Below are 72089 nucleotides of genomic sequence, written 5' to 3' on the forward strand. Positions count from 1 at the left end.
TTTCTTATTTTAGGCCTTTCCTACTTCTGAGTCATAAACATTCTCCCTTCTAATTTTATTAGGTTTTTTTTTTTTATTGTTTAACTCTGTAACCCATCTGGAACTTATTCTTATGAATGGCATATAAGGTAGAGATCTAACTTTCAGTTTTTTTCCAAGTTTATAGCTAAAAGTTCCCACACAATCATATTGGTTCATTTCTTTCCATTGATCTTAAATATTATTATCATGTATTAACGGCCCTCATCTATGTGAAAATGCCTATACTTCCTATTCTCTGATACATTTGTCTATTCTTGTACAGTGTTTTACATTCTTTGCCTTTCCAATAAATAATGATAGGCAAGAAGGAAAGTACTTGCTTATTTTTCTTTTTCAAAGGAAGTCTGTCCGCGCCCATCTGTTGTATTCTGCATTTGGCGGCATGGTACCATAACGTGGTCATTGATTTGCAGCCAATATTACATTTTAGAGGAACATGTACCCCCTCGTAAGGCATTGTGTCCAGACGATGTCTCAGCTATGTTTGCAAGCTGTTCCTTCCCTGCTGGCCATCCTGGGGCCTTCTGGGGTGTGTGGCAGGTGAAGGGCTCCCTGTGCCCTGAAGCAGCTTGCGTGTCTGAGGTAAGGCTGTGGGGGCTATGAGACTCTAAGCCCTCAGACAGTGATAATGACCAAGACCCTGCAGGCAGAAGAGGCAAACCAACATCCAGAACACGTGTCAGTCACGGTCAGGGTGATGCTTTGCCCCTGCCAGGGTAGAGGGATTGATGTCATCAATGTGTGTCCTTAATTTCTCTAGACTGTCAACTGTGGACCTTGGCAAGCATGGAGAGGGGCTCCCCAGGGGCTGCAGAGCTATCGGGGTCCCCAGCAGTGCCTCCAGACCTGGTGGCTGGGGACTAGGGCAGCCGCTGCTGGAGGCGGGGGCCAGTGGCGTGCGCACACTTAGCTGCAGGGGCCAGCGGCAGGGACCTCTGTAGTGACAGGGGCCAGCGGCAGGTACCTGTGTAGTGACAGGGGCCAGTGACAGACACCAGGGAAGGCGACAAGGTCTGGAGCCAACCCCAGGCCCACCGGCAACTGTGGGGGGCCCCCAATGTCGGTGCAGTCTCCTGGGGCTGCACACTCCTCCCTCGGGTGTGTATACTGCTGTGGAGGCGGGTGCTAGGCGTCAGGCCGGCAGCAGGCAAGTGCACAGCTGGAAGGGCTAGCTCCCAGCGCACACTCAGTGCAGGGACCAGGACGCTGGCTTTTGCATTCATGGAGCTGCAGAGGTCTGAGCTTGCTGCCTGTGCTGTCCCTAGGCTCCATGTACATGGGGACGGGGGTTTGAGTGCTCAGGCACCTGCTGTCAGCAAACACAAATACCTGTGGGGAGACAGCTGGTTCGTGGTGGCTTTGCTGGCTGTTGGTTTCATCGGTGGTGAAATCTGCCAAATTTGTCTACAAAGCAGGTCCCTGTGAACTGCAAATGGGTGGGAGATTAGAATAAGAACCCTGTTAGATAGCACAAATCACATCTAGTAACGAGAGATCTCCCTAACACCCGCGTCCTCTGGAAGGCTGACTTATTTCCATGTATGAAATGCAGCTTCCCCTTCTGGAGAGGCTCTGCAGGGAATCCGTGCACATGAAATTTCTATTTTTCTGTCCACCTATTACAAATAGTGCCTTAGGAACAAAGAGATTTTCTCCTGGGGTGAGAGGGTATATGTGAGATGGTGTGCCTATATGGCAAGTTAGGTTGTAGATTTGACATTTACTCTGAGTGGTTCTGGGTACTTTTCTAGAAGCTCAGTCAGCTTTCAGAGCAGCAAAAAACTAAGGTACCAGGAGAAAACAGTGCATGAGGATGGGCAGCAGTGTGAATTTTTTCAATACTTGCGAATATATCTCTTGAGCTTAACCAGCTCCTTGGCTTATGATTCTGGAATGATATTCCTTTATTTCTTCAAAATAAAAGGAGCTTTCAAGCCCTGGAGAGACTAACCTAAGAAGCAATTTTAATAGAACCCATATCATTTTGCTGTTGCCTAATTGGCTGAGAAAAGCAAGAAAGGGTGTCTCTTCATTGGAGATAAGTCCCATTTCAAAAAAGCCACCAAGCAACTTTGGGGTGAAGGAAAACTGAAAGATAACTGCGTACCATGAATGTCGAAATCCAAAAAGGAAATAAATCAGAAGCAGCAAGATTCTGCAGGAAGCAGACAGTTTGTACTAAACCATTGGTAAGCAGAGCACATGGGAGACGAGCCTGAACCTAAGGAATGATACCTGGTTCCATCTCAACTGTGTTAGGTTTCCACGGCTGCCTGCTGTCACTAATCACCAACTTCAGTGGCTTTAAACACCACAAATTTGTTATCTTTTAGTTCTGCAGGTTGGAAGCCTGACATGGGTCTCCCTGGGCTAAAATCAAGGTGTCAACAGGGCTGCATTCCTTCTGGAGGCTCTAGGGAAAGATCTCTTTCCTTGCTTGGATCCAGTTTCCAGTTTCTAGAAGATGTCCTCTGCTGAAGGTCCCTTCCTCCATCTTCAAAGCTTGTAACATTTCACCTTTGACCCTGTTCCCCTGACCTTGCTCCCATCATCACATCTCTTTCTGTAACCACAGCCAGGAGGTTCTCCAATTTTAGAACCCAGGTGATGACATTGGGCCCTACCTGGGTAATCCAAATAATCTCCCCATCTCACAATCCCTAATTCTATCAGCAAAGTCCTTTTTGCCATGAAGATAACACATTTTCAGTTTCCAAGGATTAGGATGTGGGCATCTATGGGGGCATTATTCTGTCTACCACATCACCCAATGTGGCATATCATAAGGAATTTATAAGAATGAAAAATGAGATAATTAGACCCTCAAACAAATAACAACAATGCATTGTTTTAGTTACACCTGAACTAAAAAATGGCCTTTGTGTGGTTGGGGTTCACTCATTTCCCTATGGCCATATGTTATCTAGACCTATCTGTCTTCAGAGATGGACCTAGACCTAGATGGTCTTAGGTGGACCTCCAAACAGGCCACTCTTGCGGGACAGTGAGTAAAGTGAGGGCCACAACAAGAAGGAGGGAAGATAGGGTGTCCTGAGGATAATCTTGAGCACTTTGGGTAACTTTAGAAGGAACCAGCTGATACAATGTTCTGCATGGGGTGTGCACTGAAAAGGCCAGCAAGGCCAAGGAACCCTTGAGCAGGTTTGAGGCAGAGAAACAGGAAAGGGGGGTGAAAAACAGGGATCTTGGTGGATTTCAGGACAAGTCTCTGAGGGATCTTCTCTAAGGTATTCTGAGATGAGGGTAGTTTGACATGCCCATCGCAAACAGAACAAAGTATGCCTATAGTGTTTTCTGTTAAACAAGCTATTCAACAAGCTATTCCCCGAGCAAAAGAATTTGGGACTGACCTGAGGAGCCATTTTACCAGAGATAAGATTTCTGGGTAGAAGTCAAGGCCACTGAGAACATTCCAACTTTTGCTTCTTGGTCAAGTGATTCTCACTTATGGTGCCCAGCTGGCTGTTGAGATGAAAACCAAGAACCCTTTTGCCCATAGGCAAAGCTGGATAATCCTTGAACAGATACTACTCAACTGAGCTAGACCACAAAAAAAGGGTTATTGTGTGACTGACATCTTCCACCAAAACTGTCTCCAAAGAGCAGATTATGTGCAGGGTCTGTGAGCCTGTCTCAGGCTGGTGTTCCTGGGCCTTTGGGTAGTCTTTCCATGCCAAGATCTCATTAATCTGCCACTATGGTGAGCATGGTGAGAGTCTTGCTGCAAGGAGATGAAGAAAACCAGATCCTGCAGATAGGCAGGTAAGCTCAGCATCGGGGAAGAGAGCCTGTCTGCCCAGGACGCCCATGCATAGTAATCTCTGTGCTCTGGTGGGCTCCTCGCAGGTGAGGGAGGCAAGGGAATTATGACCAGAAGGGCCATGGTCCAACAGTTTCACAGACCCAGGGCCATAAACCATAGGAAGGCACCAGAGTGGGATACAGGAAAAGGCCAGACCCATTTTTCCTGGTTTGTACCTCCAAATTCCGTTAGTGTCTCATGGATGGAACATGGGAGGAAGAGGAATTGGGACCAGTGAAGGACAAGGCAGCAGTTTGGAAGGGGGAGAACAGGGGTTGGGAATCAGAAGATGGGCGGGTTGTCCCTCCCACCTCCAGGTGAGGGCTCTGAGAGCAGGTCACTGACTCTCTCAAGCTCTAACTTTAGAAGAATAACATTTGCCAACCCCCACGGGAATGCTGTAAACATCAGTCAGCTTCCCAGGGCTACAATGACCACCTTCCAAATCTAAGTCCGGACAACGGGATGCCATTTCAGAGGGTTTGGTAAACATCCCAGATTTCCTGTTTGGCCTTGTCCTTCCCTGTGCCTCCACCCCAAGTATACACATGGACGCACACATACACACCGCTGGTGCACAATTTATCTATATATCCCTTCTGCATGCACTACGTTTGACTCTCTCAGTGCATTTCTGTAAAAGGGAAAAACCCAAACCATTTCTAGTTGTAATTGCAAAATCAACATGTGTGTGTAGATGAAGAGAGATGTTTACAAAGTAAGTCTGTAGTCAGAAGTAAATACTTGGTGCGTACATAATGAAAAGACAAAAATAGTGCCAAAAATTTATTCTAATTGAATATTTGTAGCTCATTTCCAACTGGCAAAAAAAAAAAAAAAAGTGCCATAAAGAAAGAGATGAGAGATAAAGCATGACTCTCCACTGGAACTGGATGACAGTACAAAATCTGTTTCTTATATACACTTAAGCTATGATATTTCGGCTCTCCACTTTTTGTTGTTGATCGGGTACACATAGGAAAGCTTGAAATGCTCATCATTTGAATTAATAACGTTTTCCCTTTTCAGAAGAGGCTCCACTGCTCCTTCATGCCTGGCTTTGGACTGAAAGTTTCCTGTGAGTGCCAATGAAGACCAAAGAGATAATATCTTCAATGGTTAAATTAACAAAAATATAAATGATGGCATATTGAGACAGCCCCAAACCCTGATAGAAGAAGTATAACTTGGTATGATCTTTCTGGAAAGTAACCTAAAAAAGCCACAAAAGGCCTTAAAGTCTCCACTTCTTTTAACATATTATTCTGCCTCCAGGAAACTGAAAGCTTGGAAAAATGAATGTGAAGAATGCATCACATGGGCTGCAGCAACAATGAATACAACCAACATTTATTCAGAGAATGCTATCTGGGATTCTTCAACAAATGAGATAACCAAAGCAATAGAAAAATCCTGCAAATACTGAACTCCTTATATTATAGGTATCTGTATGGGTTTGCATTTATAAGTACATCTCATTCATATACCTATGAGTACAATGAAAGCAAACCAGAAAGAAACAAAACCCCACTAACGTATGTACTGAAATTGCAAGTGATTTCACTTTATTTTGAGTATTTCAATTATTTGAGACCTCAGAGTATTTATTACATTTATAATTAGAAAAATAAGCTATTTTCATTTTGAATGCACTCATTGTTGAAAATTTGGAAAATAAATGAGAAATACAAAAATAAAAATCACCACTAGAGTGCCAATATAGAGAAAACATCAGTGGGTATTTTCTGGATTTTGTTCTGGATTTAGATGGATTAGAAATAAATGCAAATGAGCATGTAGGTAGAGATGAAGATACAGATACACATATGGGTATATGTACCCTAATGTTTTATTTTAATTGATACATAATAGTTCATCAAACTGATGTGACTGCCATTATTCATGCAAAGTTTCTTATTGTTAAATGTGTAACTTGTTTGCAGATATTTTCTTACTGTGATAACACAGTGACAAAACCTTAGCCCACAGCTCCTTGGGTATTCTCTGGTTAATACTTCTGGATTAAATAATAGAAAAAAATGATGAGCTGAAACACATGCACTTTTAAATGTGTATATATACATAAATAGCCAGAGGGGTGTGAGGAGCAAATGCAGGAGAGAAACTGTAAAGGAACCATCTCTTCTTTAAAATCCAAACTCTGTGCCCCTAACAGTCAGGGAAAACGTGCTCCAGAATAAAGGGAGGTCTTGCTGAAGATACTTACCAGGAATTGCTCATTTGCATCCTGAATCTTTCTTCTCCTTGGAACCCTGCCTACACCCCATCGCTTCTGCCCACTGCATATGGGATACCTCTTTCTTTTTTTCTTTTTGGGCTCTTGATTGCAGAGACTCTCTGTTGGCTTCATTCCACAGACATGACTAGGATTTTCACTGAGAATATATTAAACCCAGAAAAGAAAACATGGGCAGCATAAAATAGCATGCTTCCCGAGAGATGCTCCTGTTCTCTTTCCTATGAGGAGGACCGTCACCCTGGCAGGTGGTTCTCTGGCCTGGGGAGATAGCCCACAAGTGCCATCCGAGCCACCGTTTCGCCTTTGGCCACATAACCTGGTCCCTGAGGCTGCTTTCCTGTCCCCTTCACGTTGCCCCTCGCTGTAGACATTCAAAAGATCAAGAGATGGCTTGTCACCTTTGCAGAGGCTGGAGACCCGGGTGGGCTCGGCATGGAGCAGCTACTGTGCTTCCCAGAGTTAAGGAGCCAGCCGCTGGGGCCCATGGTGGCTGGCCGGCCCTCCCCTCGGCGGCACTGCATTCCGCCTTCCTTTCCAAGCTGAGCTTCTCTCCATTTCCCGCATTCTTTGCACATTTGTTTCGTATCATTTTCCTCTCACTGACCTATTTCAATCAAAAAATACACAGCTCATTTTGTCTTATACCAGTATCTCTAGCATGTGTAGACTCTTTATTGTAGTTCATGAGTGCCCGGGGATAGCCTGCTAAGTGATCTAGAATGCACAGGTGTGCTTAGACCCAAGTGCCAGTGTTCTAGAAAAACAGATTCTCTTGAAAAAGGAATGAGACAATCACAGGCTCTTCTTAGTCAGATGTCCTTTAGATCCCGGACATTTTACATATTATTTCATTTAATGATCACACTATTTCTCTGAGGTAGATATTATTCCCATTTTATAGATGACAGACACTGAGTTCAGAGAGGTTAAGTAACTTGTCCAAGGTCACTCAGCTTGTCAGTGCTGGAGCAAGGATGCAACTGGATATGACTTTCTCCAGAGCCAATGTTCTTTCCACTATTCCCTGTTGCCTCCCTGAGTCTCAGCTATGGGAACTTATTCTACATTTCATTTATGATGAAGAAGGGTAGGGTCCCGATGAACATTATCCGTTATTATAAAGTAGCATGAAGTCCCATCTCCTTTCCCTTAACAAACGGAATATTATTCTTTCAGTTCATTAGGCAATTTATGGCTGTTTCATGTGTTCAGCATTTCAGCGAGAGACTTCAATCATCTCACCTTGAATTCTACACAGAGGACCATGTTAGAGCCATTTAAGAGGGTTTGACAGGGAGGGAAGGCTGATCCCTGGCCCGAGTCATGCCCCTCCCTTGAGCTGTACAGTTCAGACTGGACTAAATTGGACATCAGGAGACCAGGCTCCAGTCTAGACACTGCATCAGGAAGCCCTTGGAAATCCCAGCTTCCCTCGGCCTCCCTATCCCTCTCAGTAAAATGGTGAGGGTTCGACCATCTGGAGGCTAACAAGTAGGTTAATTCTGTGCACGTGGCCCTCTCTCCCCAGAATGCTGTGTGGGGAAGGGCTCTAAGGCACTAAGGGCAGTGGGCTGGGATAGTGACAGAGCTCATCCACTTCGGGCACAGAAGATCCAAGGCGCATGCATCTTCCATTCCTGAGGTTAGGAAACCACTAAGATCCCTTAGAGTTCTGATGTTTGTGGCCCCATAGATCTGCTTCTTTGGCCCTGTCTAAATGCAACAGCCTCATAAACATCTGTCTACTTGGCACGTTCCGGGTGGGAGCCACCATGGAAGATGAAAACAGGGGACTGGTGCACTGTCCTATCTGCGGGACGCAGGGGGGCCAAGGGGAGAGCTACCGCCACCTCCTCCCATGCTGCAGCCGGGGCTGGAGCCATGCCGCTGTGTTTGGAGCTACAGAACACACATGACTCAGGAATGTCAATGTTCTTCAGTGGTTAAAAAAAAAAAAAAGTAAAGTCTTGGCCTTTTACTTTAAAACAAATATCTTACAGAGCAGAATATAAAACATAGTCAACACGATTTTTTTTAAATAGGGCAGGAAACTTCAAAGAAATTTTATGCGTGCCCAACCTGCTGTCTCCCAAAAGCCTACAGGAACTCCTTCTTTTCTGGTGTTCGTGGAACTCCATGGAAAATTCGGGAAGCAGCAGTAGGAAGAGTACCAGGAAAGTGGTGACCAAATAGTTCAACAGGGAAAGGAGAAAGGACGGAGGCTCCAGGAACTTGTTACCACAGAGGAACTGTAACACTTGGGGCGAAAAGCCAAGCCATGACCCCAGGGAGCTCCAGAAGAGCCCAGGGCTTCCAAAGGGAATTGTAGGGCATGTTAGCACGAACTCTGCTGAACAACTGGCTTGAGAGGGAGCCATTTGCGCTGGTGGGATGGCAGAGAGGACACCTCTTTTGTGTCTCTCCTGCATAAGCCCCTGGCTGTTCATTAGCTACAGTCCCCATCTTCTCTATAGCCTTCAGGTCAATATATTCATTTGGCAAGTATTTACTGAGCATCTATGATGTGCCAAGTGTGGTGTAAATTCCACAACCCGTTTATTATCCCACAAGTATCTCATGTCTATTTTGCCCGTGACTACCTCGAGCCTGGTCCCCTTCTGTCCATATCAGCGAGGGCTACCAGCATCACTCTGTGATCCAAGCCGGAAGGTGGACATCATTCTCCTTCCCCCTCCGGCTCACTCCTCATCACCTAGTCAATCTCTAGACTCAGAATCTGGCCTGAGTTGTCTCTTCTCCACGCTTTTGGAGCTAGGATTCGGCCAGTCTTGCAGCATCTGCATCCTATTCTGAAAGTAGAAACTTCTGATGCCTTCCTTGGGCTTGACAAGGAAGCCATGCTGACTTGCCCTGGTCCCAAAAGGCTGGGATCTTGGGGGCAGCAGGAGAGAGTTCAGCCCCTGTGAGCATGGTCTGCACTGTGCTATCCCTCTAGATGGAGGAGGTGTGGCCACAGGGGTCACACTAGACCAGCTCTGGCTGTGATTTGGACAGTCATTCTGCCTATGGCTCAGCTTCTCTTGAGCCTGACCATTGTCTAAACACTGTTCCATGACCTTCCCATTGCCCAACAGCCTTTCAACAAACCCCTTTCCTTTATATGATCAGCCAAAGTCTGTTTCTGTTGCATGCAAACAAGGCTCTTGCCCAAACGAGTGTTAGGCTTCCAGGTATCATTTCCCAGTGAGGAGAAGGGAGGGGACAGAATTCACAGGTGATGCTGGGATGTGGTCTCAGCCGCAAGAACTGGGACAGACAAGGCATAGGCTAGGACTATGCAGTGGCAGGTGGAGCCAGAGAGGGAAATGTGAAATCTGGACAAGGGCTCACGGCCGAGCCAGAGGGGAGGGATCTGGCAGGAGTCCCCAGGAATGTCATGAAATGGGATGGGACCCTGTGACCAGAGCAGTGGGTGGGTGGGCAGAAGCACAGCATAAAGGAGCTAAGAACAGAGGCAGGGCAGCTCCAAGCATCCTGCAGATGCTCCTGGGTCAAAGTCATGGGATCAGAAATTAGCAAAGCTCCTATCACATCCTTAGTTCCCTGTGACTTCACCGCCATCCCCGCCCTGCCTTGCTCCTCAGTTCTCCATGGGTCTGAGGCTCCGAATGTTCCACACACAGCCTCACTCTCTCTGGCCATGCCGGCTTGTGGAGTCACTTCAAAAACAACAGTCCTTCCCGCTGGACTCCGCCAAGTTGTCAGAGGGAAGAAACAGCATCTGCGTTGACTCACAACCACATCCCCAATGCAGGCCATGCAGTAGGCACTCAATAACCATTTGTGAAAGTCATGTCTGAGAGGAAAAATTGATTGTTACAGTCACAATTCATGCCATCTTAATAGTCCACCCTCATAAGTCAGCGAAGTAGTGCCTATTGCCCCTGTCTTACAGTTGAGAAATCTCACACAAATAAGGTGATGTCTTTGGCCCAAGGTCATGTGACCTTGACCCAGGTGTATCCTCACCCATGTTCTGTAGGCCCCTTCCAGCCTGTGCACTCAGATGGAACACAATGCAAGAGGCCCAGGACTGTATTAGGTACCACCACTTTCTATCTGTTGCCTTCTGGGAAGTCGCTCTCCCTCTCTTGTTCTAATCCACAGCCAAGGAAGTAAGTCTGAAGCAGGATGTGAGGCTGGTGGCAGCTACTTCCCACAGACCTGCTTTCTTTAGCCAGCATGTTGTTTTGGTTGAATTTGAAAGCCCTGGCGAGCAAGAGGCTCTATAGTTCTCAAACTGCTCACCCCATGCAACCTTCCATTCTTAATTCTCAAGATTGAGTTCAAGTCTTCATGTCGCCTGCTTGGAGTTTATAAGCTTGTGAGCCTTGAACCCCTAAACTAGCTGCCTCTGCACCCTAATTGCTCACTTCTCCACAGACATTCCTGTCCCTTCTCCCCAACCCATTTCTTGATGAGCCCAGGGTATGCTAGCACTCAGGCCCCAAACAAAGACAACTTACAGTATAGCCATCTCTTTGACTGTCAGTCTAGCGGAGGGTTATTTTGAGGATTTCTGGGATAAGCACTCAAAGATGTGTTGAAACCCTCAGGAAAAAGAAAAGATGCCTACAAAAATACCTCGTATTATTGAGAGGAATTTCAACCATGTGTTTTTGCTTTTCTTTTACTGATTCTTTTACAAGTAAACCCTTAAAACGCACTCCTCCAAGAGCTGTTTGATGTCCCCAGAGCTCCCAAACATTTTACAAGCTGTTTTCCTTAGAACCAAAGGATATGTTCAACTTATTTAAAAGACGTGGAAGGCACCCAAATCTGAAAGATTCTTTCACAACCTTTGAATTGGGCTCAATAAATTGCCTGCCTCTAACTCTGCTTGATGGATGAAATTTGTAAGTGTCCTTGTGAAACCAACCTGATGTGGTTCCTGGGAGCATTAGAAAGAATGCCCACGCAGGGGCCAGGACCTTAGGAAAATTGCAAAGTTGGTAAATGTGACGTTTCTGATGCTGGATCTCACTCCCTAAGTGGGAGTGGCTTTGGAGTCCGAAGCCAATAATTGAAGGCCAATGTAAATAACCCGCTCATCATATTTCTTTCACAAGTTTGTTTTTACGAATAAATGCAGTTTCTTTTTCCATTCTAATTAGTAGGGAATAATCATTTCACCTCACGGAGCAGATTTAAGTTCAGCAGAAAGTAAAGACGTGTCACGATGTCAGCAGTTTGTCCTATCTGGTCCAGACTCAATGTGTAACTTCAGCTTGGTTCATGCAAAAGAGCTCGTCATTCTCCCATCTCCACTTTCTGTGGCTCTTAACAGACATGTTTCCCTCCCATGGTATTATTTTTTTTATCCTGAAAAACATAATTGCAATAGTAGCTTAAACCTCTGTTTGTACGGTTGATTTCGTCTTTGCAAATTCCGCATGAATTTTCTTATATAAGTCTTACTTCTTTTTCTTTTCCTTTTTTTTAAAGATTTTATTTATTATTTGTCAGAGAGAGAGAGAGACAGAGAGCAAAAGCAGGGGGAGCGGCAGGCAGAGGGAGAAGCAGGCCTCCCACCGAACAGGGAGCCCAATGCCGTACTCGATCCCAGGACTCTGGGATCATGACCTGAGCCGAAGGCAGATCCTTAACTGACTAAGCCACCCAGGCATCCCCTTACTTATTTTTCTTATGATAGCCCTGTAACAACCTTCCCACCATCCCATCATTCAGAGAAGATAAATGATGCCCCACGTAAGAAGTTAGTAAGGACAAAGCAAAAACTCAGGTTCCTTGATTAAAAAAGGAACTGCACCTTCCTGTTGTAGGGTTTTCAAGCCCAAAATACTGGAGCACCAGAGCACAGTGAATCCTCCCATGAACATTTGTGATTGAATCAATGAATGAATGAGTGAACCTCTAGCACTAAGGAAGCTGGGGTAGAGGTGGGGCAGGGGGTAGCTGAGAGGGTGGCATCCAACCAGCCTATTGTAAGGTCAGCCAATGGAAGAACTAGCCTCCCCCGGGGAACTGATGAGAAGCCCAAAAGGCTGAAGAGGGAATTCAGGTAAGGCTGAACAGGTCCACTATACTTCCAGAAAAAAATGAATTAGTCTAATTAAGAGACTTCTGGAAATGCCTAATCGTGTGCAGTGCAAAAGAGCCTTGGGCACCTGGTTCTTTTCACAGTGAAAGAGCTGTTTAGAGAAAAGCCGGTACTTTGCGGTAATTACTGGTTATCTAATACTCCGTGAAAGGCCTCCATGTCCACAGTGCCCCGTGATCCAGTGTGGAATGTAGCTTGGGTGTGCGTCCTGGATGGGACCTGATGGGTCCCATGGGTCCATGCCAGGACCTGACATTTGGAAGGTATTGGGCAGAGGTGTCTGCTCTCCCTGTCATATGTTCATCGTTACCATGCATTCACCTTCCATCCCAAGAGAAAGCATTTTAAATATCAGGACTGGTGTTGCTCTGGCTTCTCACGAACAAGGCAATTCCTTATAATGTTGAACCTTCCAGATCCTTGGAAGTGTTTCTTCTTCCAGAGTCATGTCCTGAAGAACCAAGGACCAGCTCTCTGACTTCAGAGCAGACTTCCTTCCTCATGTCTCAGGCACGTGCACCATGAGCCGTGCCAGACCTTCTCAGCCCTGTCTGGCCAGAAACTGCAGCACCTTGACCGACATGGTCTCATTCAGTTCAGCCCCAACCTACCCTCCATCCTAGGCTCAGTGTTACCAGTTTGAACTCTTACATTTGGGGATGAGAAAGGTTCATTTCCAAAGCAGATGAAGAAGAGACTCCTATTGGTGATGCCCAGGACGAAGCAATTCAAATTTGAATCCTGCTAAGATGATTCAACTCTGTCAGAGTATTCCCTGAGAAACGAGGGGAAGGGAGTCAGCATTTTTGTTTGTGTTCACCATATCCTTGAGGACCCTCTCTGCAGCCCTGTTTGCTAGGATCATGGTAACGAAGTACCACAGACTGGAGGCTTAAGCAACAGAAGTTTCTTGTCCTACAGTTCAGGAAGCAAAGAGTCTAGAATCAAGATGTGGGCAGGGTAGGTTTCTCCTGAGGGCTGTGAAGAAAAGGTCTGTTCCAGTCCTCTCTCCTTTACTTGTAGAGGGTGGTCTCTTCCTGTGTCTTCACATGGTCTTGAGCTTACCTACTTACTTACTTACTTACATACTTACTTACTTACTTACTTACATACTTACTTACTTACATACATACTTACTTACTTACTTACTTACTTTCTTACTTACATACTTACTTACTTACTTACTTACTTACTTTCTTACTTACATACTTACTTACTTACTTACTTACTTACTTACATACTTACTTACTTACTTACATACTTACTTACTTACTTACTTACATACTTACTTACTTACTTACTTACTTACTTACTTACATACTTACTTACTTACTTACTTACTTACTTACATACTCACTTACTTACTTACTCACTTACTTACTTACTCACTTACTTACTTACTCACTTACATACTTACTTACATACTTACTTACTTACATACTTACTTACTTACTTACTTACATACTTACTTACTTACATACTTACTTACTTACTTACTTACTTACTTACATACTTACTTACATACTTACTTACTTACTTACTTACATACTTACTTACATACTTACTTACTTACTTACTTACATACTTACTTACTTACTTACCTACTTACATACTCACTTACTTACTTACTCACTTACTTACTTACTCACTTACTTACTTACTTACTTACATACTTACTTACTTACTTACTTACTTACTTACATACTTACTTACATACTTACTTACCTACTTACATACTCACTTACTTACTTACTCACTTACTTACTTACTCACTTACTTACTTACTTACTTACTTACTTACTTACCTACTTACATACTCACTTACTTACTTACTCACTTACTTACTTACTCACTTACTTACTTACTCACTTACTTACTTACTTACTTACATACTTACTTACTTACTTACTCACTTACATACTTACTTACTTACATACTTACTTACTTACTTACTCACTTACTTACTTACTTACTTACATACTTACTTACTTACTTACTTACTTACTTACTTACTTACTTACTTACATACTTACTTACTTACTTACTTACTTACTTACAAGTCTCCTGTTCTTATAAAGACACCAGTCCTTTCAGATTAAGACCCACACTCATGACTTCATTTTAACTTGATTACTTTTGTGAAAAGTCTATTTCCACATAAGGCCACATTCTGAGGCCTCTAACACATCCTTTGGCGGGGGAAGAACACAATCCTACTCAAAATACCATCCTTCACACTGGTAAAGGCCTATACTGTTCCTGATCCTCACTTCATTACCCCACACAATATCCCCCACCCTTATTTCCTTCCCAGCTTCCACCCCTCTTATATTTCTTCAAAATATCTCATCAAAATTCTTTTTTTTTAAGATTTTATTCATTTATTCATGAGAGACAGAGGGAGAGAGAGAGAGAAGCAGAGGGAGAAGCAGGCTTCCAAGGAGCAGGGAGCCCAATGTGGGACTCCATCCCAGGACCCCGGGACCATGACCTGAGCCGAAGGCAGACGCTTAACCATCTGAGCCACCCAGGCGCCCCTCTCATCAAAATTCTTAATTTTCAAAATAACCTGGTTAACTTTTCACGGACTGAAGTAACTCCCTACCAGACCAACAGGAGGCAAAGCAGGACTGCGGGGGATCTGGTCGCCGGTCCAGGTGCTCACACTCCATGTGACCAGGAGTGAAGCGTAGGGGCAGACTTCAGGGAGCACCGCTGGTCAAAGCCGCAGACACAGAGAGCCGGAGGAAGGAAATTGGAAGGAGCCATGGGCACCAAGCTTGGCAGAGGCAGGGCGTGTCCAGAGATGGCCCTGCTGAGTCAGAAGGCATGTGGCTGGTAGCCAGGAAGCACAGGATGGGAGAGAGACGATGTGGCAGCGTGCTGTGAGATATCATGGTGTATCATGCGTGACCCATGTGTACTATAGTCTTCTGAACATTTTTCTGTCACGCGAAGACCAGGCCCCAGAGCTATTGCCTCTTTGTCTTCTGCAAAATCCCGAGAGCCATCGGTGCCTATGGACAGGCCACTTCTGTGAGAAGGCTGAGCTCCCCCGGCCCTCCCCCAGCCAGGCGCTTACTTTCCTCTCAACGATTGTGCAGACCAGATGCCTCAGTCCTCCTGAAAGCCCCCTCTCCCCCTGCTCCAGAATGCAACCCTCTTCCCCTGCTCAGCAAGAACACAGAAGCCCCTGGAAAAGAACACTGATATCTTCCTTATCTATACCAATGGGCTTTCCAGCCTCTGTGTCCATCTGTGGAAACACCACCCCCCACTCAGGTCTCCCCTCCAGTTTCAAGCCCTCTCCCCTACATCTTCTCAGAAACAATACCTTGATACTTATCCTTTCTCTCTCCTAACTCAAACTTCTTCCTCTCAACTGAATCCTTCCAGTTCATTGACTTTGGGGTACTCTCATATCTAGCCCTAAACAAACTGCAACCAGAACCCCTCCTTCAAGCACTCCCAAACCCTCCATTTACCTCTCTCGGTTTTCCTGTTCCCACAGTCGAACGTCTCGCAGGGCGTCTATTCTTTCTGTGTCTCGGTCTCTGTCCCCTCATCTCCTACTCACTGGGAGACTCATTCCAGTTTGGCTGGGGCCTCATTCACGCTGCCCTTCCTTCCCGCACCTAGCACCTGCTGTGCCCCAGCCCTTCTAGAATGCATGGATTTAAAAAGACAAAATCCTCCAACTTCGTGGAATTTACATCCTAGTTACAACAGAGTGGTACAAAACTGAGAACCTGGCATGGCAGGCAGGAGGCATAGTTCAGGAGGCCAAAGGCCACGTGTGGATTGTGACGAGCAGCACAGTGGTCAGGGCGGGTGCCTCGGAAAGGATGACATGGAAACCACAGTCACTTTCCAAGACTGCCAAGGTCTGTGGCCTTCCATCTTCCTCCCCGTCCTCTGTCTTCTTCCTGCTGCACAGGCTCGGCCTCCTCTGCCCCTAAGTCAACATGGGCACTGCTCAAGGGGAGCTCCTTGTGCTTTCTCTTCTCACTCCGCAGTCTTGTCATGAGGGACGCCATCCAGCCACACAGTATCATATATCCTCCACAGTCATATGACACACAGATGTATACCTCCAGCCAGGCCCCTACCCTCAGCTCTGGATTTGGAGATCCCATCACTGTCTTGATGCTTCCCGCAGGAGCTCTCAAATCAGCATTTCCAAGATTGAAGGCAACGTCGCCCTCCCCCCCCCTTTGTTCACCTTCCAGCACCCTCTCTCGGGAATGGCGGCCTGGCCCACCCGCTTCTACAGGCCACAGCCCTCAACTCGCCACCTGCTTTCCTTGCTGCCTCTGCAGGTACTACTGTCACCAACACCGGTCACCCACCTGCAGCATTGGAGGGAAACCTCATGCCATGATGTGGCATCCAGCTTCGCATACTTCTATTGACCTATTCACTTCATCCACTCTGTTTTTCCATAAATTTTTATTGAGTGTTTCTGAGTACAGTGTCCTTTTAAAAGAAACAAAATGTGGTTTTGTCAGTTTGATTCTAAATAGTTTTAAACACTTACCTTAAACATACATCATATCTAGATAATATTGTATAGTCTCCAAAGGCTTTTCTCATTTCTCGTCACAACATGGAGTAGGAAAGCAGAGGTTGGTAGACCCATTTTTCATGAGCCAGCTGCATCAACCTACTTAAGGTTACACCGTGAATTCCCATCAGAGCTAGCACGGAATGTGGAGGACAGGTCTCCACGTTCCCTGATCTGTTAGCTCCACTGTGCTCCCTCCACCAGCTTACCACGTTCCAAGTTAATCAATCCTTCCTCAGTACCTAGGCTGGTGGTTCTCAAATTTAGCCAACTTCAGAATCATGGCGGTCTTGGTAAAACACAGAGTGTTGGGCTCACCTGCAGGATTTCTGACTCTCAGTCTTCATTTCTAAGGATCGCCAATGATCATCAGTGATCCTGATGCTGCGGGCCTGGGGACCACACCTGGACAACCACTGATGTGGGCTGACACTTTCACCTAAGTCCTTGTCCCCATTTTTTCTCACTTCCTTTGAGGAGAACCTTGACCCTCCCTATGCTTTCTCCCTTGACTCACCTTTGAGCAGAGACAGAGACCTTTCTTCCCTTCAAGGACCATCATGCGTGCAGTGGATGTTGACAGGAAGATATGCAATGTGCCCACACAAAGGCTGCTTGGTTCTCAAGCTTTTACCAACCAACCAGAGGGACTTACTGTATTAGGGGCTTGTCCAGCCCCACTGTCATAACCTCACTACCTCTTGGACTCGATCAAAATGTGGCTGGGCAAAGCAAAGTTTATGGAGAATTTAGAGGCTCTTGTTTATCCATTTCTCCAAATACTCCAAAAGATTCCTAGATTGAGCCAAACCAGCTGAGACCCCCCACCTGGTTCCATCCTTATGGTATGTTCTCCTCTAGCAAAAGACCCTGAGAGGCACTGGGTTAGTGACCTGGGCATTGGGCTGGACATTAGGGCACACAGTGGGCTCACAGGAAGCAGCCTCCAAGAGGTGCTCTGCATGGGCTGATGGGCAGCCTCATCACTGGCACCACAGAGAAAGTCTCTCCTGATTTGTACCCAGCATCATTGTACTTTCCCTAAGCAGATGGCTTCGCTTTGCCTCATGGACCCTGATGTAACCAGCCGTGGTTGTCTCCTCTCTTTGGCCACTAGAAACTGGGCACCACCTTTGCAGTCATCCCTGGAGGTCTGTGGACCATGAAGGCTCTAACTCCTCCTGACCTTCCCATCTTTATTTTCCCATTTCATCAGCACACTCTTGTGTGATGTGCATTGTTTTGTTATGCTATATATTCAATTCTTTGTGAAGCGTGACAGATATGGAAGACAGGCGGGAGCAGCTGAATAGGCAGAGAGGTGAATGAGCTGTTGGTCAATGGCAGGTACTCTCCCCACCATGAAAGATGCAGCTCAGCACAGCAACAATATTAATAAATGATCCACTGTCCGATTTTGTTTCAGACTTTCCAGATGTCATGCTGGGAGTGGCTTTCAAATGTTACAGACTCTGGATGTGCCATTTTTCCCTACCTAAATTCACTTAGTAAATAAATTAATTCATAAACAAACCCAGAACTGGCTATAAGCTTTGTATATTTATATTTCCTGGTAGCGTTGTAATTGGTACAATCTTCTTGCAAAGCAATTTGCCAATATGTAATAAAGCGGATACAAATATTTGTACAACTTTTAATACCTAACCTAAATATGAAAAAATTAACTACACATATGCTGTTCATCACAGCAGTATTTCTCATTACTCACTGGAAAGGCTAAGTAAATAATGACACACAGTTCTATGGAATATTATGAAGTAATTAAAAGCGGTGCTCAACAAAACTATAGAGCAACATAGAAAACATAGTCTAATATTAAATAAAATCAAGGACATAAAAATAATTCTTTCATGTAAGAACAATTACAAGAAAAATTCCTGGAATAAGCGATGATGGTGTTTATACATGGCACTGAGATTTGGAGTGATTATGTCAATCTTGCCTCTATTTTCCAAAACATTGTATGATGTGATCATATTACTTTATATAGAAAAGCACATAAAATAGGGTGCATGGGTGGCCTGGTCCATTAAGCATCCGACTCTTGATTTCGGCTCAGGTCATGATCTCAGGGTCCTGAGATCCAGCCCCATTTTGTACTCCACCCTGGGCGTGGAACATGCTTAGGATTCTCTCTCTCCCTCTCTTTCTAAACCTGCCCCCTCTCTCTAAAAGAAAATACATTAAATAGATTTTAAAATGTTACCATTGAGAGTATAACCTTGAATGGTCTGAGAGGACAAACAGGCAGCCTGCAGACCCGGGGTCAGGGAATGTGCAGAGAAGCCAGAAGCCAGAGGAATGTAGGAGAGCAAACATGCTTGGGCAATGCTGCCAGGCCCACAGGTGCAAAGACATGGAGGCCCAGTGGGCCAGAATCTCCAAGTGTCTGCAGGCCAACTTTGACACACCTGCTACTGGCTTGAAGCTCTTATTGTCACAGACTGTAACCTCATAGAACACTTGCCCTGCCCTCAACGTTTCTGTGGGCTGGACATCTGCTGGCTGGACACGTCCATCAGTTTGACAGAAACCAGCCTGCAAATGCTGTTGAGTCACATATTTGAAAGTGGGGTGCTACGTCTCAATCCAGGTGACTTTGATTTCCAGAATCTTGGGAAGAAAAATAAATACAACTGAATAAAAAGCAGTGTGAAGGTCATAGAGAGGCTTGGGAGAGCTCTCCCAGCCTTCGGAACAACATCCAGGGAGACCATCCATTGCGTGTGTGGTGGGGGGAGGGCAGGTTCTGCTTTCCCCTTTAGCTCCTTCTGAAAGTGATACTTTTGAGACTAAATGATCCTGAGAAGACTGTACACTACATGGAACACAGATGGTTTTAGGTTCTTGATGATGTTCATGGACTCCTGTCTTTGAATATTTTCTCCTACTTCTCACCAGTGGGGAAGACTCTGATACGTTTTGTTTTAAAGGGAAGCTCTTTGCTGTGTGGGAAAAATTGCGAATGGGCTCTCCTGGACAATCTTGAGTGGGTTGATGCTGCAGAATCTCCTGGGCTCAGCAAAGTGAATCAACGGAAGGCAAATCAGAGAGCCAAAATTCTTAATCAGGACTCCCTGTCTGAGGAGCATCAGGAGCTTGAGGTCTCTGGGAAACCCACGCCAAAGACAAACTCTTAGCCCTGGCTGCATTTTCCAAGGGAAAACTCTTCCTCTGAAATGAGAGAAGCATTGGAAGCCCATTCAGCGGGCGTGTGCCTGATGCTGCCTGAACTTGAGAAGAAATGGAGAGAATATATTCACCATGACTTTCTTAGCCAGTCCAGGCTCCAAGAGCCTATTTCATTCAGTGTTAACTCAAGGCCTTTGCAAACAGAGATTTATGCTCCAAGTTACAGCCTTCTGGAAGCAACGTATCAAAGCATATGCTAGTTCCTTCTCATCCTTCCTGTGCTCCTCAAAGGCTTGTCTCCAGAAGTCAGGTATCAGTTTACCTACATTGTCTCTAAAATGGTTAATACATAAGCCAGGTCAAAGCGTGGATTATCAACCCAGCTTAAAGCCCTGCAAGAGTCATCCTTACATCCTGCCTGCATGCCCCAGGTTTCCTACATCCCAACCAACCAGACAACTCCTAACAAAGCCTCTGGGCAGGGGGACCACGATTCGTGTTTTAACTCTGAGTTTTCTTGAGGGCAGTGAGTGACTTTCCCCACTGTCTCCAGTGAAGTCCCCCGAACCCTCTCTTTTTTTTTTTTTTCTAGGCTTGATCTTTCCAGACTCTTAATCATTTCTGGGACCATTCCCAGCAATTTCTCTGGCTTCCCTAAATCTCTCCTAAAAGCTCTCCTTTTGTACTAAATAAAAGCACATTCCTTGGACCCAGAAGTCTATAGCTCTGCATGGCCTGCAATTTTTCAAGAGTGAAAAAAATAATAATAATAAGACCAAAAAACTTCTTGGAGGAATGAGTCAGAGGCATTAAAGTAACTCCCCATGCAGTAGATTGTCTCCATGGGCTTGATACCTTGGCCCTGCTCTAGACATTTCACATCCTGGGAAAAGGTCTGAAATGTTACTGCCTTGGGACCCTGCCACAGTTTACAGAAAGCACCTTTGCCTTCAAAAGCTTCTGTGTTAATCAAAGGTGATTAAAACCAGGTCTCCGCCCAAGGCGTTCTTTCATAGCTCTGAACACGTAAGGAAAAGCAGAGATGATTATCTGGCTGGCTCAGCAGAGATTTGCTCCTTTCTATAAAAATACACACGCTGACAAAACAACAGCCGTAGATTTACGATTCGTCTGATTTGATCACCTTTCAGCACGGGAAAACCTGGCTTGTGTACTCCATTAGAAGGGCTGCCATGGGAATAGTCAGGGAAGATGAGGCCCAACCTGGGACCCAGACCAGAGATCAAGCTCAGATGTCACCACGAACATCACTTTCACGATCCAGCTTGAATGTTCTGGCCCCCCAGGCAGAACTGGCCCCCCCTCCTCTGTGCTTCTACAACCCTTTGGTTGGCTTTCTTCTGGCACATCGCGGGGTCTGTTGTGATATATGCATCTGTCCACCCCACCCAAGAGACCAAGAGTTCCTTGTATCTTCAGTGAGGGTCCATTATGCCTTTCCTGAATCACCAAGAAAACCAAGAGAGCTTCATTTTCTCTCAAAGAGATGCAAAATGGGAAGAACAGGTATCTTTATTTCCATCTAGACACAGCAAGGCTCATCCAGGCTACTGACAAGGCAATTAATTGTAAGACAGATTCAAAGGCACCTTTCTTCATAGGTGGAGTTCAACCAAAGAAGTCCGAATTCATGGAGATGGAAGACACTGGAAGCTGGAGAGGCAAGGAGATGCTCATGCCTGGCAACTTCAACCATCCAGGAGCACCCACCCCTCTTCCCAGAGAGGTCTTAGGAAAGGATGTTTTCAAACTTACCAGAAATGTGAACATTAAAACAATGAGATGCTATTTTCACTCTATAAAACCAACAGTTTAAGTAATAAACAATTTTGATAAGGTCAAGTTCTGATGCTTACTCAGAACTTTGTTTGTATTGGGGGGGCGGTATATTGGTACACATTTTCCAAAAATCAGAATATATTCAAGGATGGTAGTCAGAGATATAAACAAAAGTATATGCTTTAATATAGTCATTGAAGATTTACTTTTTAAATAAGAAATTGAAAATAAGCTCAACTGTGCCATAAATGTAGTGATGCACTCGTGTATGTTAAGCTACATAGCAATAACAAGTAAATGTCGAGATTTCAGTAGCTCAACACAATGAAGGCTTGCTTCTCACTGAAAGTTTGGTGTAGATTGGGCATCTCCAGGCAGCTTTCCCCCAAGTAGTGACTCTCAGATAGAGGCTGTTTCCATCTGCCACCTGCCGTCCGCCATCACTGATAAGCCTAGAGCACTATGCCAGGCATAGGAGTGGCATCCTCACTTCTGCCCACATCCTATTGTACAGAACTCAACCTGTTGGTCCAATCACACTGCAAAGGAGGTCTGGAAGCATAGATTTCCCAAGTGCCCAGGGGGAGGAAATGGCATGGAGAACCCATGGCACAACTACCACAAATCGCTAAGTAGAACATGGCACCTTCAGAAGAGGGAGCATCATGCAGCCATTAAAAGCATGTTCTCGAAGAGTGTGTAATGAGAGGTGAACATTCTCACAACATGATGGTAAACTAAAGGGAAATCATGACATAAATATAGACAGTGAATTATCCCAATAGCATGCATACATGGACCCGGACATGTGTGTCCACACTTACCACGGCCATGTTAACACGGTTATTTCTATGTTGAAGTAGTTGTTTTCTTCATTCTTTTTCAATTTTCCCTAATTTCTTTTTAAGAAACACACATCATTCTGAAAAATAAAATAAAAAAATAAGTAAAAGTTATTGATTCAAGTGTAATTAATACTTATACTACATATAACACATGTAACAAGTAATAATAGTAAAGTGACTTTGAGGCGGGTAGACCTGTAAATATAGTTATCCCAATTCTTAGACAAGGGTTGGGGGACTTTTCAAAGTATTCCTCCAGCCCCCTGGCAACCACTGCTGAATTGAGTTGTTACTGATGGGAATATGTATGTTAAGGGAGCAGAATTTTTTCAGAATGAACTGATAATATGATATCCTGGCAAAAGAACCAGTTTTGGAGCTGGAAGATGTGGGCTATTTTTCACACTTTCACACATATTCTGGCTCCTGGGAGAGAAAAAACTTCACCTCTCAAAGCCTAAGTGTTTTCTCCAGGGTTGTCCTGAATATACAAAACATTGTTTCCAAAATGTGTTCCAAAATGAAAGCAATCCATAATTCAGGGACAAGCTGGATTAAGTCAGGATACCTGACATCTTTACTGCCAGGCTCACTGAGCTCCAAATACACTGATGTGCTTTCTAGGTCTCTGAGTAGCAGATAATAATTACTTGGTAAAGGAGCACTTTTTCTAGAAATATCATGGAACTAGACCTCTGATAAACACTGTGGAAAAATGTTCATTTACTGAGATGCTGAGGTTAAAAGTATGTAACTATAATCTATTAGCTCTTGTAAGGATTTGTTATTTTCCATTGTTAATTTTCCATTCTTTCCATTTGTAGAACAAAAAGTCATACAGCAGGGTCTCAGCTCCAGCCTGGGCTGTTTCAGCCATGGCACATCTGGAGGACTACAGAGAAGGACTGTCAAGGACTGTCTCTAAGAAGAATCAAGGAGCATCTTGGTTCCTCATCCTAAGGAAAAGACGATGGAAATCGACTCGGAATGATTCAGGGACTTGGCAAGAAGGCCATGTCCCGACTGAATGCGGGAGGTGTGAGCAACACTGATTCTAGCCGATCAACACGATGGGACATATCACAGGCCCCAGGAGAGATGTGCAGGCTCAAGAGAGACAGGAAAAGACAGACACCACACGGCAGTCCAGAAAATGCACAGGTATCCCAGAATGGTGGGGAAAGAGATGAAGGGGACTGGAGCTCCTGCAAAGTGGGAGGAGCAGAACCTTTACATCACCCCTACTGGTGCGGCCCTAGAAACACAAGTGAGAGTCAGAGTTCTCAACAGAAAGTATATGTAGAATTTCACATGGAGGTGTCTAATACAGCACCTGGGACACACAATCTACAGAATCAAATGACAACAAGGATCAGGCAGGCAATTTAGAAATATAATGAGTGAAGCAGGTGGATGTAACAATAAGGGTTGGGGGGGACAGTGGCGATTTGGAAATCACTTGCCCCATTCATGAAGAGAACATCAATCACCTTCGGCAGATTATTGCCGTGCAAGTATTTGGACCCATTGATGTCAGTCTTCAAGTTGTTCTAGAAAAGCCATAAATCCAGGTTTTTAAAATAAGATCTATCAATGACCAGTTGTATCCTGAATTTTACAACTTGCTAACAGGAGTTTCCACTTGCTCAGACAGCTCTCAGAGTCATCTTTTACTCCTCTGTTTTACCCTCCACATAATCGGTCAACATGACCTCTCATTTCTACTTCCAAACTACATCCAGCACCTGACCACTTATCTTCACCTCCTCCCTGGTCCAGACACCACCACCCTTTCCCTGGATTTCTGCAGTAGCTTCCTAACTGGTGTCCCTGCTTCTGCCCCTGGCCATCTACTCCACACTCCACACAGCAGCCAGAGTAAACTTGTTAAAACAAAAACCCACATGGCATTCCTTGCTCAATGGCTCCTCATTAGATGCAGGATAAAAGTTGAAATCCTTACATTTTCTTGTAACGTGTACATGACCAGCCAGCCCTTGCCACTCAGTCCCCAAACCCCATCCCTTCACCTCTCTCCCTTCTGTCCTACCACTCTGATCACTGCTCACCTGGCCCTACTCACAATGGTCTCCTTGCTGACATTCCAGGAATGCTCCCAGCTCAAGGGGTTGGCGCTGGCTATTTCCCCTGTATACTCTTCACCCAGCTATCCATCAGATTTTCTGTCTCACCTCCTGTTCTTTGCTCAAATAGTGAGCAGTGAGCGCCTTCCCCAGTTCTCCTTATCTCTTTCCCCTGATTGCTCTTCTCTCTAACATTCACTACCACCTGACACATTACATTTTCCTCATTTATGTCTTTATACTATGTCTTCCAAAATTAGAATGCAAGTCTTCATGAGGAAAGGAGTTTGGTCTGTGTTCTTCATTGCTGCATTTCTAGCCCTCGGGAGCTTTAAAAAATTGTGGAAGGAAGGTAGGGAGAAAGAAGAATGAGCAAATATTCAACAATGGTATGCTGAGTCATTGAATGAGAACCCATAAAATGGTTCCAAGGATAAAGTTCTGGTCATGGACAAAGCACAGTGTGAGACTGAGCTCAGAGGGGAAGGACCAGGCAGAGGGAAAATGGTATTTTCTTGGTGTGAAACTGCCTTGTTCTCATCCCTTCAATATGAGAATCTCCCATCAAAGCTCTGTGAGCAGCCATCTAGCACCAAAAGGCCAGTGATCTCCTGGGTTTGGAGGAAAGTGTTCTGGGCAGGGGGCCACGAGACCCTGAGCCAGTCATTTTCCTGGGAGATTTTCCTACTGTGAAATAGGAGGGCTTGTCTCTCTCAAGTTTCTTAGAGTTCTGCTGCCATAGACATTAAGATTCTAAAATTCTTTAGGAACTGATTTTATATGTAAAAGTGAGATATTTCTATTTGAAAGAAGGACTCCATGGAGATGAAGTCGATTCACTGCATTTAAGACACACTTTGGTAGTACTCTTTTGTGTGTTAGCATCCAACAGGAAAATGATCACTGTGTCAGACCAATACGACAGATTCATGGATCCCTTGTCAAAGCTGGGATACATTTCCATGTGATTTCTTAGTTAATCAGGGATCGCTGACAACAAACCCTCCAGGAGACATTGAGGCATAGAAAGATTGAGCAAGTGTTCAGTCAGGTGGGGTACATACACAGCTAATTCAACCTCCTGCATCTGACCTCACTTGAGTGAATGTCTTGGACTTGTGAGGCACAGCCTTCTAGAGGTGGTGCTGCTTCAGAAAAAATAAAATTAGAAATTGCCATAAATCAAAAATTAAAAAAATAATAAGAACAAATAAATAAATATAAAAATTGCCACAACTCTTTTTCTTCACCAACTATGGTCTAAATATAAGGGGCCTTTGGAAGACAGCAGGAATGACAGACAAGTACCAAGTGGAGACAATTAACTCGATATCCTATCAGCCCAGGTGGCTCCAGGCCCAGGCACTCCATCTCCATCCACCAAACCATTATGATGGATAAGGGAAGCCTGTCCTCAAAAGACAGACACTTGAGATTCTTTGAGATTCTAGGTCATGCCCTCGTGTCACCTTTTAAGAAGAACCAGCTTGAAGGCCAAAGGGCCTTCTTTGAAATTATGTTCCTTACCCAAAGGGGACTCTCCAAGATCCCTTTGGGCTGTGACCAGAGGGTTCATTTAATATGGAACAGAATTAGATGACCATGGTGTGAGGTTTGAGTGCTGTCATTGCTCTAACTTACAGAGATTGACATCATGCCCAGAGAAGACATCTAGCTATATTCAGATGTCCCGACAGTTAACATGGTTCACCTCCTCTGCTAGCCCCTGCAACTTAACTTTCTGATGTTCTTTCAAAGAGGCACAGCATGTGGACCTCCTCCATAAACCTGACTGAGAAGCCATAACTTCTGTGTCCCAAGATGAAACTGCCCCAGGATCTCAGAAGATTCACAGAAGAACAATAGAACTCTGCACTTATTAGCCATGGACCACTTAAGATAAAAAGCCATTCTAAGTTCAGTGGAGATGCATAATAGAATATCCAAGTAAGAGGGACTACAGCTCAAGAAAGAGAAACAAAACTTTATCTAATTTAATTAACAAACGAAAGAAAAACAATCACTACAAAGTACAAAATAGTAAACAAGATGGAAGAAATTAATTGCTCTGTATCAGTCTTTGAAATCAGTGTGAGTGAGCTGACTTTCCTTATCTAAATATAAAGATATGGGATGAGATAAAATTAAAAATGAGTAGTAAACTGCCTAGAAAAAATACATGAAAAACAAAATGACAAAAAACAAAAACAAAAACCAAACCCAAAATGACAGAGAACTACTTCCACAATGATGGAGTAGATATATTTATACCTATTCCTCCTGCTGAGTACAGCCTGAAAACCTAGACATTATAAAGCAAACATAAGGCTGAAAAATAAAGAGAAAAAGGAAGACTGGCTAAGGACCTTAGAACCCAAAGAATGATATGATGGTGAGTTCTTTGGGTTTTCTTTCGGCCTCATATATCCCAGCCTGGGAGCTAGGGAAGGTAGCAACCTGGAAATGCCAGGAGGTACAGACAAAAATAGCCTGTTTTCTGTAGCTGAAGGACCAGAATTGGGGCAGTCTCACAAGATAGAAAAGTGTGTGACAATAGCCATTCTACTCTAGCCAAACACCACAGAAAATGCTGCAGCCCCCCAATTCATCCCCACCCGCAAAGGTTGAGTGGAGAGCCTAACTTCCACTCTCACTGGGGTAGAATAAGATTCCCCCCAAACCTCTCCAAAATGGTGGTAAAGTAGAGCAGCCTGGAATTTCAGCTTCACTGAGCAGTATGAGCCCCTCCCCACTCCCAGTGTCAGTGGACACCCCTCAGGAGACTGAACACACAGCAGTATTGAAGTACCTTAACCACTCATGGCTGGGATGGTGTCAGAGGAGGCTTGCAAAAACACAAGATTTAACAAATATCTAGAGTCCCATAACATAATAGCTAAAGTGCTCAGGATTCAAATAAACCAGCATCTAAGAAGACCTCAACTTGAGTGAGAAAAGACAATAAAAACTAACATCAAAATGACACAGAAGTTGAAATACTCTGACAAGAATTTCAGAGAAGCCGTCATAAAAATGCTCCAAATAGCAAGCACAAAGAAATTTGAAACAAATGAAAATAAATTTGTTTCAGCAAAAAACCCCAAAGATATAAAAAAAAAACAAAATGGAAATTTTATTACTAAAAAAACAAAAACAGAAATGAAAATGCAATAGATGGTCTCAAACAGCAAAATGCAAAAGATAGAGGAGAAAAATCAGTGAAATTATCCACTGTGAGCAACAGAAAGAAAATACATTGAAAAAAAATATGGAAAGGGATTCAGGGGCATGTGGGATTATAACTAAAGAGCTTATATTTATGTCATTAGGGTCCCAGAAAGAGAGGAGAAAAGGGGTGGGCCTGAAAAATTATTCCCCCAAAAATGGCAGAAAATTACCCAAATTTGGAGAAAAGCATATAAAGTTACATATTCAAGAAGCTGAGCAAGGCTCAAACAGAGTAAAACCAAAGAAATCCACAATATCATAGTGAAATTTCTAAAAACCAAAACAAAAGAAAAGTTCTGAGCAGCCAGAGAGAAAGGACCAGTTAGCCGTAGAAGAAAATGCAATTCAAATGAATTGTGGGTTTCTCATCAGAAACCATCAAGGCCAGAAGAAAGTGGCACATTTTCCAAGTTACTGAAAGGAAAGAACTGTGAATTCTGAGTTGTGAAATGTGAAAATATCCTTCAGGAAAAAGGGGAAATCAAGACATCCTCAGATAAAGGAAAACTATGAGAATATGTCACCAGCAGATCTTTCATAAAAGAATGACAATAAATTTCACTAAACACAAAGAAAATGATAAAAGAAGGAATATAAGAACATCAGGAAGAAAAAAAAGAAAGAACAAAAATATGAGTAAGCAAAATAGACTTTCCTTCTCCTCTTTAATTTACTAAATTATGATTGACAAAGCAAAATTTGTAATGATGTCTATCTAAAGCAGTTCTCAATGTATGTAAAGGCCATAAAGAGAAGAAAAGTCTCTATACTTCACTCAAACTACTAAAATTTTAACAGCTAGACTGAAAAGTTATGTGGGTATAACACCCAAGCAATCACTAAAAAAAGCTATTATATATGAGAAGATATACAAAAAAGCACCATGAAGGTCAAACTGGGATTTTTTAAATGTTCACATCACCCACAGGAAGTAAATACAAAGAAAAACAAAAAGTAGAACTATCAGAAAACAAAAAATAAAATGGCAGACCTAAGCCCTAATATATTAATAATTATTATAAATGGAAATGGTCTAAACACACTATCAATCAATCAATCCTAGAATAAGTGAGTTCCGCAAGGTCAAAAGAAAAAAGATTAACACACAAAAATCAACTGTGTTTCTATATGCTGGCAATGAACATGTGGAAACCAAAATCACAAATACAATACACTTTACAATAGCCCCTCCCTAAAATGAGACACTTTGATGTGAATCTAACAAAACGTGCAGGGCTTGTATTCTGAAAACTATGAGACACAAATGAAAGAAATAAAAGTTGATCTAAATAAACGGAGAGACACATTGTGTTCACGGATTGAGAGACTCATAGTAAAGACGTCAATTCTCGCCAAATTGCCAAGCAAGGTTAATGAAATTCCTATCAAAATTCCAGCAAGACTTTTTGTAGCTACAGACAAACATATTTAAAAATGTATAAGAAATGGAAAGGAGCTAAAATAACTAAAATAATTTTAAAAACAAAAAATAGAGTGGGAGAATTTATATATGATAGAGTTTTATTAGTCAAGACTATGTTGTCTTTTCAGAGGGATAGACACAGAGATCAGTGGAACAGGATAAAAAGCCAAAAGACAGGCACACAGAATAGAGTAACACATTTTTGACAAAACTGAAAAGCAGTTCAATGGAGGGAGGAGAGTCTATCACAAATGCTGCTGGAGTTATTGGACAGCCACAGGCAAAAAAAATGAACCTCAATTTAACCTCACTCCTTATACAAATTTAACTCAAAATGCATTATAGATTTTTTTTTAAGATTTTATTTATTTATTTGACAGAGCGAGAGGAGAGACACAACGAGAGAGGGAACACCAGCAGGGGCAGAGGGAGAGGGAGAAGCAGGTTCCCCGCAGAGCAGGGAGCCCGACGCGGGGCTCGATCCCAGGACCCCGGGATCATGACCTGAGCCGAAGGCAGACGCTTAACGACTGAGCCACCCAGGTGCCCCAAAATGCATCATAGATTTAAATGAAAATCTAAAACCATAAAACATTTAGAAGGTAACCTAGGAAAAAGATCAGTGTCTAGAGTTTGGTGAAGACCTCAGACCTGACACCGAAAGCACTATCCAAAAAAGAAAAAAAAATCAATAAACTCGACTTCATCAAAATTAAATATTTTTGCTCTGTGAAAGAAAGACCCTGTTAAGAGGATGAAAAGACAAGGGACAGATTTGGAGACAGTATTTCCAAACCACGTATCTGGCAAAAGCTTCTTCCTAGAATTTATAAAGAACTCTGAAAACTCAACAGTAATAATTTTTAAAATTCCAGTTAGGAACTGGTCAAAAGACAAGATATTTAAAAAAACTAAACATAGGAGGGGGCGGAGCAAGATGGCGGAGGAGTAGGAGACCTAGATTTTGTCTGGTCTCAGGAATTCAGCTGAATAGGGATCAAACCATTCTGAACACCTACGAACTCAACAGGAGATCGAACAGGAGAGTAGCAACAACTCTCTGAACAGAGAAGCGACCACTTACTGGAAGGTAGGACGTGCGGAGAAGTGAATCCGAGGCGATATTCGGGAGGATAGACGGCGGGGGAGGGGCCTCCGCCGGCCGCTTCTGGCAAGTGCTAGAGCCGCGGAGCACAAAATCGGACCTTTTAAAAGTTGGCTCGGCGGAGGGACGTCGCTGCAGTGGCTAAGCGGGGGGTGGAATCCTCCCGGGACAGTGTGGTCTCAGGACCCTTGGGGTCACAGAGAGACCGGGGGTGCCTGAGTGCAGCAGAGCTCCCAGGTATCAGAGCAGGGAAGCCGGCTGCAGAAACGGAGCAGAGTCGCGGGCTCTCAGCTCGGGGTTGCCATAAACTGTGATCTGCGGCCCAGTCGGGGCACGGCTCCCCCAGCAGGGACCCAACAAGCAGCAGATCCGGGGAGACTCCCCTTCCTTCCCGGGGAGGAGCGGTGCGGGAACGCACTGCAGGGATCTGCTGGGTTTGGAGACTCCGAGCGGGGTCGGGTGCCAGAGAAAGCAACGCTCGATCACAGGCCGGGTGAGCACGGAGTGCGGCCGGAGACCGGGGACACGGGAGTGACTGCTTTTCTCTGGGGGCGCACTGAGGAGTGGGGCCCCGAGTTCTCGGCTCCTCCGGGCGGAGACTGGGAGGCCGCCATTTTCGCCCTGGGCCTCCAAAGCTGTACCGAGAGCTTGCAGGGAACAAAAGCTCCTGAGAGCAAACTGGAGCAGCTTCCTTAGCCCGGACCGACAAGGGCGGGGCAATTCCGCCTCCGGCAAAGACATTTGGAAACCACAGCAACAGGCCCCTCCCCCAGAAGATCAGCACAAACAGCCAGCAAGCCAAGACCAAGTTGATCGATCAAGGAGAATAGGAGAACTCCAGCGCTAGGGGAATACTGCACATAGATTCATGGCTTCTTTTTTTTTTTTTTTTTTTTTACCATGATTCATTATTTCATCAAAGTTAATTTTTGTTGACTTTTTTTTATTTTTCTTTTTCCCTTTTTCAACCAACATCTTATAAATCCCTTTTTTTAAAAAAAAAACATTTTTTATTTATTTTTTTTTCATTTTTAGAGTCATATTTTATCCCTTCATAGTAGTTATCCTTGTTTTTGGCATATATATATAAGTTGTTCTCTCTTTAAAATTTTGAGGTACAGTTTCTTCTAACAGATCAAAATATACCCTAAACCACTAGTGTATGGCTTTGTTCTAGTCTCCTGCCTGATCACATTCTCTCCCTTTTTCCTTTTTTTTTTTTTCCTTAAATCTTCTTTCTTTTTTCAAACAACTTATCTTACCAAGTCCTTTTATAAAATCTTTTATAATTTTCATCTTTACAGTCATCTTCCATCCCTTCATTGTATCAACCCTTATTTTGTACATATGTCTTTCTTCCTTTAAAATTTTAGGAGGCACTTTTTTCTAACAGACCAAAATACGCCCAAAATCTAGTGTGTGGCACTGATCTATGCACTAGCCTGATCATATTTGATCATATTCTGCCTTTTCTGAATTGTTTTGTTTTTGTTTTTATCTTTTTTTTCTTTTTTTTTTTCTTTTTCTCTTTCTTTTTTCTTTCTTTCCCTTTCTTTTCCCCTGGTTTCAGGTCTTTTCTGATTTGTATACAGTATATTTGCTGGGGACGTTGTAAACCTGTTAGCCTTTTGTTCTCTCATTCATCTATTCTCCTCTGGACAAAATGACAAGACGAAAGAAATCACCTCAGCAAAAAGAACAAGAGGTAGTACCGTCAGCCAGGGACCTACTCAATACGGACATTAGTACGATGTCGGACCTAGAGTTCAGAATCATGACTTTAAAGATACTAGCTGGGCTTGAAAAAAGCGTGGAAGTTATTAGAGAAACCCTTTCTGGAGAAATAAAAGAACTAAAATCTAACCAAATCGAAATCAAAAAGGCTATTGATGAGGTGCAATCAAAAATGGGGGCACTAAATGCTAGGATAAATGAGGCAGAAGAGAGAATCAGCGATATAGAAGACAAAATGATGGAAAATAAAGAGGCTGAGAAAAAGAGAGAGAAACAACTACAGGATCACGAGGGCAGAATTCGAGAGATAAGTGATACGATAAGACGAAACAACATTAGAATAATTGGGATCCCAGAAGAAGAAGAGAGAGAGAGAGGGGCAGAAGGTATATTGGAGCAAATTATAGCAGAGAACTTCCCTAATGTGAGGAAGGAAACAGGCATTAAAATCCAGGAGGCACAGAGAACCCCTCTCAAAATCAATAAAAATAGGTCAACACCCCGACATCTAATAGTAAAACTTACGAGTCTCAGAGACAAAGAGAAAATCCTGAAAGCAGCTCGGGAGAAGAGATATGTAACCTACAATGGTAGAAACATTAGATTGGCAACAGACCTATCCACAGAGACCTGGCAGGCCAGAAAGGACTGGCAAGATATCTTCAGAGCACTAAACGAGAAAAATATGCAGCCAAGAATACTATATCCAGCTAGGCTATCATTGAAAATAGAAGGAGAGATAAAAAGCTTCCAGAACAAACAAAAACTAAAGGAATTTGCAAACACGAAACCAGCCCTCCAAGAAATATTGAGAGGGGTCCTCTAAGCAAAGAGAGAACCTAAAAACAGCAAAGAGCAGAAACGAACACAGACAACAGACAGTTAACAGTCACCTTACAGGTAATACAATGGCACTAAATTCATACCTTTCAATAGTTACCCTGAATGTAAATGGGCTCAATGCCCCAATCAAAAGACACAGGCTATCAGATTGGATTAAAAAACAAGACCCATCAATATGCTGTCTGCAAGAGACTCATTTTACACCCAAAGACACCCCCAGATTGAAAGTGAGGGGGTGGAAAACCATTTACCATGCTAATGGACACCAAAAGAAAGCTGGGGTGGCAATCCTTCTATCAGACAAACTAGATTTTAAAACAAAGACTGTAATAAGAGATGAGGAAGGACACTATATCCTACTTAAAGGGTCTATCCAACAAGAAGATCTAACAATTGTAAATATCTATGCCCCGAACATGGGAGCAGCCAATTATATAAGGCAATTAATAACAAAAGCAAAGAAACACATTGACAACAATACAATAATAGTGGGGGACTTTAACACCCCCCTGACTGAAATGGACAGATCATCTAAGCAAAAGATCAACAGGGAAATAAAGACTTTAAATGACACACTGGACCAAATGGACTTCACAGACATATTCAGAACATTCCATCCCAAAGCAACGGAATACACATTCTTCTCTAGTGCCCATGGAACATTCTCCAGAATTGATCACATCCTAGGTCACAAATCAGGTCTCAATCGGTACCAAAAGATTGGGATCATTCCCTGCATATTTTCAGACCACAATGCTTTGAAACTAGAACTCAACCACAAGAGGAAAGTCGGAAAGAACTCAAATACATGGAGGCTAAAGAGCATCCTACTAAAGAATGAATGGGTCAACCAAGAAATTAAAGAAGAATTAAAAAAATTCATGGAAACCAATGAAAATGAAAACACAAGTGTTCAAAATCTTTGGGATACAGCAAAGGCAGTCCTGAGAGGAAAGTATATAGCAATACAAGCCTTTCTCAAGAAACAAGAAAGGTCTCAAATACACAACCTAACCCTACACCTAAAGGAGCTGGAGAAAGAACAGCAAAGAAAGCCTAAACCCAGCAGGAGAAGAGAAATCATAAAGATCAGAGCAGAAATCAATGAACTAGAAACCAAAAGAACAGTAGAACAGATCAATGAAACTAGGAGCTGGTTCTTTGAAAGAATTAACAAGATTGATAAACCCCTGGCCAGACTGATCAAAAAGAAAAGAGAAATGACCCAAATCAACAAAATCATGAATGAAAGAGGAGAGATCACAAGCAACACCAAAGAAATACAAACAATTATAAGAACATATTATGAGCAACTCTATGCCAACAAATTAGATAACCTGGAAGAAATGGGTGCATTCCTAGAGATGTATCAACTACCAAAATTGAACCAGGAAGAAATAGAAAACCTGAACAGACCTATAACCACTAAGGAAATTGAAACAGTCATCAAAAATCTCCCAAGAAACAAAAGCCCAGGGCCAGATGGCTTCCCAGGGGAATTCTATCAGACATTTCAAGAAGAATTAATACCTATTCTCCTGAAACTGTTCCAAAAAATAGAAATGGAAGGGAAACTTCCAAACTCATTTTATGAGGCCAGCATTACCTTGATCCCAAAACCAGACAAAGACCCCATCAAAAAAGAGAATTACAGACCAATATCCTTGATGAACATGGATGCAAAAATTCTCACCAAAATACTAGCCAATAGGATCCAACAGTACATTAAAAGGATTATTCACCACGACCAAGTGGGATTTATTCCTGGGCTGCAAGGTTCGTTCAACATCCGCAAATCAATCAGCGTGATACAATACATTAACAAAAGAAAGAACAAGAATCATATGATCCTCTCAATAGATGCAGAAAAAGCATTTGACAAAGTACAACATCCTTTCTTGATCAAAACTCTTCAGAGTATAGGGATAGAGGGTACATACCTCAATATCATAAAAGCCATCTATGAAAAACTTACAGCGAATATCATTCTCAATGGGGAAAGGCTGAGAGCTTTTCCCCTAAGGTCAGGAACGCGGCAGGGATGTCCACTCTCACCACTGCTATTCAACATAGTATTAGAAGTCCTAGCCACAGCAATCAGACAACAAAAAGAAATCAAAGGCATCCAAATCGGCAAAGAGGAAGTCAAACTCTCACTCTTTGCAGATGATATGATACTGTATGTGGAAAACCCAAAAGACTCCACCCCAAAACTGCTAGAACTCATACAGGAATTCAGTAAAGTAGCGGGATATAAAATCAATGCACAGAAATCAGTGGCATTCCTATACACCAACAACAAGACAGAAGAGAGACAAATCAAGGAGTCTACCCCATTTACAATTGCACCCAAAACCATTAGATACCTAGGAATAAATCTAACCAAAGAGGCAAAGGATCTGTACTCAGAAAACTATAAAATACTCAGGAAAGAAATTGAAGAAGACACAAAGAAATGGAAAAACGTTCCATGCTCATGGATTGGGAGAATCAACATTGTGAAGATGTCAATGCTACCTAGAGCAATCTACACATTCAATGCAATCCCCATCAAAATACCATCCACTTTTTTCAAAGAAATGGAACAAATAATCCTAAAATTTGTATGGAACCAGAAGAGACCCAGAATAGCCAGAGGAATACTGAAAAAGAAAAGCAAAGCTGACGGCATCACCATTCCGGACTTCCAGCTCTATTACAAAGCTGTCATCATCAAGACAGTATGGTACTGGCACAAAAACAGACACATAGATCAATGGAACAGAATTGAGAGCCCAGAAATGGACCCTCAACTCTATGGTCAAGTTATTTTTGACAAAGCAGGAAAGAATGTCCAATGGCAAAAAGACAGTCTCTTCAACAAATGGTGTTGGGAAAATTGGACAGCCACATGCAGAAGAATGAAACTGGACCATTTCCTTACACCACACACAAAAATAGACTCCAAATGGTTGAAAGACCTAAACGTGAGACAGGAGTCCATCCAAATCCTAAAGGAGAACACAGGTAGCAACCTTTTTGACCTTAGCCGCAGCAACTTCTTCCTAGAAACATCGCCAAAGGCACGGGAAGCCAGGGCAAAAATGAACTATTGGGATTTCATCAAGATAAAAAGCTTCTGCACAGCAAAAGAAACAGTCCACAAAACCAAAAGACAACCGACAGAATGGGAGAAAATATTCGCAAATGACATATCAGATAAAGGGCTAGTATCCAAAATCTATAAAGAACTTATCAAACTCAACACCCAAAGAACAAATAATCCAATCAAGAAATGGGCAGAAGACATGAACAGACATTTTTCCAAAGAAGACATCCAAATGGCCAACAGGCACATGAAAAAGTGCTCAACATCGCTCGGCATCAGGGAAATCCAAATCAAAACCTCAATGAGATACCACCTCACACCCGTCAGAATGGCTAAAATTAACAAGTCAGGGAACGACAGATGTTGGCGGGGATGTGGAGAAAGGGGAACCCTCCTACACTGTTGGTGGGAATGCAAGCTGGTGCAACCCCTCTGGAAAACAGTATGGAGATTCCTCAAACAGTTGAAATTAGAGCTACCGTTCGATCCAGCAATTGCACTACTGGGTATTTACCACAAAGATACAAATGTAGGGACCCGAAGGGGTACGTGTACCCCAATGTTTATAGCAGCAATGTCCACCATAGCCAAACTGTGGAAAGAGCCAAGATGCCCATCGACAGATGAATGGATAGAGAAGATGTGGTATATATACACAATGGAATATTATGCAGCCATCAAAAGGAATGAGATCTTGCCATTTGCAACGACGTGGATGGAACTGGAGGGTGTTATGCTGAGTGAAATAAGTCAATCAGAGAAAGACATGTATCACATGACCTCACTGATATGAGGAATTCTTAATCTCAGGAAGGAAACTGAGTGTTACTGGAGTGGTTGGGGGTGGGAGGGATGGGGTGGCTGGGTGATAGATATTGGGGAGGGTATGTGCTATGGTGAGCGCTGTGAATTGTGCAAGACTGTTGAATCACAGATCTGTACTTCGGAAACAAATAACGCAACATATTTTAAGAAAAAAGAAAAAGAAGAAGATAACAGGAGAGGAAGAAAAGGGGAGTATGTCAGAGGGGGAGACGAACCATGAGAGATGATGGACTCTGAAAAACAAACTGAGGGTTCTAGAGGGGAGGGGGGTAGGGGGATGGGTTAGCCTGGTGATGGGTATTGAGGAGGGCACGTTCTGCATGGAGCACTGGGTGTTATGAACAAACAATGAATCATGGAACACTGCACCAAAAACTAATGATGTAATATATGGTGATTAACATAACAATAAAAAATTAAAAAAAAAAAAAAACTAAACATACTCTTACCACATAACACAGTCGTTTTATTACTCCCAGGCATTTATCTCAATGAAATGAAAACTGATGTCCACACAAAAACTATACATAATTGTCCAATAGCAGCTTTATTTGAAATAGTCAAAAACTGGAAACAACCCAAATGTCCTTCAACCAGTGAAGGGTCAAACAAACAGTGGAACACCCATTCCATGGAACACTACTCAGGAAAAAAAAAAAAGAACTATTCATACACAGACAATGCAGATGGATCTCAAGGGCACTGTGAAATAAAATGAGCCCCCAAAATGCATATGCTGTATGATTCCATTTATTTTTTTTTTAAGATTTTATTTATTTGACAGAGAGAGACACAGCAAGAGAGGGAACACAGGCAGGGGGAGCGGGAGAGGGAGAAGCAGGCTTCCTGCTGAGCGGGAGCCCGATGCGGGGCTCGATCACAGAACCCTGGGATCATGACCTGAGCCGAAGGCAGACACTTAACGACTGAGCCACCCAGGTGCCCCATGATTCCATTTATATAACATTATTGAAATAACAAAATTATAGAAATGGAAAAATAGTGGTTGCTAGAGGTTAGAAATGGTGGGGTAGAGGGGAGTAGATAACAAGAGAGGTTCAGCATGAGGGTGATGTTTGTGGTGATGAACTAGGTCTGTATCTTGAATGACCTGGTGGTTCAATGAATTTACACATGTGATGAAATGGCATAGAACTATACACACATGTTGTACCAAGGTCAATTTCCTGATCTTGATTAGGTTAAGATGTAACAATTATGGGACACTGGATGAAGGGTTTAAAAAACCCAACTGTATTATCTTTGCAACTTCCAGTGAATTTATAATTATTTCAAAATAAAAGTTTAAAAAATGCACAAAATAGGGATGCCTGGGTGGCTCAGCCGGTTAAGTGTCAGCCTTTGGCTCAGGTCATGATCCTGGAATCCTGGGATCGAGTCCTGCATGGGGCTCCCTGCTCAGCGGGAAGCCTGCTTCTCCCTCTGCCTGCGGCTTCTCCCTGTTTATGCTCTGTCCTTCTCTCTCTCTAATAAATAAATAAATAAATAAATAAATAAATAAATCTTTTTAAAAATGCACAAAATAAAAAACATAATAGAGATGGGATGAAAATGAGGGATGGGCAATAATAAGTAGACTTTAACACAAAAGAAACAAGGTTGGTGTATATCGAAACTAGATAAAGTGAAATTCAAGGGCAAAAACTTTAAATTGAGACAGTTAATGATAAAGCACCAATAATAAAAGATATGCTCTATAATGTATAACTGTCATTAACCTTTTCATACCAAACAACCCAGAAGTAAAATAAGTAAATAAAACTAAACTTTATGGAAACACTTTTAAAGGCTTTAAAAAGCAGCTCAATCAGAGCAGATTTTTAATCTATTTCTTTCAGTCCAGATATAGAAGATTTTAATAATATAATCAGAGAACTTGATTTTGTGAATATATAAAAAGGTATCTGCTATAGCCCTAAGGGAATTATTTTTTCTTATTCCATATTTTCATATTTATAAAAGCAAACCAAGTAATGAATTACAAATAGTGAATTTCCAGAAGCAGGGATGCACAAGTGTGTTTATAATCATTATTCAGTAAAACCAAATACTACCAAAAAATGATAAAAATATCCATTTGAAAATTTGAAGAGGAAATTATATATAGGATAGATTACCTATTAAGCAATGAAAAGGAAACTCTTTCATATCAATACCTGTGTTCTACATCTAAAAGCATATTAAAAGACACTGCTTGGCTTTGGATATTTTTATAGTATTAAAAGGCTAACTAAAAATAACTGAACCAACCACACAATAAAATTCTGTATTAGTATAAACAAAATCTAGAAGGGAACACACAAAACTCTAACAATTGTGTCTGTGGAGGAAACTGAGATTGAAACTAATAGTTGAGGAAAACTTTAGCTAATCTATAATGTTTGAAGTTCAACCCCGGCTGCACCCATTATTTATGCAAAAAATCCATAGTTGTTTTTTTTTAAATAAGAAAAAAGTGATTAATAAATATATTGCACACTAATTTGGGAATTCAAAAATAAAAGACTAAACAAAAACTTAGAATATATAATATTAGAAAGAATATATATTATATAAATATATAAACAATATATAAAGCCATGAGTGATATTAACATGATCATAAGAGAATATCAAGAACAGATGAAATCAATCACGGTCATGTTGAGTGCAATTGCAGTAGAACTTAGTGTGTCTCCTTCGTCCCCGTCCATGTTCACAGTTTTCCTTGACTCCAATAACCTGAGGACCCGTGTAGACAAACAAGGGAGCTGAGGAGCAATAGGAAGAGTGGTTGAGTTTGGATAGCTCTACCTGGCTGCAAAGCCCAGCTCCAACTTAGCAGTTTTGTGGCCTGTACAAGTCACTTAAGCTCTCTTAGCTTCGATTTGTTTTCTTGGCTTTCATTAGGATAAGAATAAGAACACTTTGCAGAGTGGCTATGAAAATGAACTGTAACCATTTATATAAAATCATAGGGCATGAAGATGGTGGAGGATTTCGTCTGGTCTCAGGAATTCAGCTGAATAGGGATCAAACCATTCTGAACACCTACGAACTCAACAGGAGATCGAAGAAAAGAATAACAACTCTCTGAACAGAAAAGCAACCACTTACTGGAAGGTAGGACGTGTGGAGAAGTGAATCCAAGGCGATATTCGGTAGGATAGACGGCGGGGGAGGGGGCCTCTGTCGGCCGCTTCTGGCAAGTGATAGAGCCGCGGAGCACAAAATCGGAAATTTAGAAGTCAGCTCTGCTGAGGGACGTCGCTCCAATGGCTAAGCGGGGGGTGGAACCCTCGCGGGACAGTGTGGTCTCAGGACCCTCGGGGTCAAGAAAGACCAGGGGTGCCTGAGTGCAGCAGAGCTCCCAGGTATCGGAGCGGGGAAGCCGGCTGCAGAGACAGAGCTGAGGCGCAGGCTCTCGGGGTTGCCATAAACTGTGATCCGTGGCACAGTCGGGCCACTGATCCTCCAGCAGGGACCCAACAAGCCGCAGAGCCGGAGAGACTCCCCTTCCCCCCCCCACCCTGGGAGGAGCGGCGCGGGAGCGCACCTCAGGGATCTGCTGGGTTTGGAGACTCCACACGGAGTCAGGCCAGAGATAGAAACACTCGGTCACAGGCCAGGGGAGAACGGAGTGCGGCCGGAGACCAGGGACACAGGAGTGACTGACTGCTTTTCTCTGGGGCCGCACTGAGGAGCAGAGCCCCGAGTTCTCAGCTCCTCTGGTCAGAGAATGGGAGGCTACCATTTTCACTCTCGTCCTCCAAAGCTGTATGGAAAGCTTGCAGGGAACAAAAGCTCCTGAGAGCAAACCCGAGCAGATTACTTAGCCCGGAGGACAAGGGCGGGGCAATTCCGCCTCTGGCAAAGACATTTGGGAACCAGGGCAACAGGCCCCTCCCCCAGAAGATCAGCACGAACAGCCAGCCAAGATCAAATTCACGCATCAATGAGAATGGGAGACCTCCAGCGCTAGGGGAATACTGCACATAGAATTCATGGCTTTTTTACCATGATTCATTAGTCTTTCCAAGTTAATTTTTTAACTGTTTTTTTTTTAATTTTTCTTTTTCCCTTTTTCAACCAACATCTTATCAATCCCTTTTAAAAAAAAAAAACATTTTTATTTTTCATTTTAAGAGTCATATTCTATCCCTTCATAGTAGTTACCCTTATGTTTGGCATATATATATATGTCATTCTCTCTTTAAAATTTTGAGATACAGTTTCTTCTAACAGATCAAAATATACCCTAAATCACTAGTGTATGGCTTTGTTCTAGTCTCCTGCCTGATCACATTCTCTCCCTTTTTTTTTTTATTAAATCTTCTTTATTTTTTCAAAGAACTTCTTATCTTATCAATTCCTTTTATAAAATCTTTTATAATATTCATCTTTACAGTCATCTTCCATCCCTTCATTGTATCAACCCTTATTTTGTACATATATAAGTCTTTCTCTCTTTAAAAATTTAGGAGGTACTTTCTTCTAACAGACCAAAATACACCCAAAATCAAGTGTGTGGCACTAATCTATACACTAGCCTGATCATATTTGATCATATTCTGTTTTTTTGTTTTGTTTATTTTTATCTTTATCTTTTTCTTTTTTTCTCTCTTTCTTTATTCTTTCTTTACCCCTGGTTTAAGGTCTTTTCTGATTTGTTTAGAGTATATATTCTGCGGACATTGTTAACCTGTTAGCACTTTGTTCTCTCATTCATCTATTCTCTGGACAAAATGACAAGACGAAAAAAATCACTTCAGCAAAAAGAACAAGTTGTAGTACCATCTGCCAGGGACATACTAAATACGGACATTAGTACGATGTCAGATCTAGAGTTCAGAATCATGATTTTAAAGATACTACCTAGACTTGAAAAAAGCATGGAAGTTTTTAGAGAAACCCTTCCTGGAGAAATAAAAGAACTAAAATCTAACCAAGTTGAAATCAAAAAGGCTATTAATGAGGTGTAATCAAAAATGGGGGCACTAACTGCTAGGATAAATGAGGCAGAAGAGAGAATTAGCTATATAGAAGACCAAATGATGGAAAATAAAGAAGCTGAGAAAAGAGAGATAAACAACCACAGGATCACGAGGGCAGAATTCGAGAGATAAGCGATATGATAAGATGAAACAACATTAGAATAATTGGGATCTCAGAAGAAGAAGAGAGAGAAGGGCAGAAGGTATATTGGAGCAAATTATAGCAGAGAACTTCCCTAATGTGGGGAAGGAAACAGGCATCAAAATCCAGGAGGCAAAGAGAACCCCTCTCAAAATCAATAAAAATACGTCAACACACCAACATCTAATAGTAAAACTTACGAGCCTCAGAGACAAAGAAAATCCTGAAAGCAGCTCGGGAGAAGAGATATGTAACCTATAATGGTAGAAACATTAGATTGGCAACAGACCTATCCACAGAGACTGGCAGGCCAGAAAGGACTGGCATGATATCTTCAGAGCACTAAACGAGAAAAATATGCAGCCAAGAATACTATATCCAGCTAGGCTGTCATTGAAAACAGAAGGAGAGATAAAAAATTCCAAGACAAACAACAACTAAAGGAATTTGCAAACACGAAACCAGCCCTCCAAGAAATATTGAAAGGGGTCCTCTAAGCAAAGAGAGAGCCTAAAAGCAGCATAGACCAGAAAGGAACACAGACGATATACAGTCACAGTCACCTTACAGGCAATACAATGGGACTAAATTCATATCTTTCGATAGTTACCCTGAATGTAAATGGGCTAAATGCCCCAATCAAAAGACACAGGCTATCAGACTGGATTAAAAAACAAGACCCATTGATCGATATGCTGTCTGCAAGAGACTCATTTTAGACCCAAAGACACTCCCACATTGAAAGTGAGGGGGTGGAAAACCATTTACCATGCTCATGGACACCAAAAGAAAGCTGGGGTGGCAATCCTTCTATCAGACAAATTAGATTTTAAAAAAAGACTGTAATAAGAGATGAGGAAGGACACTATATCCTACTTAAAGGGTCTATTCAACAAGAAGATCTCACAATTGTAAATATCTATCCCCTAACATGGGAGCAGCCAGTTATATAAGGCAATTAATAACAAAAGCAAAGAAACACATTGACAACCATACCATAATACTGGGGGACTTTAACACCCCCCTGACTGAAATGGACAGATCATCTAAGCAAAAGATCAACAAGAAAAGAAGGACTTTAAATGACACACTGGACCAAATGGACTTTATAGACATATTCAGAATATTCCATCCCAAAGCAATGGAATACACATTCTTCTCTAGTGCCCATGGAACATCCTCCAGAAGAGATCACAGCCTAGGTCACAAATCAGGTCTCAACCTGTACCAAAAGATTGGGATTATTCCCTGCATATTATCAGACCACAATGCTTTGAAACTAGAACTCAATCACAAGAGGAAAGTCGGAAAGAACTCAAATACATGGAGGTTAAGAGCCTCCTACTAAAGAATGAATGGGTCAACGAGGAAATTAAAGAAGAATTTAAAAAATTCATGGAAACAATGAAAATGAAAACACAACTGTTCAAAATCTTAGGGATGCAGCAAAGGCAGTCCTAAGAGAAAAGTATATAGCAATACAAGCCTTTATCAAGAAACAAGAAAGGTCTCAAATACACAACCTAACCCTACACCTAAAGGAGCTAGAGAAAAAACAGCAAATAAAGCCTAAACCCAGCAGGAGAAGAGAAATAATAAAGATCAGAGCAGAAATCAATGAACTAGAAACCAAAAGAACAGTAGAACAGATCAACGAAACTAGGAGCTGGTTCTTTGAAAGAATTAACAAGATTGATAAACCCCTGGCCAGACTTCTCAAAAAGAAAAGAGAAATGATCCAAACCAACAAAATCATGAATGAAAGAGGAGAGATCACAACAAACACCAATGAAATACAATTATAAGAACATATTATGAGCAACTATAAGCCAAAGTTAGATAACCTGGAAGAAATGGATGCATTCCTAGAGATTTATCAACTACCAAAATTGAACAAGGAAGAAACAGAAAACCTGAACAGACCTATAACCACTAAGGAAATTGAAGCAGTCTTCAAAATTCTCCCAACAAACAAAAGCCCAGGGCCAGATGGCTTCCCAGGGGAATTCTACCAAACATTTCAAGAAGAATTAATACCTATTCTCCTGAAACTGTTCCAAAAAATAGAAATGGAAGGCAAACTTCCAAATCGTTTGATGAGGCCACCATTACCTTGATCCCAAAACCAGACAAAGACCCCATCAAAAAGGAGAATTACAGACCAATATCCTTGATGAACATGGATGCAAAAATTCTCACCAAAATACTAGCCAATAGGATCCAACAGTACATTAAAAGGATTATTCACCATGACCAAGTGGAATTTATCCCTGGGCTGCAAGTTTGGTTCAACATCCACAAATCAGTCAACATGATACAATATATTAACAAAAGAAAGAACAAGAATCATATGATCCTCTCAATAGATGCAGAAAAAGCATTTGACAAAGTACAGCATCCTTTCTTGATCAAAACTCTTCAGAGTATAAGGATAGAGGGTACATACCTTAATATCATAAAAGCCATCTATGAAAAACCTACAGCGAATATCATTCTCAATGGGGAAAAGGTGAGAGCTTTTTCCCCCTAAGGTCAGGAACGCGGCAGGGAAGTCCACTATCACCACTGCTATTCAACATAGTATTAGATGTCCTAGCCACAGTAATCAGACAAGAAAAATAAATCAAAGGCATCCAAATCAGCAAAGAGGAAGTGAAACTCTCACCTCTCACTCTTTGCAGATGATATGATATTTTATGGTGAATACCCAAAAGACTCCACCCCAAAACTGCTAGAACTCATTCAGGAATTCAGTAAATTGGCAGGATATACAATCAATGCACAGAAATCAGTGGCATTCCTATACACCAACAACAAGACAGAAGAGAGACAAATTAAGGAGTTAATCCCATTTACAATTGCACCCAAAACCATTAGATACCTAGGAATAAATCTAACCAAAGAGGCAAAGGATCTGTACTCAGAAAACTATAAAATACTCATGAAAGAAATTGAGGAAGACACAAAGAAATGGAAAAACTTTCCATGCGCATGGATTGGAAGAACAAACATTGTGAAGATGTGAATGCTACCTAGAGCAATCTACACATTCAATGCAATCCCCATCAAAATACCATCCACTTTTTTCAAAGAAATGGAACAAATAATCCTAAAATTTGTATGGAACCAGAAGAGACCCCGAATAGCCAGAGGAATATTGAAAAAGAAAAGCAAAGCTGGCGGCATCACAATTCCGGACTTCCAGCTCTATTACAAAGCTGTCATCATCAAGACAGTATGGTACTGGCACCAAAACAGACACATAGATCAATGGAACAGAATCGAGAGCCCAGAAATGAACCCTCAACTCTATGGTCAACTCATCTTTGACAAAGCAGGAAAGAATGTCCAATGGAAAAAAGACAGTCTCTTCCACAAATGGTGTTGGGAAAATTGGACAGCCACATGCAGAAGAATGAAACTGGACCATTTCCTTACACCACACACAAAAATAGACTCCAAATGGTTGAAAGACCTAAATGTGAGACAGGAGTCCATCCAAATCCTGAAGGAGAACACAGGCAGCAACCTCTTCGACCTCAGCTGCACCAACTTCTTCCTAGAAACATCGCCAAAGGCAAGGGAAGCAAGGGCAAAAATGAACTATTGGGATTTCATCAAGATAAAAAGCTTTTGCACAGCAAAAGAAACAGTCCACAAAACCAAAAGACAACCGACAGAATGGGAGAAAATGTTTGCAAATGACATATCAGATAAAGGGCTAGTATCCAAAATCTATAAAGAACTTATCAAACTCAACACCCAAAGAACAAATAATCCAATCAAGAAATGGGCAGAAGACATGAACAGATATTTTTCCAAAGAAGACATCCAAACGGCCAACAGACACATGAAAAAGTGCTCAACATCACTCGGCATCGGGGAAATCAAAACCTCAATGAGATACCACCTCACACCAGTCAGAATGGCTAAAATTAACAGCTCAGGAAACGACAGACATTGGCGGAGATGCGGAGAAAGGGGAACCCTCCTACACTGTTGGTGGGAATGCAAGCTGGTGCAGCCACTCTGGAAAACAGTATGGAGGTTCTTCAAACAGTTGAAAATAGAGCTACCCTACGATCCAGCAATTTCACTCCTGGGTATTTACCCCAAAGATACAAATGTAGGGATCCGAAGGGGTACGTGCACCCCAATGTTTATAGCAGCAATGTCCACAATAGCCAAACTGTGGAAAGCGCCAAGATGTCCAGCGACAGATGAATGGATAAAGAAGATGTGGTATATATACACAATGGAATATTATGCAGCCATCAAAAGGAATGAGATCTTGCCATTTGCAATGACGTGGATGGAACTGGAGGGTGTTATGCTGAGTGAAATAAGTTGCTCAGAGAAAGACATGTATCATATGACCCTCTGATATGAGGAATTCTTAATCTCAGGAAAGAAACTGAGGGTTGCTGGAGGGGTGGGGCGGTGGGAGGGATGGGGTGTCTGGGTGATAGACATTGGGGAGGGTATGTGCTGTGGTGAGCGTTGTGAATTGTGCAAGACTGTTGAATCACAGATCTGTACTTCTGAAACAAATAATGTAATATATGTTAAGAAAAAAAAAAAGAAGATAGCAGGAGGGAAAGAATGAAAGGGAGTAAATCGGAGGGGGAGACAAACCATGAGAGACGATGGACTCTGAAAAAGAAACTGAGGGTTCTAGAGGGGAGGGGTTGGGGGGATGGATTAGCCTGGTGATGGGTATTAAAGAGGGCACGTTGTGTGTGGAGCACTGGGTGTTATGCACAAACAATGAATCATGGAATACTACATCAAAAACTAATGATGTGGTGATTAACATAACAATAAAAAATTTAAAGAACAAAAAATTTAAAAAAAATCATAGGGTATATATTTGCATACACATACACAAACAAATCCATACATACATATATGGATAGCTAGATGGATGGATAGTAAGACGGACAGATCTATATCTGTCTTTCTTTCTTTCTCTAGACCTGTATTCATATGCTTAAAAATATACATGAAATGTGGGATCTAGAATATTGATCATGATTACCTTAGGATGCTGTGAATGCTGGTGCTTACTTTCTTTGTAGAAGAAAAGAGAACAGAGTTGTCTGGTTATCCCCATGTCCTCCGGGCAATACTTCCTGATCTCCCTCAGTTGTCCTAAAGCTACTTAAGTTTGGGAGGCTCTCTAGGGACAGACGAGTGTACTTTTTGTTGAGGCTACTTGAGTGACACTCAGATCTTTCCCTGAGAAATGATGCATTTTATTTTCCAACAGGTGGGCCATGTCAGAGGCATTCATACTGCACTTTCCAGGTATTTTCCTGGAAGGCAATCTGGGACTGCAGCCTAGTCAGGCAAACAACTGGCTGAGTGCCAGTTTCCACAGGGTATACTTAGAACCTCTGACTGGGTCCTCGGGGCCTGGTATCCCTTATGGACCAGAACCAGAAAGGCTGGATGGCCTTCCCAGTCCTATACCAGTACAGTCCAGGGGTTATGCACAGGCCAAGAGAAGGGGATCAGGCACATGGCAGCTAAGATTGGGTCCTTTTCGACTTTAAAAGAAAATCCAACTGTCTTTCTGCACGTCCCTAAGAAGTGGGAAAACCCCAGAGGCCTTCACTGATACAATCAATACATTAGCTAAAAGTCGGTTGTCAATCCAATGCTTTCGTATCAAACCATGTTCAGTGGAGTACAGGTATCTCACAAAGTATATACTGATTGTTTGAGGAGACTCTAGTCAATTTAGCAAGCAGATTGTCTGCAGAGAAGAAATGGAACCTCTCTGGATGGGAAATGGGGGTATGGAATGTATGGCAGGAGACTAGGGGTTGGTTTTCTGGAACACAGACCACGAGGCAATCAGAATCAGCCAGCCCCTCAGTAACCAGGAACTGGGATATCACATGGAATAAGGAATGAGATAACACCTGCAAGAAGATGTCCACTTACAAGCCTGAACCCTGTATTAGTGTGGGGGTGATTATTCCTCAAAGAGTGTGTGTGTATGCACGTGCGCACACACCCACTATATACATATAATTTTTTACTCATTTTTTTCCACTTAATAGTAGGTTTTGACCATCCTTCCCATTGCAAAGATATAGACCTAGCTCATCCTGCCTCAACTTCCAGGATAATTAGGAGTTCACTGCATGGCTGGGTCATTGGGTTGGTATTTCCTAGTTTATGGTACAGACGAGAGTCAGTGGAGGTTCCCTGTGCCCCTGATCACTCAGGCTCAGAGCCGGCAGGCACACCTTCCTTCTCCTTTGCTCCCGGGCTGAGCAAAGGGAAGCTGAGCAGGTCATTAGCGGGGTCCCCAAGGTCCTTCCTTCCAACCCTGCTTTCTGCATGGCCCCCAGCACTCCCAGCCCTGCCACTCTAAACTGGGTGGTCCTTCCCTCCCAGTGCTGAATCCTGGAAATCTGTAAATTACTGGTTCCAATGCCATCAGCTTCCTCTCACCCCAAACTTCCTTTGTATCTCAGGACTATTCATGGCACCATTTTCAGTCCTCCAATCCATTTGCAGACTTTTCTCAATTTCCTCATTTCAAAGGTCAACATATGGACCTAACTCACCATTGTGAAACCAGAAAATATGCATCCTTAAAGCAAGATGGGAAGATGGAAGCACTTATTCAAAGATTCATACCCTCAGGGCGCCTGGCTGACTCAGTCAGGTGAGCAACAGACTCTTGATTGTGGCTCAAGTCATGACATCAGAGCTCAGCGTGGGGTCTGCTTGAGATTCTCTCTCTCTCTCAAAATAAATAAATAAAATCTTTAAAAAAGAAAAAAAGACTCACACCTATGACAGACCATAATATAACTGGAGAATCTTAAGGACTGGGGTAGCAGAAAGAGCAGAGGGTAGAGGTGGGAACATTCTTTCAACAAGTATTTGCAGAGCACCTTCTGGGCACCACGGTTCTGCCAAGTGGCAGGGGACCAAGGGAGAGCGACAACCAGGTGCCAGAAGATGCAAGAGTTTGCATGGCCCATTTCTTCTGTGGTGTTAGGGTCTCCTGGAGAACTGTCTATGAGTGGCCCTAGTCACATGACAATCAGTGCCCCTGACCCAAGCTTGCCGTGCCACAGGCAGCAGGGGCCACGCTGGTCTGTCTTTAAGGAGCAGGAAGAGTAGCCACAGAGGGGAAGCACCTGGCCAGAAGAAAAAGCCCTGACAAGCACAAAATTTCAGTAAGACCCAATTTTTAAATAAAGTTATCAGATCAGAAATCCAAACAGTGAGCACTTAAGAACAGGGAGGTGCATAAAATAAGAAAGTGCTGTACTCAGCACTTTTTCAGATGGGTGAGAGTTATGGCCATTGTGCTTTTAGTGCCTGGGAAGGATTATAAATAGCCATGGAGAAGGGATTTTCCCATATGCTCTTTCAAATATGCACACACACACACACACACACACACACACACACACACACACACTTTAACACCGTGTTGTATTTTTCAGATGGTTTCAAATTTAAAACAAATGAATGACTCAGATGGAGATAATTGAATGTGCCAAGTTTTAACCCGCAATGAGTTACACCAAAGGAACTAAAAGCATGAATGTGTGAAGCAGCCTCAGGACACAAACCAGGACTCTGACCCTTGGAGAAGAGAGGGTTCCCATGGAGAAGACTTGTTTCACTAATTGCACAGAGCACCTGGCCACAGGATTATGAACACTGACCTTTCCTGGTATGCCCAGATGGCTCCTTCCATGGGCAGTGCCGAGTGCCCAGCAATGGAGAGAAAGGGCTCTGGAAAGTCCGCAGAGCATTCTTTCGTTTCGGTCTAAACCACAGACAAGGAAAATCAGAACTTTCTCACTGGACTCAGGGCCCCCCATGTTCTTTTCCAGTAAAAAAAAAAAAAAAAAAAAAATCAAACAGAGGTATTTCAGGATTCTACAGTCATGATGTCTTGACTGCCTACAAATGATTAATTCTTGTCCTGGCAGTGATCAAAGGAAATCTGTTTCTAAACAATGCTGCCACATGAACAGAATCAAGAAGAAAGATCTGGAAAAGGTGTTCTCTTGCCCGGGGGCTGCAACACATGCTCAGAGGGCATTTGCATCAGGATGACCAATAGAAATATGCATTTCTGCAACCATTTGTTTATTTCTTCTTCATTCAATAGCTATTTACTGAGCGTGTTGGGCACTAAGGGCTAGGGAAGGGACAAAAATGAATGCATTTCACAAATACATGTTGAACACTTATGATGTTTCCGGCTCTGTATCAGGGGCTAGGGATCACTCATGAGTAAGACCAGCCAGCTCCCTTACCTTATGGAGCTTGCCTTTTGCTGGGGAAAGACAGACAATGGGCAAACAAACACATAACTAAGCAAGATAATGACCAGGAAGGAAGTAATGACCAAGAAGGGCAAGGAGGTAGACATTTGGGAGAGGCCAATTTGAAAAGAATTGTATCGCCACTAAAACTTGAAGGTTAACAAGGCGGTAGTTACATAAAAAGCCAGGATGAGCATTTCAGCCTAGGGAACAGTGGAAAGTGGGAAAGGTCATGGTGTGTTCGCAGCACTGAAGGGACCCACATACTGATCTCTTCCATGTTAGTCAGATACCAGACTCAGCAGCAGTAGAATGATTTATGGCACGAGGGGCATCAAAAAATGAATATAACTTTTCCAGGAGAAGATGGAGGCGTCCATGCCCTTCCTGGCAGATGAGGGTACAGATCCAGTGGTAGTGATGTTCCAAGGCCGCAGGGTCCGTTCCTCTGGGGTTGATAAGGTTAGGACATGAAGGAATGAAAAGCACTGCTCTGTTGCAATAGTTAGAATGGATTCGACAAGCAAGGGACTTCCTACAATGGAGAACAACTGTTGCATTACCTTGCAGCAAATGAAGGAAGTGCTAGAATTTATTCAATTACCAAAACATAGCCCCATTTATGGTGAAATTTGGAATTCTAGTTTAACTGAGTTTTACACTATTTATGGTTCAATGCCTGCCAAAGGAATGATTTTCAACTTGAAACGTGATACTGTGTATGACCGCAGAGCTGGTGTTCTAATGTCTAACTTATTTAGTCCTCATGGCCATGTATTAAGGCTAGCTGGGTTTAAAAACCTGGCGAACAAATGCAGTCATGGAATGTTAAAAAATGCAAACCTATTTCTAAACCAGCAGCCTCTGATCCTACATATTTTGCTTGGTGCCCAGATGGGGAGCACATTTTAACTGCCATGCATGCTCCCAGGTTGGGTGTTAATAAGGTTGGGTACAGGGGGGCGGAGCAAGATGGCGGAGGAGTAGGAGACCTGGATTTCGTCAGGTCCCGGGAATTCAGCAGGATAGGGAACAAACCATTCTGAACACCTATGAACTCAACAGATCGAAGAGAAGAAGAGCAACAACTCTCTGAACAGAGAAGCGACTACTTACTGGAAGGTACGACGTGTGGAGAAGTGAATCCGAGGCGATATTCAGGAGGATAGACAGCAGGGAAGGGGGCCTCCGTTGGCCGCTTCTGGCAAGTGATAGAGCCGCGGAGCACAAAATCGGAACTTTTAGAAATCGGCTCCGCTGAGGGACGTCGCTGCAGTGGCTAAGTGGGGGGTGGAACCCTCATGGGACAGCGTGGTCTCAGAACTCTCGGGGTCACAGAAAGACCGGGGGTGACTGAGTGCAGCAGAGCTCCCAGGTATCAGAGCGGGGAAGCCGGCTGCAGAGACGGAGCTGAGGCTCGGGCTCTCAGCTCGGGGTTGCCATAAACTGTGATCCGCGGCCCAGTCGGGCCACTGCACCTCCAGCAGGGACCCAACAAGTGGCAGAGCCGGGGAGAGTCCCCTTCGTCCCCCGGGAGGAGCGGCGCGGGAGCGCACCGCAGGGATCTGCTGGGTTTGGAGACTCCACACGGGGTCGGGTGCCAGAGATAGAAACACTAGGTCACAGGCCAGGTGAGCACGGAGTGCAGCCGGAGACCGGGGAGACGGGAGTGACTGACTGCTTTTCTCTGGGGGCGCACTGAGGAGCGGGGCCCCGAGTTCTTGGCTCCTCCGGGCGGAGATTGGGAGGCTACCATTTTCACTCTCATCCTCCAAAGCTGTACCGAGAGCTTGCAGGGAACAAAAGCTCCTGAGAGCAAACCCGAGAAGCTTGCTTAGCCCGGACCAACAAGGGTGGGGCAATTCCGCCTCCGGCAAAGACATTTGGGAACCACGGCAACAGGCCCCTCCCCCAGAAGATCAGCAGGAACAGCCAGCCAAGACCAAGTTTACCGATCAAGGAGAACAGGAGGACTCCAGCGCTAGGGGAATACTGCACATAGAATTCATGGCTTTTTTACCATTATTCATTAGTTTTTCAAAGTTAATTTTTTAACTGGTTTTTCTTTGAATTTTTCTTTTTCCCTTTTTCAACCAACATCTTATCAATCCCTTTTAAAAAAAAAAAACATTTTTTTTTCATTTTTAGAGTCATATTTTATCCCTTCATAGTAGTTACCCTTATTTTTGGCATATATATGTATATCTATATAAGTTTTTCTCTCTTTAAGATTTTGATCTACAGTTTCTTCTAACAGATCAAAATATACCCTAAATCACTAGTGTATGGCTTTGTTCTAGTCTCCTGCCTGATCACATTCTCTCCCTTTTTTTTTCTTTTTCCTGGCTTTTTTTTTAAATCTTCCTCTTTCTTTTTTCAAACAACTTCTTATCTTCTCAATTCCTCTTATAAAATCTTTTATAATTTTCATCTTTACATTCATCTTCCATCCCTTCATTGTATCAACCCTTATTTTGTACATATATAAGTCTTTCTTCCTTTAAAATTTTAGGAGGCACTTTCTTCTAACAGACCAAAATACGCCCAAAATCTAGTGTGTGGCACTGATCTATGCACTAGCCTGATCATATTCTGTTTTTTCTTTTGTTTTGTTCTGTTTTTGTTTGTTTTTATCTTTATCTTTTTCTTTTTTTCTCTCTTTCTTTTTTCTTTCTTTCCCTTTCTTTTGCCCTGGTTTCAGGTCTTTTCTGATTTGTATAGAGTATATTTGCTGGGGACGTTGTTAACCTGTTAGCATTTTGTTCTCTCATTCATCTATTCTCCTCTGGACAAAATGACAAGATGAAAAAATCAGCTCAGCAAAAAGAACAAGAGGTAGTACCGTCTGCCAGGGACCTACTCAATACGGACACTAGTACGATGTCAGACCTAGAGTTCAGAATCATGACTTTAAAGATACTAGCTGGGCTTGAAAAAAGCGTAAAGTTATTAGAGAAACCCTTTCTGGAGAAATAAAAGAACTAAAATCTAACCAAGTTCAAATCAAAAAGGCTATTAATGAGGTGCAATCAAAAATGGGGGCACTAACTACTAGGATAAATGAGGCAGAAGAGAGAATCAGTGATTTAGAAGACCAAATGATGGAAAATAAAGAAGCTGAGAAAAGAGAGATAAAACAACCACAGGATCATGAGGGCAGAATTCGAGACATAAGCGATACAATAAGATGAAACAACATTAGAATAATTGGGATCCCAGAAGAAGAAGAAAGAGAGAGAGGGGCAGAAGGTATATTGGAGCAAATTATAGCAGAGAACTCCCCTAATGTGGGGAAAGAAATAGGCATCAAAATCCAGGAGGCAAAGAGAACCCCTCTCAAAATCAATAAAAATAGGTCAACACCCCAACATCTAATAGTAAAACTTATGAGTCTCAGAGACAAAGAGAAAATCCTGAAAGCAGCTCGGGAGAAGAGATATGTAATCTATAATGGTAGAAACATTAGATTGGCAACACACCTATCCACAGAGATCTGGCAGGCCAGAAAGGACTGGCATGATATCTTCAGAGCACTAAACGAGAAAAATATGCAGCCGAGAATACTATATCCAGCTAGGCTGTCATTGAAACAAAAGGAGAGATAAAAACTTCCAGGACAAACAAAAATTAAAGGAATTTGCAAACACGAAACCAGCCCTCCAAGAAATATTGAAAGGGCTCCTCTAAGCAAAGAGAGAGCCTAAAAGCAACATAGACTGGAAAGGAACACAGACAATATACAGTAACAGTCACCTTACAGGCAATACAATGGCACTAAATTCATATCTTTCAATAGTTACCCTGAATGTAAATGGGCTAAATGTCCCAATCAAAAGACACAGGCTATCAGATTGGATTAAAAAACAAGCGCCATCAATATGCTGTCTGCAAGAGACTCATTTTACACCCAAAGACACCCCCAGATTGAAAGTGAGGGGGTGGAAAACCATTTACTATGCTAATGGACACCAAAAAAGCTGGGGTAGCAATCCTTATATCAGACAAATTATATTTTTAAAAAAGACTGTAATAAGAGATGAGGAAGGACACAATATCCTACTTAAAGGGTCTATCCAACAAGAATATCTAACAATTTTAAATACCTACGCCCCTAACATGGGAGCAGCCAATTATATAAGGCAATTAATAACAAAAGCAAAGAAACACATTGACAACAATACAATAATAGTGGGGGACTTTAACACCCCCCTGACGGAAATGGACAGATCATCTAAGCAAAAGATCAGCAAGGAAATAAAGACTTTAAATGAAACACTGGACCAAATGGACTTCACAGACATATTCAGAACATTCCATCCCAAAGCAACAGAATACACATTCTTCTCTAGTGCCCATGGAACATTCTTCAGAATTGATCACATCCTAGGTCACAAATCAGGTCTCAACTGGTACCAAAACAAGGAGATTATTCCCTGCATATTTTCAGATCACAGTGCTTTGAAACTAAAACTCAATCACAAGAGGAAAGTCGGAAAGAACTCAAATAACATGGAGGCCAAAGAGCCTCCTACTAAAGAATGAATGGGTCAACCAAGAAATTAAAGAATTAAAAAAATTCATGGAAACAATGAAAAAGAAAACACAATTGTTCAAAATCTTAGGGATGCAGCAAAGGCAGTCCTAAGAGGAAAGTATATAGCAATACAAGCCTTTCTCAAGAAACAAGAGGGGTCTCAAATACACAACCTAACCCTACACCTAAAGGAGCTAGAGAAAAAACAACAAATAAAGACTAAACCCAGCAGGAGAAGAGAAATAATAAAGATCACAGCAGAAATCAATGAACTAGAAACCAAAAGAACAGTAGAACAGATCAACGAAACTAGGAGATGGTTCTTTGAAAGAATTAACAAGATTGATAAACCCCTGGCCAGACTTACCAAAAAGAAAAGAGAAATGACCCAAATCAACAAAATCATGAATGAAAGAGGAGAGATCACCACCAACACCAAGAAATACAAACAATTATAAGAACATATTATGAGCAACTTTATGCCAGCAAATTAGATAACCTGGAAGGAATGGGTGCATTAGAGATGTATCAACTAGCAAAATTGAACGAAGAAGAAATAGAAAACCTGAACAGACCTATAACCACTAAGGAAATTGAATCAGTCATCAAAAATCTCCCAACAACCAAAAGCCCAGGGCCAGATGGCTTCCCAGGGGAATTCTATCAGACATTTCAAGAAGAATTAATACCTATTCTCCTGAAACTGTGCCAAAAAATAGAAATGGAAGGAAAACTTCCAAATCGTTTGATGAGGCCACCATTACCTGATCCCAAAACCAGACAAAGACCCCATCAAAAAGGAGAATTACAGACCAATATCCTTGATGAACATGGATGCAAAAATTCTCACCAAAATACTAGCCAATAGGATCCAACAGTACATTAAAAGGATTATTCACCACAACCAAGTGGGATTTATCCCTGGTCTGCAAGGTTCGTTCAACATCCGGAAATCAATCAATGTGATACAATACATTAACAAAAGAAAGAACAAGAATCATATGAGCCCCTCAATAGAGCAGAAAAAGCATTTGACAACGTACAGCATCCTTTCTTGATCAAAACTCTTCAGAGTATAGGGATAGAGGGTACATAACTCAATATCATAAAAACCATCTATGAAAAACCTACAGCGAATATCATTCTCAATGGGGAAAAGCTGAGAGCTTTTCCTGACCCCTAAGGTCAGGAACGCGGCAGGGATGTCCACTATCACCACTGCTATTCAACATAGTATTAGATGTCCTAGCCACAGCAATCAGACAACAAAAAGAAAGCAAAGGCATCCAAATCGGCAAAGAGGAAGTCAAACTCTCACTCTTTGCAGATGATATGATACTGTATGTGGAAAACCCAAAAGACTCCACCCCAAAACTGCTAGAACTCATACAGGAATTCAGTCAAGTAGCAGGACATAAAACCAATGCACAGAAATCAGTGGCATTCCTATACACCAACAACAAGACAGAAGAGAGACAAATCAAGGAGTCGATCCCATTTACAATTGAACCCAAAACCATAAGATACCTAGGAATAAATCCAACCAAAGAGGCAAAGGACCTGTACTCAGAAAACTATAAAATACTCATGAAAGAAGTTGAAGAAGACACAAAGAAATGGAAAAACGTTCCATGCTCATGGATTGGGAGAAACAACATTGTGAAGATGTCCATGCTACCTAGAGCAATCTACACATTCAGTGCAATCCCCATCAAAATACCATCCACTTTTTTCAAAGAAATGGAACAAATAATCCTAAAATTTGTATGGAACCAGAAGAGACCCCGAATAGCCAGAGGAATGTTGAAGAGAAAAGCAAAGCTGGCGGTATCACAATTCCAGACTTCCAGCTCTGTTACAAAGCTGTCATCATCAAGACAGTATGGTACTGGCACAAAAACAGACACATAGATCAATAGAACATATATAGAGAGCCCAGAAATGGACCCTCAACTCTATGGTCAACTCATCTTTGACAAAGTAGGAAAGAATGTCCAATGGCAAAAAGATAGTCTCTTTTACAAATGGTGTTGGGAAAATTGGACAGCCACATGCAGAAAAATGAAACTGGACCATTTCCTTACACCACACACAAAAAATAGACTCCAAATGGTTGAAAGACCTAAAGTGAGACAGAAGTCCATGAAAATCCTAAAGGAGAACACAGGTAGCAACCTCTTTGACCTCTGCCACAGCAACTTCTTCCTAGAAACATTGCCAAAGGCAAGGGAAGCAAGGGCAAAAATGAACTATTGGGATTTCATCAAGATAAAAAGCTTTTGCACAGCAAAAGAAACAGTCCACAAAACCAAAAGACAACCAACAGAATGGGAGAAAATATTTGCAAATGACATATCAGATAAAGGGCTAGTATCCAGAATCTATAAAGAATTTACCAATCTCAACACCCAAAGAACAAATAATCCAATCAAGAAATGGGCAGAAGACATGAACAGATATTTTTCCAAAGAAGACATCCAAATGGCCAACAGACACATGAAAAAGTGCTCAACATCACTCGGCATCAGGGAAATCAAAACCTCAATGAGATACCACCTCACACCAGTCAGAATGGCTAAAATTAACAGCTCAGGAAACGACAGACATTGGCGGAGATGCGGAGAAAGGGGAACCCTCCTACACTGTTGGTGGGAATGCAAGCTGGTGCAACCACTCTGGAAAACAGTATGGAGTTTCCTCAAACAGTTGAAAATAGAGCTACCCTACGATCAGATGTTTATAGCAGCAATATCCACAATAGCCAAACTGTGGAAAGAGCCAAGATGTCCATCGACAGATGAATGGATAAAGAAGAAGTGGTATATACACACAATGAAATATTATGCAGCCATCAAAAGGAATGAATTCTTCCCATTTGCAATGAAGTGGATGGAACTGGAGGGTGTTATGCTGAGTGAAATAAGTCTATTAGAGAAAGACATGTTTCATATGACCTCACTGATATGAGGAATTCTTAATCTCAGGAAATAAACTGAGGGTTGCTGGAGTGGTGGGGGGGTGGGAGGGATGGGGTGGCTGGGTGATAGTCATTGGGTAGGGTATGTGCTATGGTGAGCGCTGTGAATTGTGCAAGACTGTTGAATCACAGATCGGTACTTCTGAAACAAATAATGCAATATATGTTAAGAAAAAAAAAAGAAGGAGAAGATAGCAGGAGGGGAAGAATGAAGGGGAGTAAATCGGAGAGGGAGACGAACCATGAGAGATGATGGACTCTGAAAAACAAACTGAGGGTTCTAGAGGGGAGGGGGGTAAGGGGATGGGTTAGCCTGGTGATGGGTACTAAAGAGGGCACATTCTGCTTGGAGCACTGGGTGTTATGCACAAACAATGAATCATGGAACACTACATCAAAAACTAATGATGTAATGTATGGTGATTAACATAACAATAAAAAATTTTAAAAAATAAGGTTGGGTACAAGCTTTGGCATTATTCCAGCCCTATCCTGGGAGCCATTTTTTGGATAGGCTATTTCTAGCAAAAACAATATCTTACTAAGCAATTAAAAGTGAAGTACCCGACAAAGAATCTAAATTTCCAGTGGTTGGTAGACTCTCAGCTTAAGAAATAAACCAATCACCATTTCCAAGCTCTCAGAGGAGACACCACTGCTAAATTAGAAATCACAACCAGGAAATGATAAGCCATTATCAAAAGCAGCTCTTAAAAATCAAAGGCAATATGAGGCTAAGAAAGCTCCAAAGCAGGAAGCAAGAAATAACAAGAACCAAGATTTGGCACCTACCCTGCCCCACAGAGCACACCCCGAAATACTACATCTGGAGACCCTGAGACAGATGAAAAATTCAAGACTCAAAGACCTGAAAGCAATTGGACCTTGAAAGAACAATCAGCAACAGAAACACAGAAATACTCTAAGTCAGAGAAATTTTAAGAGATATCATTCTTCTCCAGGAGCAGGAAGATCTGAAATTGGTTACTTTAAAGATTGACAGAGTTTATGCTAAGTTGTTAGCATAAATCAGTGGAAATACATCTTCTGTCTAAAACTCCGCAGAGCACCTGAATTTCACCTGCCCAACACGTACTCACGTTGTTTACTGCTCATCTATAACTCAACCATATATTCCATTGGAATATATGTGAAATTAGTTAATAATGTCCATTAAATTGGCTTTTCCTACATTTTAATACATGTAGAAAAGAGATGCAAATTTCATAGCTCAGCTCAAAGGACTGCAAGTCAAACGTCATTGTTATTCAGTGTCATTTACCATATAAATGAATAAAGACATTCTAAATTTTAAAAAAATGCAACCCATTAGATTGGATAAAAGAAGTCAGTGCAAAACAAGCAAGGTATACAAAAGTTCATTTCTGGGAGTGCCTGGGTGGCTCAGTCAGTTAAGCGTCTGACTCTTGATTTCGGCTGTGGTCATGATCTCAGGGTCCTGAGATAGAGCCCTGAGTTGGGCTCTGCGCTGAGCCTACTTAGAATTCTCTTTCTCCCTCTCCCTATGCCCCTCCCCCTCTCACACACATCCTTGCACTCTCTCTCTCTCTCTCAAAAAAAAAAAAAAAGAGTTCATTTCCATAACTTTAGAATGAATGTTAATTTCTTTCTCTTGAACTTGTATTCACTTACTAATTTGTTCAGGAGAAACTCAATACAGTAATTTTCTGAAAAACTGAATTGCTTTATGGTCCACTTCCTCCTGGAGCGTTTAAAGTCCCCATTATTCTATTTTTAAACCAAGACTCTATCCAATGAGGATCCCCAAAAGAGTCTGAACATGTGCATGGGTGTCATTTCTCATCACAAAAAGGAATTTAAGCAATCTCTTTGGTAGCCTGGAATGGTCAGAGTTGGAGCTGGACAAGGAATTCTCGTGTGCTGAGCCTCTCATTTATTTCTGTATGTGTATTTCTTGCCTCCCACAAGCTAAGCTTTGTCTAAACATAGTCAAGATAAATTTAAAAATCTCATGTGGAGTCTGTCGTGAAGGACATTGATAATATATGTGAAAGTTTCTAACAGGTAACTGAACTTCAAAAAAAAAAAAAGTAATCTAATTAAAGCAGTAGAACACAGAGAAGAGAATGCTCTGTAGCAAGAACAGGATCCAGAGAAACTGCTTTGAGAAACCGGAGCCTGTAGCCCCATTCGGCTCCCTGCCTGTGATACCACTTGCAGAGGAAGACTGGGAAGTCACATTTCCGCTAGCTGGCCCTGGATCCCTGTCTAGACCCAGGTGCCTGGCAGAAGCAGGTCTCCGCAAAGCCTCCAGCAGGGCCGGAGGATAGCTGAAGTGTGTGAGGAGGGCACCATCCACCCAGAAAGTGATAGGTCTCCTGTGATTTTTCTCTGTTCTCAAGTTTTTATCTTGAACACAAACTTGAGTTGTTTGCATTGTTGCAGGACACAGAATTTCTCTTTTATACTTTACGTAGCTGATCCTAGGTGCAACCATAATCCATGCTCTCCTTCCTTCTGGAGAACTCTGCTACTTCCCCCGTGGGCAGCAAGATGCCATCTCAAACACAGAAGGCATGCTGTAACATGGGGAGCGTGTTCCTGCTGCCGTGCTCTTCAATGCTGCGTCCACGGTGACCAGAGACAAGGCAACTAAGGTATGTGGGTGCCACGGGACCCTTTCACACTGAGGTCGTTGGGAGGTGAATGGTTCCTTAGAGCAATAGCTGCTTGGAGAGATGGGAATCTCTTCCCAATGGAAAAAGTGAACCTCATGGAGGAAATAAAGGCTCTAAAGGCAACATTTCTTGCCATTTCCCAAGAAGAGATACTAGAAATAAAGGGTTTTGTTTTCTTCCTGTATATCTTTTCTTAGAATAATCCACTGAGCCAGCAATGGTGGTGGTTTCTCTGCTCAGAGTTTCTGATGAGGTGAACCAGGCTCCACGTGGAAAGCAAGGGGTGTCTTCTGCGTGAAGACAAACAGGCCCTCCCGTGAGTCTTAGAGAAAGTCGGAATTCTTCCTTACACTGCTATAGCTCTGTGACCCACATCCTTTCCCTAATTCCTTGGCCAGAGAAAATTCGGGAAAAGCTTTCACTTCCCTCAGCTCCTGGAAAACCATTTGAAGTCTGGTTCCAGCAACCAGGTCCTTTCTCTGGGAGAACCCGATGAAGAGTGTAACCAAAACATTTGTTCTCAGGTCTGACTCAGAGGTAAAAGAAAGGTCCAGGAATGTAGGGAGAATTAGAACCTCAAAATCAAGCCAAACATCATGGGTTCCCCTTGTGCTTGGGTGGGAGAGGGGAGAAAAGACAAGGCTGTTTCCGCCTTTGCTTCTGCTCCACAGGGGTCAAGAAACCATGCAGTCACCCATCCTGCCTGACTCCTCAGGTTTCCCGGGATGCTGGTGAGGGTATGGGGACCCAGGTAGCATATCTGTCACTCACCCTTCTTGGAATCAGCACCCTGGAATCACAGGCCTCCTTGGAATCTGCTTTCTACCCATTCTGTAATTAGAAGCTATCCTTTTGTTCACATCAACATACAGTTTACAAAGCCTCTTAGCATTGTTCACCCAAGTCAATTTACTGAGAGACAACCTGGAGAGAACACAGTATGAGACTCTGCAGACCTAGCAGTGAACAGTCGGGGGTGGCTCCTGTCTGTCCTTGAGGAGCTTGCAGCCTGGTAGGGAGACAGGCATGGAAAAATGCTCCTAAGCCAACGACAGCAAAGTAGCCATATGTTGTAAAGTATGTTGTGAAGAAAATAGAACCTGAGACACAACATATATTAATTATTATATATTTTTTAAATTAATTATTATATTAAATGCAAATGGACACAATTCCCAAATCAAGAGGCGGGAGGGGAAATGGGAGCGAGGGCATTAAGCCCCGAAAACCGGGTCTCCTTTGGAGGTGACAACAACAGGCATGGAAGAGCTTATTACATTGGAGAGTTTCACCACAGGTGAGTGGGATGGCCCATCGACAATGACATTAGTGACCCTCACGTGTCAGGATGTGTAGGTCGTCTTTGCTGAGTGGTTCAGTTATTCCAGGGAAAGATCCTACAATCTCCCACCTTGGCAGTGGGAGTCTGGGATTAGCTCTAAATCAGTTGTTAGCACCTCCCTTTATTCTCCTTTTGTCATACATTTTTCTTATGTGTCTGATGTCTCCAAATATACAGCCTCCTTGTTCCAGTTTCCTTAGCAAAAGAAATCTCCAGTCTCCCCGTGTGGGTGACAGAGGTGGCACCAAGTGCAAAATGAAAATGTGAGTGCCCTTGTTCAAAAAGCTGGGGAAAATGCTGTTGCTGCCAAAAGTTCTAACATATAAAGCTTTTCTTTTCTTCCATGATCTGAACTATTCTGAGATCATGTAGGGATAATGGATTTGCGTTTTTATTATCATTAGTTATGTCAAAAATCAAGACTAATGTAATATTAATATTTAATACTCCTGTATTTCTTTGGCTAGGTGCTACTCTCCACATCCCAAGTCTTCTTCCATTTAATTATCAATATTTTCATTTATTTTGCTGGAATAGATTCTCCAGAAATTTGATAGAGCTTCTGTTTGATAAACTTTCTGAGTCCTTAAAGGGCTTTAGAAAAAAAACGCTTTTCACCTTTGTATTTTAATTTTTTTTCTTGGAATAGAATTCTAGTTCAAAATCACACACCAACAACTTTGAAAATATTGGTCTATTGCTTTCAGAAATCCTCTCCTGCTTTTGAGAACTCGGATTCCAACCTGGTGTTCATTTCTTTATAGGGAAACTATCTTCTCTTTTATTTAGTTTTGTTGGTCTTTAGGACACTTTTGTCATCGTTGGTTTTCTGAAATGTCACCACAGTGCATGTATATGTCATACCAGTTAAATTTGTCCTATGCAACACCCAGGGGGTATTTCAATTTGAGGACTCGTGTCTTCCTTTCCGAAAATGTTGTCTTCTGTTATTTATTTCCTCCCTTCAAGTCTCTGTTTCATTTTTCTTTCCTTTTGCAACCTCAGTTAGATAGGATTTGGAACTTTTTGGTAGAGCTATTGTGTCCTAATGCTCCATTAATACGTTCTGTTTCTTTGTCTTTTTGGGGCTACATTTTGGAAGAATGCTTTGTTGCCATCCTCCAGCTTACAAAATCAGATTTTAGCTTTGTTGATTCTGCTCTTTAACACCCATTTTTAATTTCATTGTTCTTACTTTTTTTCTCCAGATCTCTTAAGATTTTTGTTTTAATTTATATTTAAAATATTCTCATCCATTTCTGCAACATTATTTCATATGTTAACATTAATTATACTGATTCTAAAGAATTTCCTGATGCTCTAAACTTTACTTCCATCTTCTTCATGTAATTTGTAATTTCAGTGTAATTTTGATGTAATTTGATGTCCTTCCAATGATGCAGATTTTCCCCCAATGTTTGTGGATCCTTGGTTGTGTGGCCTTGGCTGTGTGACCAACTTTGTGTTCATTTCCTTGGCTGTGGAGTAGATGGACATATATTTCTGCTGAGTAAAATTTGCTCTGTGTGTGTGTGTGTGTGTGTGTGTGTGTGTGTGTGCGCGCTGTTATGCTTCTATTTATATGTGTTGAATGAATGGTATCAGTCTCCCCAGGTAGGCAATCCATCCTGGTATGTATTTGGGTTTTTTGGTGGTCGGACTAACCAGAAATGTCAATACTAACTCTGACTTTGAGTAAATTATTTGGCTTCTCTGAGCTTCAACTTTCTAATCAGTAAAATGAGCACAGCACGAGAACAAGGCAAGGATTAAATGTGATCTTACAAATCTGGACACTAAAGCCTGATTCATAGAAAATAGTAATACAGATGTTAACTGCTATTTGGGTTGGTTCTTAACAGAACCCAGAGGTGGAGCAATTGACACCTGAAGGAAATTGATGCTTATGGTAAAACTGGTGATGTGATGGGTGATATATTTTGATCCAGGAAATTTCCAAGTGCCTTGCTCACTGTCCCCTCACAGAAATCTGCCACTGTCCCTACATCCTCTATCCTGAAAGGTCGGATAGAAGGAGTTCTGAGGAACACCACGCATCCCTGCAGTATGGAGTTGAGCACATGAGGCCAGGCCTGGGCAGGAGGAGAACACTATAACTGTTGGGTATTTGCAGCTTTCTACTGTGGGTGGGAAGCCAGAGAGCCCTTTGGGGTTTCCATTCTCTAGGCCCATCTGTTTTGTGTTTTTTATTTTGATTTCCACTGATAGCTCTTGAGGACTGTGGAGCATCTTCTTTCCGCCCGAGAACTGAGCAAAGCAAACTGTAGCCAAAACCAGCAGCTGTTGGTTTGCTTAATAGAGAAAATATCTCCCAGAGCTGCCGAAGATGCATTATAGAAGGGGATCGAAGAAACTTGAGGTTCTTTTCTCAAGACATAAAGCAAATTTTAGCACAAAAAAATATTCACATCACTCACTTCCACCCCCAGATTCCGCATGGGAGACCCCTGACTCATTTTTGAGAGGTGCTGGCCAGCCATTTGCGGTGGACTGAGTTGGTCCAGCCATTTGCGGTGGACTGAGTTGGTCCATAAATACATTTCAAATTGTATCTGTTTGTCTGTGCTCTTTCTACATGCCCTAAAATCTCCTTGGAGCTAGAGTCTCAGGATTTCCTGCTAGCTGGAGAAACCCTGCACCCAGCCAGGAGAATGTCCCCTTCCAGGCTAGCCAACATCCCTGCCTCTCAGGTCTGCAATCAGATGAGCCCAGATTTGGTGCTCGTCTGTGGCTTTACCCAGGCATGGAGAAGGGACGTGGTGACCTTGGATGTCAGTTAATGCCACCTGATAGCAGCCATCTCTTTAGTTACAATCGGGCAGATGAGAAACTGGGACAGGCAAGTCATTCCCTGTCCATTCCTCACAGTCCAGTCCTGTTTTCTCTCTTGTTTGTAGTGCCCCCCACAAGATTTAGATAAGCCAAACTGTGCCCCCTCATCCTCCCCTCCCCCTTGGACTTCTCCCTCCAGCTGAGCCGCCAAGAGGCCGAATGACTGCTTGGGGTAGCCGACTTCCCTCTCTCCCAGCACTGGAAGGAGAGGAGAGTCCAGCTGAGACCTCTTCTTCTTAAGTGCTTCCAGCCTCGCCTGTCGGGACGGAGCAGGTCTGCAAACCGGGGTGAATACGGGTCAGAAGGGAAAAGACAGCTTCCATAAACATCAACAAAACCACCTGGAGCTGGGGCCAGAGCTGGTGCATTGCTGCCTCTAGATCAGCTTTTACCTAAGACTAGCCTTGCAGTGAGTCAGGAATAGATCCTGAATCAAGGATGAGGAGGGAGCGTCAGGACTGAGTCTCACACCAGGCTGGGCCAGCCTGACTTATGACTGCCTCTGCTGGGTTCTCCTTGCCAGGGGCCCAATGCTGCATGACCTCCTCCTGTGCCCTCAGCCCCATTCCCTGGAATTAGGCCTTCTCCAACTCTTGCCCCTCTTCAAGAAGGGTCTTCCTGATGATGGCCAGGGTTCTGCACAGTGCCAGTGACTACTTTGGGATGGCAACTGTACACTTTCTCTTTGTTCCTTCTGTCTAGGCATCTCCTACCTGCCCACACCTGGACAGTTTTGACAATTACTTAGACTGGACCTAAGTTTCCACTTGATATCAGGAGGCATAGAGCAGAGGAAAGAGCTATAGAGTCAGGGTTTGACTTGTCAAAGTCCTGGCTCTACACTTACTATCTATGTGACCATGGGCAGGCCATTAACCTCATAGAGTCCTACCTGCCTCAGCATCGAATGGCAGAACAGAAACTCTCATGGTGGTTTCCATGTAAAAATAGCTCTATGCTGACTAGCTCTGTTGGCCCTCCCAGGCCTTCTCTGACAGGTTGGAGGAAAGAATTCCCCTTCACCTCTCCCTGTCATTTTCCCAATATCCTGATATCCCAGCCAGCGGCCTGTTCTGGCCTGGCCTTCTGCTCCTCTGCTCTCAGCAAACCACCCTGCAGTGTTTGTAGGACAACCCCCTTTATCTACAGAGCCCTCCTAACCCCATCTCAGCAGGATCGAATGTGTCCAGCTTCTGCTTCTCTCCCAGCTGAATAGGATCGCAGTAGAAATCCTTGCCCAGTCTTGGGCCTCCTTGGGCCACATTCACTGCACTGTCTGCGCAGTGCTGGGGCAGCCCTGGCCGTTGGCTCCCCAGGGGCAGAGACCAGGGCATGCAACCTGCTTCTCAGGAGCACTTGCATGTGTGTTTCATACCCAGTTGTTTGCTGCATTGAATATAGTTAGGAGGCATGCAATGAAGTCAACAGTCCTGGACTTGGGGTCAGGAGAGCCTCAGCTTCACACTCTAACTTCACACAAGTTACCCAAACACCAGCACAAAAACACCCTCGAAACTGTTCTTCTCGTTGTGTCTCCTACCTTAGAGAAGGTAGAAGGCACCAACTTCCACTCATTGCCAAAGCCGGAAGCCTGGGCTTCACCTTTGACCACTGCCTCTCCTCAACTTCTCCATCCAAACCATCTCTCCATCCAACCAATCTCTATATCCAACCACTCTCTACCTCCTATTAGTCCTGCTTCCTCCAAATCTTAGGTTTGTTCACCTGTCTTTACACCCACTGTTCCATCTTGGTTCAGGCCAACATCATCTCTTGTAGTCTTTTTAAAAACAAATATGATCACTACACTCCAATACAAAACATCTTTCAATGTCTTGCCATGGCTCTGTGGTCAAAAATAAGCCCTTAATACAACTTCCAAGCCTTTGCACTTTCAGCCACTCCCTGCCTCTCCAGCCCCACTTCATGTGCTGTATGCAGACTCCAGAATGCATTTCAGCTCGGTGCTCAGAGCAGATATCTTGTGCCATCATGATTTCACCTTTGCCATCGCCACTGCTTATATGATCTCACACCACGATGTCCTTCTCACAGCCTGTGGAAATCCTACCCATCCCATGGGCCTCATCTCCAATATCATCCCTTCCAGGAATCCTTTCCCACATCTTCCCAATTTGGTTTAGGTGACGGCCCTCCTGACCCAAATGCTCCTCCCTTCATTCCTTCTTATAATAATTGGCATCCTGCATGGAAACTGCTGGTTTTCTTATGTGTGTTCAACACTAGCCTGAAAGCCTTCAGATGGCAAGGATGTTGTCTCTCCTCTTCCATGTGGTGTCCCCTCATCCCTAGCACAGAACTAGGGATGGGCACAGCACAGAGCAAGCAGATACTCAGTATTTCTCTAATGGATACATTCTCCTTCTCTAGAATTAAATTTGCCAAAGGGGTAGTTAAGATCATTACAGATTGAAGTAGACCGAGAAGATACGACATCTGCATCCAACGTATGAAGGTGGTTTGGACCCTGGACCAGAAATGGGCTATTTGTGGGACAACGGGTAAAATCTGCATAAGGCCTATAGATTAGATTAGTGTCATATCAAGTTAATCTTCTGCTTTTGATCATTGTACTCATGTTACATAAGATACTAACATCTGAGGAATTTGGGTATACAGGATTCTTTGTAGGCTTTCTGTGCCATTCTTTGTTAAGTACAAAATTACATCAAAATAGAAGTCTTAAAATGTAAGCAAAACAAAGGTGTAGGTTAACTGGAAAGACCCTTGGAACTTAATTTTCTTAGTAAATTCAACACCAGTTTTCCTTTCCTTCTGCTTTTCTCTATTCTATAACAGGTAGAATCTGCAGGTTAAGGCATGGGGAAGGATTCTTATTCCTGCATGTCTGCATGGAAAGGCTGTACTCACAGCCTTAAGATGACGTGGTGTGAGTGTCAGCCTCCAAAGCCCTGCTCGGTGCCATCAAACTAGTCTGCCAGTTGACGGATGAGCTACGCATCAGTGAAGGTGGGCAAGTGTCAACTCAAGCCCACTGGACAGGGGGCAGGGCAAATGACTCCCCCAGACTCGGCTAAACATTGGAGCTGCTTCCCATGGAGCCGGCTTAGCTTTTAACCTTCTGAGAAGGACAGCGCCTGAAACATTCATGGGAACGGATTTCACAAACAGGGAAGAACACCAGGAAAGAGAAAGCCCCACACAGCATGTCTACAGCCCAACCCCAACCCAGAGCTCCAGGCCCTGCCTTTCATCCTCTGGCCAACGTGGGTCACCCTCGGCCTTGTCTTTAAGGCACAGATGGGACTGTCTGACTTGGGGTTGGAACCTTCCTTTCAGATGTTAGGAGTGCAGGAGGGGTGGCAGGTGAAACTCCAGGCTCAAGACTTAAAGCTGAGAAAACATCCCCTGCAGCCCTCGGTCAGGCCCAGCGCCCTCTGCGAGCACAGCGAGGTCCTGCTGCTCTCCTCCATGACTCGTGAGCCCCAGGAAAGACGCTATTGCCATTGCTTCAGCAGCCATAGAAGCACTCTGGCTCAGAGGCAAGAGACCCAGGGCTTGCCCACCCAGGCCCCAAAGAAGGGGTACCAGCCTTGGCTTAGGCATTCCAGGTGACATGGTGACCACTTGCCCCTGTGGCTGCCCCGAGGTGGTTAACATAGAATGAAATGCAATCTGTCCCCTGCAACTTCCACATCCAGATCAAAGTTCTACCCTATGGTGATTACACAGAATCGGTTTGTTTTCTCTACTACACTGTACTTCTTTAAACATCCGGAGACTGCAATGTTTTTCCACTCGCGTCTTTTTTTTTTTTCCATAAGCAGCTCTTTGGGATTAGACAGTTCTTCTACTCGCCTCCATACAGCCAGGTTTCTAGATTCCTCAAGATGTTAATCACTATCTCCTATATTCACTTTCAAGGTTCTTTCTATGATGCAATGACAGTTAAAATGGGAAGTTCTGTAGCCCGCCCAGAGGCCAGCAGAACTGGCTCCTCTGATCCACGTTCCATCCCACCATCAATGGAGGCCAAGATGGCCTTTGCAGCAATGGGTGGTGATGTTGGCTCCCACTGAAGTTACCAGCCACCCAAACTCCAAGACACTCACTGATACTTGCACCATTGACTTCTGGATGAAAAATATCATATGTTAATCACTGTTCATTTCATTTCTGCAGTTAAGGCCAATTTCACACCTGCTGCTGGGCTTCCCCAAGGCCCTGGAAGGCCCTCCTAAAGAAAAGCGCCAGGGTGGGTCCAGGCACATTGCCTGAGATGGGAGAACACACAAGAAGGCAAAGCATCAGCATGGCCCCACTCAGCAGATGAGGCCTCACATATTCCTAGTCAAGTGGAGCAGAGGAGACCCCGACGCATTGGAACATGGAGATGAGGCAACGGGAAGCTAATGTGTTCCAGAGACATGTGAATGGATGTGAGGGATTCTGGAGGTAAATGAGGGGCAGCGCTGGATGTGTGGCCCTTTGGAAGCCAAATGGGAGCCTGCAAACTGTGTGCGCAGAGGAGGGGCCTTGATGACTCAGACATCCTTCCCCACCATCATCCAAGTAGTGAAGACAAAAACATCACTCAGGCTTGGCCACTTCTCAAAGAAAGAAAGAGAAAGAGATTGAATGCATACCTCACAAAGGATCTGATTTACTGCTCCTGAAAGAAACACAAAACCTTTTTCATCTTGATAATATCCAGACTCCCAGAGGGGCATCAATTCACTTTCACGAAAAATAATAACATCTTCTCTGCTCTGGAACAGCAAGCCACAGTCTGAGGGAAGAAACTCCACTTAGCAGAGTGGCACCAAGAAACCTCTGCCTGCAAAGACAAAGAATGCATTACATGGATCCCTTACAAACACATCTCCACCAGGGAGAGTTCTGCTGCAGTGAGCTGTCAAAAAGAAAGCCTATGTGTTGGATTTTCTTTCAACACATAAAAGAAGTCAGTGAAATGGAGCACTACGATTTTACTAGCAAATGCACCAGCAGCAACGAACACAAGGTAACCTTGACCTCTCGCAGGATTCTGCAAATTTCAAAGTGTCTGTGCCAATGAGTCAGGTCAGCTATGGCCAAGTTGTTCTATAGTTAAACCATCCACGGGTTGGATCGTGGCTAGTCTAAGGTTCACTGAAGGCAGCTTCCGGGTGGTAACAACAATGGGGTGGTTTCGTGTACGGCCTGTGGTCCTGGGAAGTGTGTGCAGCCTCTCGGCATGCACAGTCTCATCTCGTGAAGGCCCAGAGGCAGGGTCTCTGGCCAATGGGCCCCATCACTTCTGGTTCGAAGTTGTGGCAATCTGTTGTTTCATTTAAGTTGCCCATTTCCTCTCTTTTCCATTTTAGGTTTTGTTGTTTTCAGGAGTATTCAAAGCATCTTGAAACCATACATCTCAATGCTTTGAGATTAATTATTCTCTAACAGGAAATTTTGCAGGATACTTCATATAAAAAGATACATATTAATTAAAAATGGGCAGCCTAGGACGCCTGGGTGGCTCAGTTGATTAAGGGTCTGACTCTTGGTTTCAGCTCAGGTAATGATCTCGGGGTCATGAGATCGAGCTCCAGGTGTGGCTCTATGCTCAGCGAGGAATCTGCTTGAGTTTCTCCCTCTCCCTCTCCCTCTGCCCCTCCCCCCCAACCCCCACCCCTGCCTCATTCATGCCCTCGCTCTCTCTCTCTCTCAAATAAATAAATCTTTAAAAATGGGTAGCCTGAATAAAAAGTAGAACTTTCAGGGAACCCAGTGTGGCTCACTCAGTTAAGCATCAGACTCAATTTTGACTCAGGTCATGATCTCAGGGTCATAGGAATGAGCCCTGCACTGGCCTGGTGCTCAGCATGGAGTCTCTGCCTCGCCCTCCGCACCCACCCCCCTACTCTCACACTCTCTCTCTCTTAAAAAAAAAAAAGTAGAACTTTCAAACCAAACCATTCTGAGAAGAAAGAAAGAACCAGCTAAAATTTAAGAACTGTTACAAGATTTGAGCACAGAGTAAAACAACAATAGTAGCTGATGGAGGATTTACTCTGTGCCAGTTACTATCTAAACACTTTATAATATTAAATCATTTAATTTTTTATAGTTCTGTGAGTTACGAAGTTTTGAAAAGAGAAACTTTAGACCCAAAAAGAGAAAGTTGTATTCTCATGGCTACTCTTTCAGTAACTTTAAGAGATGAAATTCGAACTCAGAGCCCACACTCTTAACACCTTAACTGCTTCTCCCTTGATATACAGGCATACCTTGGAGATACTGCAGGTTTGGTTCCAGACCGCCACAATAAAGCCAGTCAAATGAATTTTTTGCTTGCCCAGTGCATATAAAAGTTATGTTTATACCACACTGTACTCTATTAAGTGTTCAATAGCATTATGTCTAAGAAACAATGTACATACCTTAATTAAAAAAATACTTTATTGCTAAGAAATGCTAACTATCACCTGAGCTTTCAGTGAATCATAATCTTTTTGCTGGTGGAGGGTCTGGCCTTGATGTTGATGGCTGCTGACTGATAAAGGTAGTATTTGCTGCCAGTTGGGTGGCTGTGGCAATTTCTTAAAATAAGACAATAAAGTTTGCCATGTCAATTGATTCTTCCTTTCACATGAATGTGTAGGGCCATTGTCAAGTTATTGATTGGTCTAACTGCAGTATCGTGTCTTAGGAAGGAGGGAGGCCTCAGGAGAGAGAGAGAGACGGGGGAAGAGCCAGTTGGTGCAGCAGTCAGAACACAAACAACATTTATCAACTGTGTCCACCATCTTATGTCAAAGCGGCTCATGGTACCCCAAAACAACTACAATAGTAACATCGAAGATCACTGATCACGGCTCACCATGACAAATATAATAATTAATTGGAAATATAATAATAATTATGAAAAAGTTTGAAATATTGTGAGTGTTACCAACACGTGACACAGAGACAGGAAGTAAGCAAATGCTGTGGGAAAAATGGTGCCGATAAATTTGCTTTAGGGCAGGGTTGCAACAAACCTTCAATTTGTAAAAATTGAGGTATGCTTATAAGAAGTGAATGTAGTTGAGGTTATGTATCAAAACCTATAAGGTATAACCAAAGAGCACTCTGATGAACATTTATAGCCTTAAATGCATTTCCCTTAAAAAAAATCTGAAAATATTGAAACATTCAATTTCAGTAGATCTTCAAAGTAAAAAGCTGAGGAAGGAGTTTATGACGATAATACAGAAGTTAATTAACTGAGAATGAAATATAATAAGATAATAAAATAATGAGTCCGCTCTGAGCTGCAGGTCTTGCCTACCTGATGCCTCAGACAGTCTTCTCTGAGTGGAGTTCTCAGACCTCTCTCCCACATCGCGATGCCTAGGTGGCATTTGGTGACCTCAC

The 72089-nt window shown here is 42.8% G+C and overlaps 1 pseudogene; it reads left to right on the top strand.

Moving 5' to 3' along the window:
- The first annotated feature begins 50709 nt into the window (after window positions 1–50709).
- On the top strand, window positions 50710–58882 carry LOC114205293 (eukaryotic translation initiation factor 2A pseudogene; annotated as a pseudogene).
- The last annotated feature ends 13207 nt before the right edge of the window (window positions 58883–72089 follow it).

The sequence above is a fragment of the Eumetopias jubatus genome, unplaced genomic scaffold, assembly GCF_037043125.1.
Source record: "Eumetopias jubatus isolate StellerSeaLion01/CBP00866 unplaced genomic scaffold, mEumJub1_p1.0 scaffold_17, whole genome shotgun sequence".
Classification (NCBI taxonomy): domain Eukaryota; kingdom Metazoa; phylum Chordata; class Mammalia; order Carnivora; family Otariidae; genus Eumetopias; species Eumetopias jubatus.